At 42.0% G+C, this 72,089-nt stretch overlaps 5 protein-coding genes and 1 long non-coding RNA gene across 7 annotated transcripts in view; 4 read left to right on the top strand and 2 right to left on the bottom strand.

Annotated features, from left to right (window-relative positions):
* Window positions 1–775: 775 nt before the first annotated feature.
* LOC308078729 lies at window positions 776–2,921 on the bottom strand. Its single transcript, XR_013932570.1, has 5 exons — window positions 2,782–2,921; window positions 2,438–2,542; window positions 1,952–2,074; window positions 999–1,141; window positions 776–881 (listed from the first exon to the last, which is right to left on the bottom strand). It is a non-coding gene; the product is annotated as an uncharacterized lncRNA (long non-coding RNA).
* A 16,223-nt stretch (window positions 2,922–19,144) lies between these two features.
* slc4a5b (solute carrier family 4 member 5b) lies at window positions 19,145–42,345 on the top strand (the record flags this gene model as incomplete). The annotated part of the gene is made up of 24 exons (XM_080420298.1): window positions 19,145–19,212; window positions 19,858–20,018; window positions 20,397–20,556; window positions 21,882–21,967; window positions 22,826–22,881; window positions 29,202–29,359; window positions 29,902–29,989; window positions 30,214–30,368; window positions 30,821–30,958; window positions 31,329–31,503; window positions 32,306–32,439; window positions 32,925–33,105; window positions 33,531–33,621; window positions 35,757–35,815; window positions 36,607–36,798; window positions 37,323–37,436; window positions 37,887–38,000; window positions 38,390–38,551; window positions 38,840–39,018; window positions 39,122–39,194; window positions 39,277–39,345; window positions 39,697–39,870; window positions 40,375–40,503; window positions 42,226–42,345. The coding sequence occupies exons 1-24, from the start codon at window positions 19,160–19,162 to the stop codon at window positions 42,343–42,345; spliced, it is 3,021 nt and encodes a 1,006-aa protein (XP_080276424.1). The 5' UTR covers window positions 19,145–19,159.
* Window positions 42,346–42,945: 600 nt separating this feature from the next.
* On the top strand, window positions 42,946–44,422 carry LOC308078464 (uncharacterized protein). The gene is made up of 2 exons (XM_080419636.1): window positions 42,946–43,015; window positions 43,174–44,422. Exons 1-2 carry the CDS (start codon window positions 42,966–42,968, stop codon window positions 43,562–43,564), a joined length of 441 nt encoding a protein of 146 aa, XP_080275762.1. The 5' UTR covers window positions 42,946–42,965; the 3' UTR covers window positions 43,565–44,422.
* Window positions 44,423–49,166: 4,744 nt separating this feature from the next.
* LOC308078062 (C-C chemokine receptor type 5-like) lies at window positions 49,167–52,998 on the top strand. Of its 2 annotated transcripts, none has more exons than XM_080419122.1 (2): window positions 49,167–49,295; window positions 51,454–52,998. In XM_080419122.1, the coding sequence occupies exons 1-2, from the start codon at window positions 49,258–49,260 to the stop codon at window positions 52,505–52,507; spliced, it is 1,092 nt and encodes a 363-aa protein (XP_080275248.1). In that variant the 5' UTR covers window positions 49,167–49,257; the 3' UTR covers window positions 52,508–52,998. The 2 variants fall into 2 exon arrangements, with proteins under 2 accessions (XP_080275248.1, XP_080275249.1); XM_080419123.1 differs by having other exon boundaries at window positions 49,244–49,295; window positions 51,597–52,998.
* Window positions 52,999–55,084: 2,086 nt separating this feature from the next.
* On the top strand, window positions 55,085–56,737 carry LOC308078958 (dual specificity tyrosine-phosphorylation-regulated kinase 2-like; the record flags this gene model as incomplete). Its single annotated transcript, XM_080420297.1, has 1 exon — window positions 55,085–56,737. The coding sequence occupies one exon, from the start codon at window positions 55,085–55,087 to the stop codon at window positions 56,735–56,737; it is 1,653 nt and encodes a 550-aa protein (XP_080276423.1).
* Window positions 56,738–64,986: 8,249 nt separating this feature from the next.
* sez6l (seizure related 6 homolog (mouse)-like) overlaps window positions 64,987–72,089 on the bottom strand; it is a gene marked incomplete at its 5' end in the record, with an annotated part of 81,704 nt that continues 74,601 nt past the window's right edge. Inside the window, 5 exons of the mRNA XM_080420296.1 lie at window positions 64,987–65,072; window positions 65,210–65,315; window positions 67,008–67,122; window positions 68,216–68,251; window positions 69,616–69,810. Of these exons, the coding sequence (XP_080276422.1) occupies window positions 65,043–65,072; window positions 65,210–65,315; window positions 67,008–67,122; window positions 68,216–68,251; window positions 69,616–69,810 (482 nt within the window). The 3' untranslated portion in view covers window positions 64,987–65,042. The remainder of the gene's footprint in view (window positions 65,073–65,209; window positions 65,316–67,007; window positions 67,123–68,215; window positions 68,252–69,615; window positions 69,811–72,089) is intronic.

Here is a 72,089-nt window from a genome sequence, read left to right as displayed (position 1 = left end):
CTCTCCAGGAAGAGAAAGGCTGCAGTTTCTTTTAGCTTGGAATCCCCATCGATGATGTCATTGATAGGCGGATTTCTGAACATATAGCTGTGATGGTCCTCCCACCAATGAGACACAGAGCGATTAGACAGAAATATTGCCATCTTATAATGTGCATTAGTGAGGACCAATTATATGGAGATACAGTTGAAAATGCTTGAAGTGCTCCGCTAAGCAAAATGAATAACCACCCTAAGCCATAATACTGTCGGTGGTCTTTAGTATTTATGTGATAAAGGGCACAACAGTTAGTTTTTCTAAGTGTCATTACTAAATGTTACTGTTTAAGTTCACAAAGCAGAACACTACAGCTGCAGTGTCATCAAGCAAGTTAAAAAAGCATCACTTCTCACAGATCCAGCCCTTTTCTCTTGAACATTCCGCATCATACCATTTTCCATCCTTGTCGTTATATGCACAGCTCCAGTCTTCAGTGTTAAGAGGCCTACCAGTCTCCCAGTACCTGAAAACATAACATATTTTAACCATTTACACCTATACTTAGTTGACCAGAGCTCTATACTAGGCCCCCTCCTGTTTTTGCTCTACACTAAATATCTTAGCTGAAATAGCATAGCATAGCAGATCTAACGTGTTGCGTTGACATGTTGTGAGCTTTTAGTTCTGCTATTTTCCCCTAGAATAGGGCTGTTGGTATTCAACCACATCCACTCAGTCAGTCACATACAGAGACTTTGATAGAATTATAATAGAAAAACTAAAACTAAAATGTCTCACTGTGTTTTCAGTGTTTTTCCATCCACCCATGTCCAGTTGACATCAATCCGGTTCAGACCAATCCATGGTGACCAACGACCCTTGCTCAATCCTTTGATGAATTCCTGATCATTTATTCATGATTGAAGAAACAATAAATAATAATTTATAATTATGGAATACATGTGTATTAGTAAATAAAATGGCCACCAATGTCAAATATACAATGCACACACACTAACCTGTTCTTCTATATTGTTAATGATCACCAGATCTGCTCCTGTCTTCCGACATTCTGCTCTACTTTCCTCCCAAGCTTTCCTTTCAGTAGATCTGTTATAACAGCTGCATCCAAACTTCTTCCATCCGTTGGAACACGACTTGACTAAACATAAAAGAGGCGTTGATTAGAGTTGATTAGAAATGACAGCAATATTAGCAGAATGTTATATTTGACTGTGATGCAAAACTTTTGCTTCTGAACAGTGAAATGAACTACCCCTTTGCAGTCAGAAGTGCAGACTCAACTCCCTATTCTCCACCGCTGTTTGAAACCTCACTTCAGACTCCACCTCATCCCCTAGCACTCCTCTCTCTGTATCCCCTCTCATCACTTTTTTGATAGATGCTAGTAAGACTATGCAGATATATTGTTTTGTGTTATCAGTGTGCTCACTGGGCAGCACACACGTCGTTTTCTCTTTGCTTTCTATTCTTTATTCATTCCCTACACTTTTTTATCTCTACTTCCCCATGCCCGGTGGTTGGGAACCTCTGGTCTAACACACAGCCTGGCTGGACTGGCTGAGTTAACAGGCACTAATCTCTGTCTGGAGGAAGTTGCTCTTCCTGGTAGCTGGGAACTACTTTCTTGTTTCTTGTTCTTGTAGTGAATTATTAAGAACTGTTTTAATTGGGACATGTCTATGATTTTCATGTTGCCATATTTGTAACCGTTTTAGAAAAGCAATAAGCCATGCGAGGTCTCAGTTTACCAACATTTTAGGTAAACTGGGTCGGAGGCACTCCCCTGGCGTGTCATGCCTCACTACGCCCCTCAGCCATTATAAAATACTCTGTAAACTCCTCTAGTGGCTTATTGCTTTACTTTAAAAAAAATATATATATATATATTGTAAAAATAAACCCTTTGAAGGAAAAAGCAATCCTTCAAAGGGTTTGCAAGCTCTCTCACCTGCTTTCTCTCTCGTAAGCTGGTTTACTTCACTTTGTAACTTTTGTCTCTCCAGGGTTAGGTTTTTGTTGTCTGTCTTCAACTGATTTCTCTCCTGGGTCAGGTTGTTATTGACTGAATTATCTGCTCAGGACACAAATTGTGACAATAAACACTGTTGTTGCTATTGTTCATAATGAGGTCAAGCATGCGTGGAAAATTTGCTTTTTTCATTGCACTTTGCAGATGTATACAATAATACACACAAACAGACTACAGACTACTACTAGAGACTACTACTAGAAGAGAGGTCACATCAAGATTTGGGTTGATATTGTGGTTGCAACAGCTAGAAGAATCTAGCAAGATAGAAAGATCTATATTAATGTTTTTTTTGTGTACTGTATGTGACTTTAATCTTTTGTACATCAAACTTAAAAACAATTCCAATGCTGTTTACATTAACACCATAAGTTATGTGGTAGTTTTGTGACATGGAATACTCACAGTGCACAACCAAGCCTATGTTAACAGTCAGTAGCGTAAGACACAGCATCCCCAGACATGCAGCAACAACTCTGCAAGGCCTTCTCACTGCTTTAGTACGCTGTCCTGCAACAGGAAGTATATCTGCTAGGTATGTAGCGACTGAGAACATTCTCTCTCCAAAAAATACTTTTATACATCAAAGAATGATATTGAAGGATATGCAGTACACTTGTTAAGTTTTGTGCTGCAAGAACATCTGAAATATATTTTCCTGAAAGAACGACAATGTCTTGTTTTGTACAACAAACTCTCTGAAACAGAGAAATCCATTTGAAAATGATACACAACTTTGTCCAACTCACCCTGAGTGTGTCTTCCGGTTGTGTTGTCCCTCATGTTCTCCTGTGGTCCGGAAACAAAGTTGTCCACACTCTCGTAGATGTCCACCACTCTCTCCACAAATTGTCCTCTGTCCTCAGTGTCCCCTCTCTGTCCTCTGTCTCCATCTCTCTGCCTCACATTCTTTGTCAAGTCTGACATGGCCTAAATATCTGTAGAAATCTTACAAGGACGACAGGCTTGAAAAGCAACTAATGACTAATAGTAACTATGTTGTATATTCCTCTCCTTTATTGATTATCTAGATGAGATAATTTCATGATTACTAGATAACTATTAACAGCTAAATATGATCAGACATGATCAGCCTGTGGCCTGTGGCCTGTGGCTAGTCAACACAAAACTGTATATAAGGAAGTACAAGACACAAATACATAAACACCTACTTAACACAAAATGCACTTGCAAAATGCACACGCACGCACGCATGCGCGCGAGCGCACAGTCGCACACACACACACACACACACACACACACACACACACACACACACACACACACACACACACACACACACACACACACACACACACACACACACACACACACACACACTCAAACGATGAAACTGACATGCAGTGTGCATTCTGAAGTGACTGCAGAATGCAAAACGGGAAGTTTGTTAACTTTATCTGCCTAAAGTTCAGCAAATGGCACAACACTTCCTCATCCTCAGACTTTCCCCATCAGAACCTAAAAGTGTATGTGACAAAAAATACTGACACCAATATTGTCCACTTTTAGTTGCTTTTATCTCTGCCAGCCAAAGGCAGGGCGAGAGATTAATGTTTTCACCACTGTGTGTGTGTGTGTGTGTGTGTGTGTGTGTGTGTGTGTGTGTGTGTGTGTGTGTGTGTGTGTGTGTGTGTGTGTGTGTGTGTGTGTGTGTGTGTGTGTGTGTGTGTAATGACATCAGGTCAAGTATTATAATACTTAATGACTGGGCATTGGCTGACTTTTTGGTAACACTTCCTATACAGTATATACTGGTACTCCTAAAAGTCAGACGGCCTTGAGTAAACCATTGTAACTTCATGTTTGTTTGATGACAACATGTCACCCTACTTTTTAAAGTGTTTACTGTCCACATATTTTTCTTCATACAGCCTGTCACTCATGATGTAATACTGTATGATGTAAGTCCTTTATTTTATCCCCGCCCCTAATTACACCGTGCTTTACATAAACACACAAACATTGATAAAGTAATGGTCTTTTTTCTTTCTTTTTATTTTTTTTAAGTTTGAAAAAGTCCTTAAATTGTCACTTAACTGTCATGTGGGGACCACCCGGGGGTCCCGACCCACAGGTTGAGAACCACTACTGTACACACCCTCATATACTGTATACACCCTCATACTTAATTTACTGTATACTCTACACACCCTCATACTGTATCCACCCTCACATATATACACACCTGAGCTTGGTTTACCTCATACATGGGCAACTGGCGGCCCCCACCTTCACTGCCCACCCCTGGTTTATCTGAACCAACAAAAAAACAAAAGCAAATACACAGTATTCATGAATATGTGCAGTGAAGCGCAATGCTTTCCTTTGCCTTAACATTTGACCGCATGTCAATGTGCTGTGAATTATCAATAATAGTCGCCTTTGTCTTAGTCTAGTGTAGACAGACGATCAGAGAGATCTCTGCCTACTGATATGTCTGGTGAAATCAGAAATTCAAAGTATGGGCTGGTACAAAATGGAAACAATTCAGGGAATTGTTTCCATTTTGTGTCAGCACATGATCCAGGGAGGGAATACATGCTTCCTGGTGATGATGATAAAGTTGCCAAATAACTGTAATGGAGTAAAACGTACAATATTGCCTCTAAGAATAAAAACTAAAAATACCTAAAGATTTTACTTAAGTACAGTACTTGAGTAGTTACCGTAGTTAATTTCCACCACTGCTAAATGGCACTCAACAGTATTTTAAACGTTTTGGTTTGAAAACATGTTGCGGAATTCATGACGGGTCTCTGTAGTGTAACCCCTCATCTCTTTGTCTGTAGCCTTAGGGGATTTCGGAGCGAGTGCCATCGACATGGCTGTGATAAAGAAAGAGAAACTGATGGACATGGCGGGGGCCAGGGAAGACAAGAGGGGAATCAACAACTACATGGACGATAAATATGAGGCATATGAAGCAGATGACATTGTCAAAGATGCCCTTGCACGGGTGGGCAAGAAGGTTAAATACAATGTCTTTGGAGAATTGTGAACACTTTGCCACTCTCCTTAGGTTGGTGTCATTTCAGGTTCTTCCATTAAATCTCAGTGAACTCTAGAGTATGTGCTGTATATGCGCATGCTAGCCTGCCCTCATGTGCACACTTATTAGAAAATGAGAATTCAGTTTTATGCTTAATTCATTTAATGAGCCCTGTTAGTAGAATGGAATTATTACATTCTACTATCAGGATTCATTAAATTCTACATACTGCACACTCACACATACTGCAGACTGCACGTCCCACTGGGAGGAGACCCCGTGGCAGACCAAGGTGGAGGCTTCCCCAGGAGAAAGTGGCTAATATTGGCTAATGTACTAATGTATGTATTTACTCGCGACCCATAAAAATTGGTCTGTGACCCAGACATGCATGGCTCCCAACCCACTATTTGGGAAACAGTGCTCTAGTGTATGGTATTGTGACTGGATGCTTACTGAATGAACTCTCCACAGGCACTGACACACATGCTGCCATATTGATCCTCTCTCTCTCTCTCTCTCTCTCTCTCTCTCTCTCTCTCTCTCTCTCTCTCTCTCTCTCTCTCTCTCTCTCTCTCTCTCTTCTATCTCTCTCTGTCCTCTCTCTCCCACCCCCCACCCTTCAAATACACATACACACTCTCCATCATCATGCTGTGTTAGTTTTACCTTCAGCCTCTGTCAAATTGTCTCATTTTGGTATTGAAAGAGATTTGATTATACTGTACTGTAGTTGGTAGTTGCAGGAATCTACAGTAGGCTACTGTAAACCTGTGTTGTAAATAAATCATCGTGGTTGGTTTGAATATTCTACACCGTAGATTATTGAGTATTTTATTTAATAGTCATCTTCATTTTGATCAGCTCAACCTCAGATCTCAGGTAAGAGTGTTTATTTGTGTCATTAGTTTGATATGGGAATGTATTCTTTGACGGAACTGATGAAAATTGCTCATTCATGTGGTTGGCTAGTAAAACATTGCACATCTAATTGTATTACATTATTTACAGCAATTAACTTTAGGCCCTGAATCAGCAAAATAGTTATTAGTTGCTACACAGAACCTTTAGTCAAAAATGTACAATAGGCTTCATTAACATTTTGGTTTGTATTATTATTTCTTGGGTCAATTTGTCTTTGTTTTCTTTTTAGAATAAAAAAATAGTGAAAAGAGTATTAGATCTACACGCTTACAAGCTCACTTGTGGCTTGTTGTGAACTTGTAGATCAGCAAATTGTTTGGCCATTTTGTCATAAGACTTAGTTTATCAGTGTTTAAGAACATGTCCCTCTGTCGAACCCTGCTGTACTGTATGTATGTTCACTCAAGTATTTCCAAAGACTTAACCAGAGAGAGAGAGGGAGAGAGAGAGACGTGGCACTGGTACAAGAGAAAATGGAGCCCAAACAGTGACATCAAACCAGTCTTTGACTTGTTATATTTTGACATGATATTAAACCCTTGCTGAAGACCAGTAGTGTCAGTGGCCCAAAACAGTTTTGCAGCATATAATACTGTATCTACAGTATGATCATAACTAAGAGACCCTATGTGTCCCTATATGCCTCTGTCTAGTCATTCTCGACCTTTTGAATGTCAAGGATCCCCATGTCTCATTATGCATTAGGCCATGGATGGACCCCTATTTGAAACCAATTTATTTTTCTTTTCATTATTATATCTGGGACCCCAATCTACACTGTAAAATCGGTGTTGGTTCCGTTTGTAGACTCTCAGAGTTACAGACCCGTAGCGGTCCATTTGGACCCCTGGTGGGCCCCAGACCCTACTTTCATGGTCTAATAATGTGTCATCATGCTCTCTGAGACCTGCATTTTCATTTGAATTACTTTAGTATTATTATTTGTTTTGAATAAACTGAAATTGATTAGGCTTACTTATGAGGAGTGGTAGATGGTGTGTGTGTGTGTGTGTGTGTGCGTGTGTGTGTGTGTGTGTGTGTGTGTGTGTGTGTGTGTGTGTGTGTGTGTGTGTGCGTGCGTGCGTGCGTGCGTGCGTGCGTGCGTGCGTGCGTGCGTGCGTGCGTGCGTGCGAGTGTGTGTGTGTGTGTGTGTGTGTGTGTGTGTGTGTGTGTGTGTGTGTGTGTGTGTGTGTGTGTGTGTGTGTGTGTGTGTGTGTGTGTGTGGTGTGTGTGTGTGTGTGTGTGTGTGTGTGACTGTCCTTCACACTCAGTGATCAGGGTTCAGGAACTAGCTGGTTGATCAGAACTGGCATCTATTGATCAGGGCCCACAGTTGTCCTTTTGTCACTCATTGATTCTTGGCGATGTCAGAGTGACACATGTGGCACCATGTGGCCTGACACTGTGTCACATGGCAGTGTGGCATCATGGGAGTGTCACATGGGACTGTGACACGTATTCCATAGCCAGGGAACCCCCTTGAGAAACCTCTTGGTTTGAGTTGAAGGTCACTCTGTCTTGTAGTTTAAATTGCTGGTTCTCAAACCTTTTTCACATCAAGGACCCATCAAATTGATATGTATTTTGGATGCCACCATCTGAAAATATTTGATGCCAGGGACCCCCAGAAGAGAAGATTTGTGAGAAAAAAAGAAAACAAGAACAACAACTCCACATTTTTCACAGTTTTTCAAAGACTTTTTAAAATGTTTCAAAAATAGCCAAAGTGAAAAATAGAGGTTAGAGTGGTTAAGTTATTAACTAACTTTGCTGGGGACCCCCTGGAACCCCCTCAAGGACCCCTGGGGGCCACTTTGAGAACCACTGGTTTAACCTGCAGGGTGTATGTATATTGTACAGCATCATTATAGCCGTGCCATATCATAAGAAATAGTTTGACCCTAGAAGATTACTCTCTCTCTCTCTCTCTCTCTCTCTCTCTCTCTCTCTCTCTCTCTCTCTCTCACCACTCAATTGTCATTTGAGTGGTGACAGATGGTGGCAAAATAACGAAAAATTACAATATCAGCATCCAGAACAGTGAATCATATCATAATAATCACTCCCCCATGTGGCTGATGTGTGTCATTGTTGATGCTGTCATCATTTATAACTTGGGGGTTTACTATTTTACTAACACCAACTTAGAGTTTCTGAAAGCCAATTCAACTTCCTGTAATTTGACATAATGTCTTAGATTCTTTACAATTATTGAAAAATGTTGTTTTTCCACATTTTCCGTTTGGATGTTGGGTGCTTTTTTTTGTTGTTGTTGCTTTTTGTGTGATATTTCTTTGTTCTGTAGTCAAATGTCCTTGTTTCGTTCCAGCATGGATAATCGTGACTGGCACCAAGGAAGTAACAGGACTCACTACAATCGCTATGAGTCAGATGATGGTGAGGACCTTATTTCTATATAAAAGTTGTATTTTTCATGTACACGGTAACAGACTCAGTTCCTCACAATTTCTCTGCTAAGTATTAAATTACAACCACCATTGTAATGTTGATGTATTTGGCCCTCCCATCGGAAAATTTTGTGCCAGGGACCCCCAGAAGAGAAAGATTTGTGATTTGTGTTAAAAGCTTCTTTACTTGACTACTTTCAAGATTTTTAAAGAATGTTAGATGTACAAGCTTGCCAGCGCGGCACGAAGTGATGAGCTGTGAGCTTAATAGCCAACGTATAAATATGGATAAAGTGGTTAAAATGATTGTGATGCTGTATTAACTGGAACCCCCCCCCAAAAGGACCCCACTTTGAGAACCACTTTTTCTAAGTACTCTCTTTCTCTCTCTCTCTCTCTGTATCTCTCTCTCCTTGTCTCCCAGATGTCCAACCGGTGTATGTCGGCGTTCCAATGTCCCACAGACGTAAAAGGCGCAGACATCGTTCCTCTACCAGTGACAGTGAACGTGACAGGCAGCACAGACTCTATGATCAGCCTACACGCCACGAACAACACCTGCCTCATGGCTGTTATCCTGACAGAGAGACGCGCTATGACGAGGAGGATGAGGAGGATGATGATGATGGTGGTGGTGGTGGTGGTAGAGAAGATCAGCATGAACACTTTGACTCTGCAGGTGAGTAATAATTGTTTTACCCTCCGTCCGTCCGTGTGTCCGTCTGGCTCCATATATGGATATGACTGACATCACCTGTGAACACCTAACATTGGTCAAGAGTATGTTTTACCCTCCGTCCGTCCGTGTGTGTGTCCGTCTGGCTCCATATATGGATATGACTGACATCACCTGTGAACACCTAACATTGGTCAAGAGTATGTTTTACCCTCCTTCCGTCCGTGTGTGTGTCCGTCTGGCTCCATATATGGATATGACTGACATCACCTGTGAACACCTAACATTGGTCAAGCTTCACGTGACATCACAATATGTAATATAAATAGGTAAGACAGAATCAATCAGGAATCAATCAGCAAGCACAGTCAGGACCCGGACCAATCAGTGACGTCTCGATTGGGGCTAGATCAAGTCAAACCAAGACAAGTCAGATCTGGCCCAGAATATCACCTGATTTCAACCAAAATTAATCCTGACCACAAAAACGTCACTTCCAGGACGTCATCTAAACACATTTCTCATCACCCAAAATTGCTGTCCAAATGTCCATATGATGTCCCGGTGATGACGTCCTGTAAATGACGTAAAGATCATCCCCATATGGGCTGTGATCTGGCCTAGTCCTGAACGTCACCGGGGTGATACTGTATGGCAAATGATGTGGGTTGTCATCCGGTTTGTCCATGGTGATGTTATCGCATGATTAACTGATTGATTGATTTTATTTGGTGACAAAATAAATGATGTGGTCGTGAATCACAGACTGTTGACTCACACAATGTGTAAAGCTGAAAATTATCCGAGAGTAAAGCGGATGTCCTCCCCGCTTCCTTTTTGTCTTTGCAGTTGCGTAAATTTGTCCTACTGTAAATCTAATTAGTTGAAGCATATATACGGCAGCTTGCTGCTTATCAGAAATGGGAATTCAAAATGATGTTAGATATTTTATCTATAAAGATTTTAAAATACATTTTCGGGAACGGAAATGACGAAAAGATGACAGCTTCCTTTCTGGACTTCTGGATATTAACCATCCTAGCACTTGAATTCTTCTAGGTACCAATTCTAGAACAATCCTAGGCTTCCTGATAGACCAATCAGACCCCTCAGCTTGACTAATTGGCAGGCAGGCCGTAATGTTTATGTAATGTTTATGTGGTTGGCATCATGTATGGGTCAAGGGTTTATGTGATTGGCTAAGCTTCACGACCCATCAGTGTCATAAGTTAATATTTAAGTAGAGAAAAAACGTAAACCATCATAGAATGATGTCATCGTAACGTAAACGTGAGGTCGAGGCATCCGACTCAGTGGAAACACGACAAGCATTAGATGCAGAACCTAAGGCCAAGAGGGTCTAAGGAGGGAGGCCAAAAACAGAGCTGCCAACTGTAATGGCCTGACGAAAATAGAAGAAACTAAAATACTCCTAATTTCTACTACTCTCGATAGTTTCAGCAAAACCTATTAACCCTATGAATTTAAACCCAATAAGTGTAACTGTGCCGTTGCACCCCAGATAGCGCATGCCCCGCGCCGAGAAGTTTTCAGACCAAATGTAGCTGTGAAACTATTAACCTCTCTGCACTAGGAAACACACTCTAAAATGCCTATTTCTAATTATAGTAACCTCTGTTGCATAATTATTCTCTCACTCACCAAAGTGTCCGTTGATAAGATCGAGAAGCTCGTATGAAGAAATCCTCTTAAGACTTCTCTCGTAGAAAAGGGTTTTTATTTAACACTCAAGCTAATACAGGCTTTTAGCAATAATACAAATATATGTATGAAAAGGCAGATTTTCTGATAAGACGGACAAAAGACCCCTAAGCTCTATCTCCTCATTTCCTAAATCTAAGGTGCCTGGCACAGACAGAAAAATATCCCCAAATTCAACTTAATTCATCCAAGATACGGGCAATGCCAAGAATTCTTGTTTGAATGTTAAATCTGGATAATATTCCTCAATTCCTGCGAACTACACGGTCATTGACAAACACATCCCCAGACTAGATCTGGAAATAATCTATCATTTCCCATGCAATAAGGCTACCTAAGATTAGGCGACCAAGCAATCGGTAATGCTAGGAGCTGACAAAATTCTCTGTTTATTCAACCAGATTATGGGCAATGCCAAGGTCCCAGTCGAATACAGCAGAATCCACTATCGCTCCCTGCAACCTCGTTGCAGTGTGGCCGCCAAAAGGAACTAATCAGAGAGAGCTAAAATGGGAGAAGTCCGCGCAAGGCTATGTCCGTCGCCCGGTAAAAGGCACAAACAAGTGACACCTCGCACAAGCTTCTCTACCAAACTCCCCCAGAACAGAGATATACAGCAGTATTTATACAATTTTGGCTCCATCCGACACACCAAATATGGGACGCCTCCCTCCGGGTTAGATCATTTCAGTAACTAAACCTTATATGGTGCTGGTTAGATTATTTCGATAGGAAAAACCTAATATGGTTTTTCCTTCTACTAGTTAAAACATTTCAGCTGTTGCCAGGGCAAGTTGATCATGTGAGCAAAAAGTACAGTTTCTAGCAAGTCATTGCGTATGAGGAAGTTGTGGCTGTGGTGTGACTGCTGGCATCAAGGAGCAGAGTTGGTGTCCACAGCAACAGTGAGTTGATTGGCGTTCCAACGCCTACGTTGACGCCCCCCGCGCTTGTTCCTCTTCTTGAGCAGAGCGTGTTGCTTGGCAAGGTCACCCAGCTGCTGCGGGGTCAACAAAGGCCGCGGAATGACTAGGCCATATCTTAGCCCCACCATGTCACAACCCAAGGAGAGAAACAAGCAAGATATGCACGTTGCGTCATAATCACCCGTCGCTGAGCTTCGTGAGACGTTTGTATCGCATAGTGTTGTACCACCAAAACGTAACCTAACTTAAACTGTCATTACTTAACTAATTAGTAAACGATAAACACATGAAAATGAGGCATGGCCTCCACGTGGATCTCTGCTGTCATGGTGATGATGTTATATTGATGACATCAATCTTGTCCAAATATGGAGGGAGCGGCATCCTGCGCACATCAGTGTTGCTAGGCATGCATGGCAACCGATTGTGTTGTGAGTGAGGTCAGACCAGAGCTCTGCTCAGCATATATGAGGTGTGAGGTTACTTTAGACCTCCTCTTCATTCCACTGAGACCAGAAGATAAGCTGTCCACATAATAGTGTTGTTAGAGGAAGGGATACAGAACTTTGGGAGACAAAGAATACAGGCGATTGAGAGAGGACACCTTTTCTAGCCTCAACAGAAAGGCAGGCTGCCCCAACGCTCCTGATTTCGTGTATAGAGGGGCGGGTGTATAGAGCCGGCGAGAGATTGCGCCTGATCCCATTGGTTCACCGATATGTCCGTCAACCCCCGCCCCGTTAACACAACATTACGAGCGACGCCCACTGCACTCTGGTTGGTTGGGAAATGAAACACTTCCTCATACCGAGTACACCGACGCGCTGGGCCAGGCTTTTCTTTTTGTGCAAAACTAAACAATAAAAGCCTGGAGATCGAGGCTAACAGAAAGGTAACCGGAACGCTCTCCCCAAAACAGTTATAAGTTTAGGAATAAGGCTAGGTTTAGGCATAGTTTTACTGAGGTTGCTTTTAGGAATAAGGTTAGGTTTAGGCATAGTTTTACTGAGGTTACCATCACTCCTGGAAGGAGTGTGGTCCAAATCTTCCCAGATGAAGGTCTCCTGTTCTGAGTGCACCTTCACGTCTCATCCGAGCCATGACGACCTCTACAGCCAAACGCTAAGGAACGGACACATCTGCTCAGACGCCTGTCAGCAGATAAAAGCAGACCCACTGGAATCTCAAAGTCATCAACAGTTTACCGAGATTTTAACTCAACCAGGAGATGTAAAGACACATCAGATGGCTTACACAGGAAAGAAAACCTGCATCTGTAAACAGTGTGGCAAAGGTTTCAGTAAGTTAAACGACCTGAAGAAACACCAGCGTGTCCACACCGGAGAAAAACCTTACACCTGTAAACGGTGTGACAAGTCTTTCAGTGATGCAGGTAATCTGAGCAGACACCAGCGTATTCACACCGGAGAAAAACCTTACATCTGTAAACTGTGTAACAAGAGTTTCAATGACTTGAGTTACCTGAAGAATACACACCAGCGTATCCACACTGGGGAAACGCCTTTCCACTGTAAGCAGTGTGGCAAGAGTTTTAGTCAATCATGTAATCTGAGGACACACCAGCGGATCCACACCGGAGAAAAACCTTACATCTGTAAACTGTGTGACAAGAGTTTCAATGAGGCAGGTCATCTGAGCAGACACCAGCGTATTCACACCGGAGAAAAACCTTACATCTGTAAACTGTGTGACAAGAGTTTCAGTGACTTAGGTGACCTAAAGAGACACCAGCGTATCCACACCGGGGAAACGCCTTTCCACTGTAAACAGTGTGGCAAGAGTTTCAGTTGGGTAGATAGTCTGAACAAACACCAGCGCATCCACACTGGAGAAAAACCTTTCCACTGTAAACAGTGTGATAAGAGTTTTAGTCAATTATGTCATCTGAGGACACACCAGCGTATCCACAATGGAGAATAACCTTTTCTCTGTAAACGGTGTCACAAGAGTTTCAATGACTTACGTAATCTGAAGACACACTAGTGTATCCACACGGGAGAAAAACCTTTCCTCTGTAAACTGTGAGACAAGAGTTTCAGTAAGTTGTATAGTCTTAAGACACACCAGCATATCCACACTGGAGAAAAATATTTCCACTGATTGTAATTATATTTACAACTTGAGTACTGAGTGTTTACAGTTTATGTATTTAAAACACAATGGGGCCTCATTCACGAAGCAAAGCTGTGTGAGACATCTTTCCGTGAGACTGACTGACTGACTGACTGACGGACAGAGGTTTTCATAATTACATGTGGGGTATGAGCTGTTTGAACTTGTAAGATTATGTCATTGACACACACGTTGTACTCGATTCATCAGTATGGAAAATTTATGAGAATACCTACTCTATAGTCATTTAGACCAGTGCTCCTACCTTCAAAGCAAACTTATTTGAACTTGTAGATCTGCCTTTTAAAAAAAAATCATTTCGCAACGGGGGGGGGTCAGAGGTCAGATGCTATTGCTATTTAGGGTCGTTGGCATGGAAACATTTGTGAACCCCTGACCTAAACCGTATTAGGAGTGGAATATGATGAGGGAGGGAAGGGGGGTGGTTCATGTGTTTGAGGAATATTTTCTAGCATGGTTCCTGTTCCCATGGGGAACGTACAGACTGAAGCCCCTAAGCTGCTTAGGAAGCTGAGGAACTCCAAGCTCTGTGTGTGTGTGTGTGTGTGTGTGTGTGTGTGTGTGTGTGTGTGTGTGTGTGTGTGTGACTGACTGTGTGTGTGTGTGTGTGTGTGTGTGTGTGTGTGTGTGTGTGTGTGTGTGTGTGTGTGTGTGTGTGTGTGTGTGTGTGTGTGTGTGTGTGTGTGTGTGCGCGTGCGTGCGCGCGCGCGTGCGTGCGCGTGCGTGTGCGTGCGTGTGTGCTATGTTTTGTTTTTCTGCTTAACGAAGGCCAGCCTACTGGCCTACATTCAACCCATATACTGTACATACATACATACATACATACATACATACATACATACATACATACATACATACATACATACATACATACATACATACATACATACATACATACATACATACATACATACATACATACATACTCTGTACAGTGTGTATGTGCAGATTAATGCAAGAACAATGCTTCCATTATAGCATGCAAACTTTCCAACTTTACAGAGTGAGTAGACAAAAAATGTGCCATTATCATGAGCATTAGGGAGGACAAATTATATGAAGATCGGTTGTAAATGGGTGGAGTGGTCCTTTAAGTAAAGAAAATCTTAGTACTTCTTCCACCTGTGCGTGTGCATGTGCATGTGCATGTGCATGTGCATGTGCATGTGCATGTGCATGTGCATGTGCATGTGCATGTGCATGTGCATGTGCATGTGCATGTGCATGTGCATGTGCATGTGCATGTGCGTGTGTGCGTGTGCGTGTGCGTGTGCGTGTGCGTGTGCGTGTGTGCTGCGTGTGTGTGGGGGGGGGTGCGTGCATGTGTGTGTGAGTGAGTGTGTGTTTGTGTGTGTGTCACACGGGTGTGCATGAGAAGGAGAGCCCTACAGTGTTCTGTGGTGTGTGTCAACCCTCTTAAAGCCTCTCGGGGTCTTTCAGTGGATTTGTGCCTCAGCTTAGACAAGACCTGACCAGGCATCAAACAGCACAGCACAGAGCAGAACTGAACTGAACTGAACTGAACTGAACTGAACTGAACTGAACTGAACTGAACTGAACTGAACTGAACTGAACTGAACTGAACTGAACTGAACTGAACTGAACTGAACTGAACTGAACTGAACTGAACTGAACTGGATGACTGGAGACCAGCAAGAAACAAACACCATCACGCTCACGGCGGTGGAGAGCGAGGTGTGGTGAGTGAAGGACTCTCTGTACTGCCTGGAGACACACACTGGTATCGTTTTTAGTTTTGTTCCTGTCGCTGGTTTTGGACAGATCCAGTCTGCAGCATGCAGGACTCTGGGTCATCTGGTGTGTCCAGTATGGCCTCCCGCTGGACGCTGCCCGGCTCTCACATAGGTAAACATGACTCGAGCAGACTGGAGTGTTGAGTCAGAACCTCCGCGGCAGAAACTTTGTGTGCAATAATGTAACTGGCCTTCACTTCATCATGAGTAGTCCGACTTTTGCTGAACACGGATTGTTGTCTTTTCAGAGCTGCTGCGTTAGAGGTAGTATCATTTTATTTTTCTGAGATGTTGGGGGGCCGCAGTGGACCCTTTTCAGGGCCGCATGTGGGTTATAGTGTTCAAGTGGTTAATGCCTGCATTCATTCATTCATTGTTCTGGGTTCTTGGTGGGCTTTTTCACAATGCGTCACATTGCGACATTGTGAGCTTGTAGATCTGCTAATTTCAAAAGAGTTTTTATACATTTGAAAACTTGTGAAATTTCTAAATAACTTCTAAATAATGAGTACTTTCTACTTTTGATGCTTTAAGTACATTTTGGTACCAATACTTTTGTACTTTTACTCAAGTAAATTTTGTATTACGGACTTTTACTTGTATTTCTACATTGCAGTATTGATACTTTTACTTAAAAGTAAAAAGATTGAGTGCTTTTTCCACCACTGAGCTTTTTACATGTGACCCCCTCTCCCCTCCCCTTTGTCATGGTTTGTGCTGTTGGTAGAAACAGGTAAAACTGTCTCCTTATAGAGAATAAAATATTATTTTGACCAGTCTGTACGATAAGAGTTTAATGCAACATAACTAATACATGTGCAGTGTTGGTCTACCTGCTCTTGTACAGGTGCCCTTTTATGACGGTTTTGAAGGAGGGTATACGAGTCACAGTTTTTGATGGCTGGTTGTAGGCCATTCGACATTTTGGTGGCATAACAGTAGAATAGTAGATTGAGACATGTTGAGCCTGTGGTCGGGTAGGACCACTAGAGGTATTGCAGGAAGTTCAAAGAAGGAAGTTCAAAGGAGCCCTAAACCTTATAGCTCAACAGTAGAAAATGTAAGCGCTCACGCACATGGGGAGCCGGGTTCGAATCCTGGCTAGTACTTGAAAGTTATGGATTGCAGATTTAAGAGTTCAGGTTTATAGCTCTGTATCTATGTATCTTCTACCAGTTAAAAGGAAAAACAACAATGATAATAACTTAAAGTTACATTCTAGCGTTAACAAGTGTTACCCAGCAGTTCATACCTGAAACATTGCATGAATAACATGACCTCTCTCCATGGGATTAACTTCTTCACAGCACACATTCACGCACACACGCAAGCACCACTTGGTTTGACACAATGGACTCCCCAGTCATGTCACATGTTGACAAGGATTTATGTGATTTAGGATTCCAAGCCCATCGGTATGCAACTGGAATGGCCCTGATGCTGCCTTCACACAAAGTGGCAAATAAACGGCAAGCGTGGCCATGCAGCTGCACTGCTGAAAAATCACCTTGAAGTTTGCTCAAGCCCAGATGCGTAAATGAAAAGGCACAGGAATAATTTGTTTTTATTCCTTCTATGGAACGGAGCAGGAAATGTTGGGAGAGAAACGTACTTTACTTGTCATTGCTGTCGGACAGAAACCTCTGATCTCCATATTTTTAAGTAAAAAGTGAAATACCCCTTCGAGTTGTGATGAGGTATCTGCAAGTGTTGCGGTCTTATCTTGCAATGTGACAGTATAGTGCCAGGTCGAGGTCAAGTCTAGGTCGTCCTGCTGTGTCAGCAGAAACAAGACCGGGGATAATAGTCACCCCTGTCTAACCTCAGTCTTGATCTCCAACTGTACTTCATGTATGACTCTACAGCAACACAGATGTTTTTAATGATGTTTGCTGGCTCCATTGTGTCCCAATAGCTTCTGGCTGGTCTCCCTGTGCTCACTGTCCAAGGTTTGTTCAGTTTTCAGCATGATCACAGGTTTAAAAATACATAGTGCCTTAAAAAAACAGTTCCACTCTAATACTTGCTTTATGATAATACAAAGAGTGGTAATCTGGTCGACACATATATTTTTACTGGCATGGGACCTATTCAATTTGGAGTGAGAATGCATCAGTCGTGTGACGTGGAACTACCGGGAACGCTGAAAAGCGACGTGACAGGGGAGCCTGTCTGGCATTTAGTCAGATGTTGCCCAGCAGTTCGTCACCATATGGTGACCTGAGAGCGATAGTTGACGGAAAACGAGCGTTACGCTTACGTAGCTGACATGTCACGTGTCACAATGTGGCTATCATTGGCTCGTGACATCCCTGTTCCATCGATCCGTTTATTCACTGCAGCTTGTCAGCGTCATATATGTCAATATGCGTCTCCCACTCGCTGTTCTCTCGGTCTCTAACCTCTCTTCTGTCTGTGTGTGTGTGTGTGTGTGTGTGTGTGTGTGTGTGTGTGTGTGTGTGTGTATGTGTGTGTGTGTGTGTGTGTGTGTGTGTGTGTGTGTGAGACAGACAATGGTATTGGTAATTGAGAGTATGGTGTTCCGGGTTCACAGGGAGAGCATTGATCGGTGTACTATGGGGCAGCTACAGCATAGAGGTCATGATACAAAACATGAATCATGAATCACACACATGAACCCTAACAGATACAGTGCATGCCTAACCTTAACCCTTAGCCTAAGCTTAAAGGGATAGTTCACCCCCAAAATAACTTTTTTTCTGTCGATTAGTCACCCCATGGAGACTTCATGGATATTTTTTAGTGTTTGTCGCATTCCTAAGCCAATAATTTGATGACCGGCAGCGGTTCCGGTACGAGACACAAAGAGTCTCCTTTGTATCTCCTACCGGAACCGCTGCCTACCGGTCGGCTGGTCATCAAATTATTGTCTTAGGAATGCGACAGAAACAAAAAGATATCCATGAATTCAAGTCTCCATGGGGTGACTAATCGAAAGAAATCGATGCAGATACATGCGTACATTAGCTTGTTTAATGTCCAACATCTGTGGCCTATGTAAGGAACCGTACACAGATCCACACACAGGCGTTATGCCCTCCCGTCCCGTTGCAGCACCTCACTGTCAGGTGAAAAGAAGCGGCCGGTGTTTTCATGTGTATCAGAGGAAACATGCTTGTCTACATCCTCCCCAAGACCCCCTGCCTCCTGCAAGCACAACGGGGGACTGTTCGCCCAAATGGGATCTCAAGCCACTTCACTTCTCGGCATCGAGTTTCCTAGATGATGTGAGGAAATGTCAAAAGTTGTCATTTTGCAGCTCGACAATGCACACCGCTTGGTTGACCTTGTTTTCTGTTATGTTATTTTATTTGAATTTTATCATTTTACCTGTTGCTAATGGGTCCCTTTCAAACATGGATGAAGCGCATGACTTTAGGTCAGACAGTTGCCTGACGGAAAACGTCATCCTAATCCTAATCTAAACCAAAGTTGTGCCTGTTGTTTCTCATCAGTTTCTCCGGCAGCAGAACGTCTGCGTCAGATTCTGGGGGAAGATGACGGCCCACCAAGACCCACCATCTTCACTGAGATGGACACCTTGCAACAGGAGGGAGACGAACTGGAGTGGAAAGAATCTGCCAGGTAAAAACACAAACATAAAATACTCACATGCAAAAAGTGTGATTGTGAGTCACCAATGAAACTACTCGCAACTCCTTGCAACATACAACTATTTGCAACCATTATCCCCAATGGCAGTTGCGACTAGTTGCATTGGCGCGGTCTGGCCTTTAGATTCAGATTTCAAGTATAGTTTTTTTTCGTTTCATTGACATTTTCGTTTCATTGACGTCAAGTACAGTATGTGTCCGATGAGCGAGAAAAATATAAACGAAAATATAATGCCTGGAGTTTAAAAAGAACACAGAACTGGCTGACGGAAATGATTAGTTTCTCCCATTACAAACAGGAATTGTGTGAACAGAGAATGTGAGTGGGAATGGTGCAACAACACTTGGTCGTTTTTTAGCTTTGTAGCTGCAGTTGAAGCCAGCTCAACTTGGATTGTAGCTTCGTAGATTGTTGTATCAGCTACAAACGTCGGTCGTCGCTTTGTATCTTCACGTCGCTGGCTTCCATTGAAAATTAACGGTAGCCTGTAGCTTTGTATCTGCCTGCGTGAACACTGTGGGAGCTTAATAGTTGAGTTTCCGGTCCCCCCTATAAGAACACCACCTCATGGACACATTGACAGGGATGCTAAAAGGCTCCTTTTCCTTGCTGCAGGTGGGTGAAGTTTGAGGAGAAGGTGGAGGAAGGAGGGGAAAGATGGAGCAAACCTCATGTGGCCACGCTGACCCTTCACAGCCTGTTTGAACTCAGGACCTGTCTGCAGACCGGCAGCATTCTGCTGGACCTGGAGGCTTACTCACTGCCACAGATAGTAGGTGTGTCATTGTTCAGTTTCTTTACTTGATATCGTTGCTGTCGGTGGAAACCTTGTATGTCCAAAACTGTTACCTTTCAAAAATAGCAGATCTACAACCTCACAACGCGTCACAATGCGACACGTTGTGAGGAATTATGCTATGATCTTATGATATTGCAGCACATCTTGCATATCGTCGCAGAAGCCTTGTATTTATATTGTTCATGTTTTTTATGTTTTTTTCATAAATCAAAGCCCTCTTTTATAATTTTTGTATGACATTGTCACAGATAAGTAGTGAAAATAGCTAAACTACAAGCTCACAACGCATTGCGTTACAGTTTATGTGATAAATAAAATATTGATCTTCTCATTGTTGGATATCGTTTGACTCCAGATGAGATCGTGGAGCGCCAGGCGGCCGACGGTCTGATTAGCCCAGAAGTGAAGGAGCAGATCAGCTTTGTGTTGCTACGGAGACACCGTCACCAGACCAAGAAACCCATCCACCGCTCCCTGGTGGACATAGGAAAAACCTCCAACACTGCTGCTAGTGAGTGTGTGAGTGATGTGGAGAGAGCTGCTAGTGAGTGTGTGAGTGATGTGGAGAGAGCTGCTAGTGAGTGTGTGAGTGATGTGGAGAGAGCTGCTAGTCAGTGAGTGTGTGTGAGTGATATGGAGAGAATGGACATTACCTACATGTTGCTATTTCTATACATGTTATTTCTATATGTGTGTGGCATGGTCCTCTGTAGAGTCACCTGTTCTATTACTTAATTTCTACTAATACTGTATATAAACCATAACCAAACTTATTCATGTTAAAGCTGCAATCCAGTACTTATTTTAATGCATCATGGTTTTCTCCCCCCCCCCCCCCCCAGTATGGTAGAGTATGTCAAAACAATAAACTAGTGCCCAGACCAAGCAGGGATTGCAACTTCAGTGGTAGAAGTTTGGTCTCCCAAATCACAGACACCAAGTTTACGGATTGCAGCTTTAATGATTGAGATTTGTCCTACTTTAACAAATTAAGCAGATCATTTATGTATTCATTTTACAATTTACAATTTAGGCATTTAGCAGACGATAAATCACTGGAAAAAAAGGGGGGGAAAGCCTGGGTACAGAGGCTACTAAATCACTGGTTCTCAACCTTTTTTGGATCAGGGCACACTTGAAATTCTTGAAAGCATTCGCGGCCCACCCAAGTGGCCGGATGGGACTTTTCGCAGCATGTTTATTTTAATGATCAGTCAATTGATTGTGTTCTAGCTTTGGATCGATGGAACCGACGTAGTATATCATTTAAGTTGCTATTATCTGTATCACGATGAAAACAAATTATTGTTTTATATATTAATGTTATACTATCATTCAAATCTTAGCATTTTCCAATTAATTAAACAGGTTAAAACCCCCCAGTGTGTGCTAAATGCCTAAATTATATCGTCGCTGTTGGGTGGAAACCTCATGTACTTTTCAGGATTCAAATAAAAAAAAATCAAAAGTAGCTGTTCAACAAGCTCAAAACGCGACGCTTTGCACCGCGCTTCGAGCTTTTGGATCTTCTACTTTTGATATGTTTGTACGCTGTAGTACTGGCATTAATTAACGAAAAAACACAAGCAATTTGAATATGGAGATAGGAGGTTTCTGCCCGACAACGATATATATAAAATTGTAATATTTTCTACCTCTTTCACCCCTTTCTGGATCAAATCATCTCTCATCTCTTGTCATTTCTCGCTATCCTGCCCTGCTGTGTGTGTGTGTGTGTGTGTGTGTGTGTGTGTGTGTGTGTGTGTGTGTGTGTGTGTGTGTGTGTGTGTGTGTGTGTGTGTGCGTGTGTGTCAGATCGTAGTTCTCAGACTAATCTTAGTCGTAGCACTAGTACTGCCTCCGGGATCCACCGCTCCACAGATGACCTACACTCTCACGCTGCTGCCAGCAGCCCTGGCCGCCTGTGTGAGTCTACACGATTGATTGATTGATTGATTGATTGATTCATGGATTGATTGATTGATAGATATCTTTATTGATCTTGAGCGTGTGAGTCTACACACTAATACCTAACTGCAGTGGCTCCCAAACCCGGGGAACATAGACACGCTCCCACATTTTCATATCAAGGACCCCCAAATCAATATGTATTTGGCCGCAGACCCCCATCTGAAAATGCCCCGTTACTAAAGTTTTGTGTTGTTAAAATGTTTTGAAAATAGCAGATCAACAAGCTTCAAATAATCCTATGTACAGTATATTGGGTTAAAGTGGTTAGAACCGACCACATTTTTAATGCCCTGGAACCGCTTAAGGACCCCTTTGAGAACCACTGCCTAATTGAACTCATGGATACTCATGCCACGCATATATTATGCACATGATCGGTCATGTTTTTATTTAGTTCGCTATAATAATATGTGGATCAAAGCTACGTTTATTTTGTATGACTTGGAAACTCTTTGTCCTTGAATGTAGCTTTGGTGGTTTTGGAGTGAATGTGTGGAATGAAAGGGATTATGAGAGTATTTGGTTCGTGTGTGGTATGTTCTTGTTCTCTACATCTATTTGATTTAATTTCCCCTAAATCTGCAATCATATTATAATCGTACAAGGAAACAATTGACCATATAGTGAACTTCTTACACAATACACAGACTTTGCACTGACCAGGCAGACATATGAGCACTTATGTAAAACACAAATGTTCACATCCAAGGCACAATAAGTCACACTATATATAGCACACTAAATCATGTTGTTAACACGACGGGCCTGAAGTTGTGTAATTGTGTTGATGTGTGTACCTTCTCTTTCTTGTAGATAACGCTCAAAGCCGAAGCATGAACGATATTTCAGACACTCCTAGTACACATCAGGTAATTGAATTCATTATTCTGTGTGTGAGTGTGTGTGTGTGTGTGTGTGTGTGTGTGTGTGTGTGTGTGTGTGTGTGTGTGCGTGCATGCGTGCATGCGTGCGTGTGTGCGTGCGTGCGTGCGTGTGTGTGCGTGCCTGTGTGTGTGTGCATGTGTGCAGTACATCCACAGCCATATCTAATATACACAGTGAAATCCGTAGTGTTAATTTAACTCCAAAGAGTGTGCAAATGGTATGTAGCCTACTGTACACTCTTCAGAGTTAAATCAGCACGTTTTACCAGGGTACACTGTAATGAAACCGTAGGAATACTGGGACTTGTAGTTCTATTATGGATCTATGCATGCATGTTTTTCAAACGCTCTAGTGTTGACTTCATTCACTCACACTTACATTGTGTTTTTGTTTTATTTAGTTTTACCATAAACAATGTCTGTGGGATGATGTGATGGCATAACTTCATTGTCTATTTACAGTGGGTGTCTGGGTGTGAGTTTGTGATTTGTGTTGAATCTTGATTTATGTGTGTTAAGTGTGTTCAGAGACTTCACAACGACTTAATCACTGTAATCCATGAAGCCTACTGAGGTGGCAATTTCACTGAGTGTGTGCGTGTGTGCGTATGTTTGTGTGTGTGTGTGTGGGGGTTGTTTTTCTCAGCTTAATGCTTTGTATTACAGCTCCAATGTGAGTCATTTGCTTTTGTTTGTGATGGCTGCCAAGGTATGCAAAGATTAGAGTTGTTCACCGCATTCCTCCATTAAGCTGTCTGTGTGTGTGTGTGTGTGTGTGTGTGTGTGTGTGTGTGTGTGTGTGTGTGTGTGTGTGTGTGTGTGTGTGTGTGTATGTGTGTGCGTGCGTGCGTGCGTGCGTGCGTGCGTGCGTGCGTGCGTGCGTGCGTGCGTGCGTGCGTGCGTGTTCGCGGGCGAGAGAGAGTCTTTTTTCTCTTTCTTGAGGACTTCAACGCACGCACTACTTTAATTATAAGACACACAGATTGGCATGACACCTGCAGCTGGCTTTGATCTGACAACACAAGGGATTTACAAACATATGCTGTCATTTTCACAGACACATGAACAATGAACATGCATGGACTGTTTTTGCTACTTTTGTGTAACATTGTGGTATGACGAAGTAGGACATTAATTTATATTAATTACTAACATTAATAAAGTACTTTATATGTACTTTATATGTATGTTATTAATTTATATAAATTAATGTTGATGCTAGTATGCCGCAGGGACTGACGCCCAATCCAACCCTTTGCTGAGTGCCAAGCAGAGAGGCATTGGGTTAAAAATGTTATAGTCTTTGGTCTCTAACCTCAAGGCCACTGAGCTGGTTAAAGAAGTGTGTGTAGATTGATCAAACAACATTCATAGGCCAACTGTAGGTTGTCTTTTGGACACTGCAGATGAGAATTAATTACAGATCTAGAATAAGAGTCACTAAGGATGACCAAGATGTCACATGAATGCTTACCGCAAATGTCATAAAACTTCTGTCGGTTATTTGCTTGTCCTTGAATTGGAGAAGTATTTCATACATATGAAATAATTATTTTATTGTTCAGGGTCAATAACTTGAGGTTGGAAATGTTCTGCCTGATTCCTAGTTGTCTGCGTGCCTTGTTGCGCACGGGAAATAGCTGATATTGTATGTTGTAAGCTTGTAGATCAGTTATTTCCGGTATAAATGAGGCTACAGACGGGCCAGTGACCCCGGGGGGAGCAGGTAGCACAGTGACCGATGTGAAAACAGCATTGTGTGGATTATGTGGAGGCTTTAATCTAAGCACCAGTCACTCTGCTTCCACGCGCTTCTGGACCAGGAGCAAGGGGCGTTTCAAAAGCTTTTAGCTGTGGCCGTGTATACAGTAGCCGGCTATGTGGGAGAGAGTGTGTGTGTGTGTGTGTGTGGGGGGGGGGGGGCGGGGGGGTAGAGTACATGTTTGTATACAGTGAGATTATCATCATGTCATGTAAATCGTTAGAAAGTTGGTTTAAGTCATATATAAACACACTCACTTTCCACTATCGAACAGATTTGTAGGAAAGTATTGAACCCTGCTACAAAATAATTGCATCACATTCACAATCATTGCTGTATTGATGGCTCATGGTGCAGTAACTAACTACCCAACATGATATAATGAATAGTCAATGCAGGACATCTGACGGTGTACAGTAGGACTCACATTACTGCAAAAGGACATGGCAACATAGACATACTGTAGGCAGTGGTGGAAATGGCGTTGCACGCTTGGGAACGGCGTTCCCATAGCAACCGTTGCGGGGGAACGCTGTGAACACGTGTGGGAACGCTCTTCAGAGCGTCCAACTTTTTTATTTTTTATTTTATATATCTTTTTTTTTTTTTGACATAACATTTTTAATTTATGGTTGCTGTATGAGGCCAAATGTGACACAAACATTCTTACGTTTTCCAATGTTGTAAAAATGTGTAGAATAAATATTAAGTTTCAACAATTCTGTCAACTAAGAATTACATCATAGCCACACATGTCCGTACAACGGCGTGCAACGGTACGCTACGTGACGGTAGCCCCGTCCACTCCCATGTAAAAAAAAAACGGAACGGTACTTCCGGTTTTAAACTTAACATGGGAGTGGATGGGACTTCCGGCGTCCGTACGGCAACTTGACGGACGCTTTACGGACATGTGTGGCTGCTGTACCCATAGCCTGCGACACACGTTTCGGCACGGCGCCAGCCAGCCATGTAAACAAACCGGTGGATGTGTGGTTCACTGCTACGCTATGGATTCTAAAGGCAAAAGGAAAGATAGCTGAGGAAAACAGGATTTAACAGTTCCTGGACAGAGGCATTTGCTTTCATTGCCACTTCAGATGGATTTCCTGAATGTTTGCTCTGCAATGAAAAGTTATCAAGTAAGTCCTGTGGTGCGCTGAGCCTGCTCAGTGTTGCCATGTCTGATTACTATAAGCGACTTTGGGCTTGTTTTCCTGTAAAGTCGCTTGTAAATATTCAGTTGCTGGTTGCTTTTCTTTTGTCTTGTTTCTGAATTGTAGTTGCTTATTTGGGCTTGCTTTCAAGATTATTTTTGAAAATAGCTGATTTAATAGGGCTCAAGTGGTGAAACTGGTCGCTTCTTTTGGGCTTGTTTTCATAGACCTCGTCGCTTGTTTCTCTCACAGAATCCGGCAACACTGATCGTGGAATATTTTGACACCATTAAAATGAATGCTCATTTACTATTTGCAAGTAACTAGTAATTTTTATAGGCTAATATACACTTTATATGGCTAATATGCCTATGCTGAGAAACGGGCCAGTTGTTGTCTAATATAATCCACAAAATACATTAGTATAAACCCATTTTGTTTGAATATTTTATTAGGCAGAAATTGTTTTTTGTGATAATAAATTGGTAAAATCATGCAAAAATATGAATTAAATAACATAACCCTAACCTAACTCCTAATCCTAACCCTAAAACCAAAATAAAGAAACCAAAAACTGGAAAAAAAACTGACCCAATCCGCCCAGAACCGCGAAAAAAACGAACCCAATCCGCCCAGAACCGCAAAAAAAATTGCGCGTGCGCACGGGTCACACATGCACGCGCGCTCTGCGCGCGCGTGCATGTGTGACTAGTAGGGTTCCCAAAGCGAATCCAGGCCATTTCCACCACTGACTGTAGGTACATACATAGAGTACACACCTAAACTAGACATTACATAAGTACGTATAGACTCACAGCATAATGTTTTGTAATCGATGGCGTTATAACATCATACCGTATGTGGTGACTGCAATGTATACAGTAGGTGAGGAACAAGCACTTGAGAGGAGGGCTCCAACGCACCAGAAGAAGTGATAATGGGAGACGTCTAGTAGTTGTAGGTCTGCTTTGCTGAGGACGTGGTCTTTGTCTGTAGAGCCCATGGCCGTCTCACATGTTGTTCCGCCTGTATGGAGCACAGGCCACGATGCAGCCCAGAAGAACCTACCCCATGTAGGTTCTTCTGGTCTGCATCAGGGAGCTGATGCATGGGGTACTGTAGGTTCTGCCAGATGTTCACTGCTGCATCAGCAGATGGGGTACTGTAGGTTAAGCCAGGTGTTCAGGACTGCATCGGGAGGCTGATGGGGTAGGTTATGTCAGGTGTTCAGGGGTGCATCAGGGGGCTGATGGGGTACTTTCTGCCAGGTGTACTGTTCAGGGTTGCATCGGGGGGCTGATGGGGTAGGTTCTGCCTGGTGTTCAGGGCTGCATCAGGAGGCTGATGGGGTACTGTAGGTTCTGCCAGATGTTCAAGGCTGCATCGGGGGGCTGATGGTGTAGGTTCTGCCAGATGTCCAGTGGTGCATCAGGGGACTGATGGGGTAGTTCTGCCAGATGTTATGGGGTGCATTGGGGGGCATCATCGGCGCATTTCAGCAGGTGGGACAGGGTCTGCATGTGTCTTCTGTTGTGCACAGTAGTTTCAGGCTTTCATCAGTGCTTTGCATCTCCCCTGCTCCACACGCAGTTCTTGGTTCCCAACCTTTTAAGCTCGAGACCCATGACAGCAATTTGTAGTGGAAATAGCCAATCTACAAGCTCGAGCCTGGATGCGACGCGTTGTGAGCTTGTAGTAGGTATCATGGCTATGGATATTTTCACTATTGGTTTGAATTTTTTCAAATGTATGGAATTTTCTTTTATTTATTTATTAGATTTTAAAATGGTAGATTTTTATACAGTATATAATATATATTTATATATATATATTTTTTAAAATATTTTTAAATAATAGAAACAATTGTTTTATGTTTGCTCGTGACCCATAAAAATGGTTCTGTGACCCATAGTTTGGGAAACACTGTTTTACAGACTTCCAGGTGGCCCATCCAAGGTCATGTCCACTAACAAGGCTTTCAGTGGGTGCACATAGTAATTGTCACTTAGTCACTACCATTGATCACTCTAGATTTAAATTGATGCAGGGACGGACTTCACTGTGGAAACAGGTGGCTTCAGGGACAACACTGTCCAGCAGTCATGATGTGTGGAGAGGGCTACGGCCCCTTGGGAAGCACTCCTACTGGTTGCTCAGATGACCAAGTAATTGCTTCCAGTAATAAATTACAAATATACAATAAAATAATTCATCATGTCAGTGGGTCTGATGATCAGTCGGTGAAGGTCATTGCGGTAAAAACTCTGAAAGATGCTTCCATTATTCATTTTGAGTGGATGCAGTGGGGGACACAATTAGTGTTAGAAACTAGACATAAAAGGGACACAGGCAAACAGTCACATAGACAGACAAATGCACAGACAGTTTACAGTTACAGTTTAGGCATTTAGCAGACACTCTTAATCCAGAGCGATTTACAGTAAGCAAGGACACAAGATAATACATACATCATAATACACATAATACGTCAAATGCATAAAAATAGTAATTTAATAATAAAGTAATACATAAGTAAACCAATAATCTAATAATAACTAATACACACGTAAACCAAGAACCTATCATCAGCCTACATTGAAACTATACGCACTATAGGATGCCAGGTCAACAATGACCTGGCATCTGTCTACATAACATGCTATCTACATTTTAGCCTTTGCATAATCCTGCAAGGTCGTCAAGGCTAGGGCAAGTGCTACGGGCTGAGGTGGAGTCTTCAGATTACGGCAGAAGATTGGGAGTGAGTCTGCAGTTCTAATTGCAATGGGGAGACCATTCCATATTTTGGGAGCCAGAAGGGAGAAGAGTCTGGGACGTGTGGAGCGTTGTCCCGGATGTTTTAGCGAAGGTTCTGACAGCTTCCCTGTGTTAGCTGATCTTTGCTTCTGGGGATTCTATGTCTTCTAAATAAACAGTTTTCAGAAAAACTTATGTTGCTATATCAGTGGCGCTCAAACTTGTTCATGTCAAGGACCCCCAAAATGAAATGTATTTGGCCGCGGACCCCCATCTCAAAATGTTTAGTTCCAGGGACCCCCATGAAGCAAAGATTTGACTTAAAAAAAAATAAAGTTAACAACGTTAATGTTTAAAAAGTATATGTATTCAAATATTTGCACAATTAATGTTCACAATAAAATAAAATAAAGCAGATCTACAAGCTCGCCGCGCTATGAGCTTGTAGATCTGCTATTTTTTAATAGCCAAATAAATCTTAAAATGACACAGATGTTTTCCTGGTCTTAATGGATTAACATAGGATACTAATACAAGTAACACCCACTAAAAACAGTGTGAAGAACAGTGAAGCTGCAGTTTCTATAATCATGGTCTCATTCTGTATCTGTTTCTGTGTGCCCTGTTAGATGAAGAATAAGTTTATGAAGAAGATTCCTCGTGATGCCGAGGCGTCCAATGTCTTGATCGGCGAGGTGGATTTTCTGGACAAACCGTTTGTCTCCTTTGTACGCTTGGCTCAGGCCACGACTCTAGGAGGCCTCACCGAGGTACCTGTTCCAACCAGGTCAGTCTCTACTACTGCGTGTGTGCGTGCGTGCGTGTGTACGTGCAAACTTTGATTACTATACTTGTGCGGTTTAAATGTCGCCACAAGTTGAGAAATAGACTTTGTGAATGAAATGTTCCTAGTCCTCACAAGAGAAATGGTTGTTTTTTTGGTTTAAGAATATATTTGGGGAGTAAGGCTTACAATTAGGTGAAGATTCAGCTTGGGGTTATGTTTAGACATTTAGAGGTCAGGTTTAGGGTTTAGGGTTGGATTCATGCTTGATTTACAGTGTTTACAAGTTTAAAAATGGACAAAGAAATGGTAGAAATGGCATTTAGAAATTTTTATAATTAAAAGTATAATATAATATCAACGTTTGATTGATTGATTGATTGACTTTTATTTATTTATTTGACAACAATGTATATTCATGAACTTATTTTTGTATTTTAATTTATTTGTACATATCTGTCAAAGGGATACAACTAAAATGCTTGTGGACTTACTTTCTGTGTGTGCGCGTGCACGTGTGTGTGTGTGTGTGTGTGTGTATGTAGGTTCCTGTTTGTGCTGCTGGGCCCCCATGGTAAAACCAAGTCCTACAATGAAATTGGAAGAGCTATTGCTACACTCATGGTGGATGATGTAAGTTGCAACTTATGTGTATAAGCATGATACAAATAAATAAATAATAATAGTCCCCTTTAGTTATTTGACTATTTGCACATAACTGGCGGACCGAGGGATGACTCCCAGACAGCCTCTCTACCCACTCGGCCACCCCATTCTAATCAATCAGTCACAATTCACAACAATAACAGTATGGTATAGGCTGACTGTACAGAATGCTGTGCTTTCCACCCATACAGTTGTTCAGTGACGTGGCCTATAAGGCCAGGGACCGTGAGGATCTGATCGCAGGTGTTGATGAGTTTCTGAACGAGGTGATCGTGCTTCCTCCAGGGGAGTGGGACCCCAAGATACGCATCGAACCTCCCAAGAAAATCCCATCTGCAGAAATGAGGTACGTGTATTTAAAATGTTTTAACGACTTAAAGGGATAGTTCACCTCCAAAATGTATTTTTTTCCTGTTGATTAGTCACTTGAATTCATGGATAATTTGTTGTTTTTGTCTCATTCCTAAGCCAATAATTTGATGACCGGCAGCGGTTCCGGTAGAAGACAAAGAGTCTCCTTTGTGTCTCCTACCGGAACCGCTGCCTACCGGTCGGCTGGTTATCAAATTATTGGCTTAGGAATGCGACAAAAACAAAACAATATCCATGAATTCAAGTCTCCATGGGGTGACTTTTTTAGTTTCGGGTGAACTATCCCTTTAAACCCTATACCGTTGCTGTCGGGTGGAATCCTCGTATATAACAGACTGCTTCATTAGTATTTTAAAAACATTTTCAAATAGTGAAAATAGCCGCTATACTACCGCAGTTCCACGTTCTCCTTCTCCTTCCCCACAGGAAGTCTGTGCTGAACCTGAGTGAGGTGGAGCAGATGAACGGCTCTGCTGGGGGAGCAGGAGGAGGAGGTGCTGGAGGAGATGACGAGGAGATGCCAGTCCCACATGAGCTGGGAGAGGAGCTGGAGTTCACCGGGAGGTAGGGAAATGACTGATGTACCGTATATCAGCTTGAGTTTACATTCATTTCAATCCTGCTTACGAGTGCACTGTTTTCTCAAAGTGGGTTTGGGGGTTCTAGCTGGTCCCCAGGTAAAGGATTGATAGTTAGGAACCAAATGGACCCTTAAGGTCTGGAACTCTCAGAGTTAAATGAACACTCAGGATTTTATTTAATAGTATGAGTGTTGACACGTTCTGTGGTGGTCAAGCTTTGAATTAATTGAGAACTTGGTGGTTACAGTAGACAGTGTGTTTCCAGGTTCTGTGGTGGTCTATGGATACAGTATAATGCAGTGTGTTTCCAGGTTCTGTGGGGTCTATGGTTACAGTGTACAGTGTGTTGCCAGGTTCTGTGGGGGTCTATGGTTGGACATCAAGAGGAAGGCCCCCTGGTTCTGCAGTGACATCTATGGAGGTTTCCACATCCAGTCCATCTCTGCAGTGCTCTTTATCTATCTGGGCTGCATCACCAACGCCATCACCTTTGGAGGTCTGTTGGGAGACGCCACCGATAATTACCAGGTAACAACAACAACAACAACAACAACACATAAGTTAAGAAACAACACTAGAAAATGTGCTCCTCGGAGCACAGGTCTCCGCCAGTACTGTTCCTGATTAATCCTGTCTTACCTATTTATATTACATATTGTCACGTGTCACTTGACCAATGTTAGCTTGGCTGATGGAAGCTCACTTCAAAAAATATAAATGATTTTTTGAAGTGCGTCACCTATTTATAGGTTTTTATTTCATCATGCGTCTCGTTAGCCAATCAAAGCATTGGTGACAACATATTGTCACGTGTCACGTAAAGCTTGACCAATGTTAGCTTGGCTGAGACGGACACACACACGGAAGGACGGAGAAAAAAAACATACTCTCCACCATACTGGCGGAGACAATAAGCCAACAATCAGTTAAAACAGTTGCATACAGGTAATGGACGGTTATTGACTAAATTCCTAAAATGGGTACTATAGGGTATTCAGTTTAAGGTCATGTTGCAAGAGGTTCCAAGAACAAGGTGCACCAATGCTGAAACCAGTCTTTCCCCAGATCAGATCTGGCACGAGGAACCTGAAGGACTAGCCATTCACTAGAGCAGTTTAAAATTCGCCTATGGTTCCGGTGTAACATAGATGTAATGTATATGATGGCATGTCCACAAGAATAGAAGGACATTCAGTATACAATTAATAGCGAAAATGACCTATCTACAAGTTTACAGCTTGTACATCTGCTATATTCGCTATTTTTGATCATGTTGAACATTTTAAGATGTCGTTTAGAAAATGTCTGTCTGTCTGTCTCTCTCTCTCAGGGAGTGATGGAGAGTTTTCTGGGCACTGCTCTAGCGGGGACAGTGTTCTGTCTGTTAGGAGGTCAGCCTCTCATCATCCTCAGCTCCACTGGACCCATCCTCATCTTTGAGAAACTGCTCTATGAATTCAGCAAGTAAGACATCAAAGTACTCCAACCCCAGTACTTGAGTCAAGTGTAGATACTTATGGTCAAATATTACTCAATTACGAACAGCAAGTGTTCTTGTCGCATCACAATTTACAATTTAGGCATTTATGTAGCAGACGCTCTTATCCAGAGCGACTTACATTAAACAAGGTAAACACATCAAATGCAGAGAGACAGTGTAGTGCCTCAGTAATCTAGGATCTAAACCAAGAACCTAGCATCAGTCTAAAACAATATACAAAAACTATAGGATGCCAGCTAAACAAATTAACCTAGCATTACAACGCGGTGTGAGCTTGAAGATCTGCTATTCTAACTATTTTCACAAGATACCGTTCGTTGTGAAACAAAGCATAAAACAATGCTTAATTGGATAAGCGATTTGTTGATATATATACAAAATTACCCATGCTTTTTGACTATTCAATTAATCGATGGAATAATCGCTAATAAACTGTTTCTCCTGTCAGAAAGAACAGCATCGACTACATGGAGCTGCGTCTGTGGATCGGCCTGCACTCCTGCTTCCAGTGTCTGGTCCTGGTGGCGTCGGACGCCAGCTTCATCATCAAGTACATGACCCGCTTCACCGAGGAGGGCTTCTCCAGCCTCATCTCCTTCATCTTCATCTCAGATGCTATCAAGAAGATGGTGAGTAACATGACATTATATGCTGTATACCGTTGTGACATCGAGCTACACACAAATGATCTTTCTCAATTTATTCAAGTACCCTTACAGGCAAAACTACGTTCGGCTTCGTTGTTATACTTTTGTGTGACAAGACACTGCAGTATGACAAAGTAGGGAATTAATTTACGAAGAAACCTACAAAGTTGAAATACGAGGTTTCTCTTATATATCTTATATACTGTACATCTCTGTTTACAGTATATAAGAGCCAGCCGCACGCGCGCGCACACACACACACACACACACACACACACACACACACACACACACACACACACACACACACACACACACACACACACACACACACACACACACACAGACAAACTGTAAATATAGAGTACAGATAATATGATGACAATTAACACACATGTCTTTCACAGGTAGGGTCCTTCAAGTACTACCCAATCAACCGCGGCTTTAAGCCTGATACTGTGACATCCTACAAGTGTGACTGCATCGCTCCAGACCAAGGTAAGTGCATTCTATTTGTGGTAAATGGACTTCGTTAACCCATTCAATCCGGGAACGCATACCGTGTCATTTTAGATTTTTAGCTATATGCAGAATAGATTTTTATCCATGAGTGCGAGGGGTAATTGTTATGAAAACGAAACAATAACGGAATAATTTTACGGAAGAAATGGTGTGTTGAGTTATGTACATTTTCTACCGTTTTCATGCATGTACTGTTCTTCTTTTGTTGTCGCTTGTCTGTTATGTTGTGTTTCTTGAACGTAACCAATGGGAATGCCCTCTGCGTAACTTCATTTTCACTATGGGAATGCCCTCTGCGTAACTTCATTTTCACTATGGGAATGCCCTCTGCGTAACTTCATTTTCACTATGGGAATGCCCTCTGCGTAACTTCATTTTCACTATGGGAATGCCCTCTGCGTAACTTCATTTTTATAATGGGAATGCCCTCTGCATAACTTCATTTTCACTATGGGAATGCCCTCTACGTAACTTCATTTTCACTATGGGAATGCCCTCTGCGTAACTTCGACAGAAGCTCAAAATACATTAACAGCAGTCAATATATTGGGTGGAGGAGGGTCTGTCCATCCCCTGACTCATGTGTAAACGTCAATGCCAGCCACTCAGGGCTGTCATAATTGTCCTTTGACCTTCTGTCGAGGTTACACAGGGGGCATTCCAATAGTGTTATACTATGTAGATATAATGTTGGTTACGAGAAACCTAAAGTAATACTATGCAGAAATAATGTTGGTTACGAGAAACCTAAAGTAATACTATGTAGATATAATGTTGGTTACGAGAAACCTAAAGTAATACTATGCAGATATAATGTTGGTTACTTCACATAATAGTTATGTTACTTATCAATGTCTGCTTGACCACAAACCAGAAAGTGATTCATTATATTATGCCATTTATTCTAGTTTCTTTGAACCAACAAATTGTTTTGTTTTTTCTTTGCACTCTACACTGACTCACGTCAGTGAGTACATGCTCACTGACGTGACCATGTACCCTGTGGTTTGTTGACTCAGGTTCATGTTATTGACTCAGATTTTACATATTTAAATCTCTCTGGATTAGAGTGTCTGGTAAATGCCTAATTATAGATAGTAAACTGCACAGGCGACATTATTATATAGTCATAATCTTTTCAATTTGTTTAGCACCTTTCAGTATGTTGATTGCAAGAATAACAATAGCATTACTGTACGGTCATATCTGGTATTCAAAACAGACCAAGACATAACTAACTAACTAATAACTAAACTAGCTGTTTATGTTAGTAATTCTCAAAGGATCCAGCCTTTGTGTCCAAAAAAAAACATGTTTCTGTAATGACTGTGTGTGTTATTTTATGATATGGTGTGTAGTCTGACTTCAGTAAGTAATTTGTTTATGTCTGTTTCTGCCTCATTATCTCTGGCTTCCGACTAAGTGAGTATCCAGTCCTGCTACACCATACTGCACCATTAATTTAGCAGGGGACCCCCTGGAACCCTATCAAGGGCCCCTGTGGGTCCTGGACCCCACATTGAGAACCACTGCTTTAGCCCTAATAATAACGTGTCAAAGATTCAGTCAAAAAGGTTATACTGTACGTCAGATCTTAACCCCTTAAAACCCTATATTCTTCGTTGACCGACGGGGTCCCCCAGGGGTCTATACTTAGCCCCCTCCTTTTTTCCAACTATGGCAAATATCTTCGGTGAAAATAGCCGATCTACAAGCTCACAGCGCTTGTTGATTGGCCATTTTCACCAAATGTTTGCGTATTTTCGCTGAATGTTTGCCTGTAGGACGTATCCAGAATAGGGAAGCTTGGGTTCATATGAGTTATTATGAGGTTGATCATACAACCAGTCAGCAACGGATGTTGGATAATTGCTCGTCTTGCTCTCTCTCTCTCTCTCTATCGCTCTCTCTCTCTCTCTCTCTCTCTCTCTCTCTCTCTCTCTCTCTCTCTCTCTCTCTCTCTCTCTCTCTCTCTCTCAATGTTCTGTCAACTATTCCTATTTAGTTTCTTTATTTTTTGTTTTATTCATATGCAGTAGTGAGTTTTAACCTCTAATATTAAGTATCATTCATTTTTACTCTATTTTGTCTTCCTGTTTTTCTCTCCCTAGCATGGGCAATGGGTGTGAATGTTTCAGCTCCGCTAGCAGATGACAACATGACCCTGTTGGTAAGACATCAGAGACTGTCTGGGAAATAAGAATTAAACCTACAATATAGACACATGTCTAGAGACTTCTTCTTAACAGCAAACATGATATTTATAGACCATTATCTAAATATCTTCCCGAACAGATGGCATTCCTGTTGTTTGGACTTTTGTCTGTGCTGTCATCTCACCAATAACATTTCTGGTAATCAACAATTAGTGAAAAGAGAAGGCCCTGCGGGATGAAGCTTTTATATCTGAGTAGTATACTTTTATATCTACCGTATGCTTTTCAGAGTAACACTTTCTGTGAAGCCCATGCCTATGATGCATTATAAACATTAATTATAATGGATTACAAGTTTACAACACTGCAGCTCACTTTACTAGGCTGGGATGGCTCAGGGTTGAAGACATTATAATGCAACTTGCAATGGGTCTGGTCTTCAACATACTCAGAGGATCAATGCCCTGTCAAACTACTTGAGATGCCCATAGGCACAACACCAGAGGGAGCTCTTATGATGTATTATGATACTTGACCTTATTAGTCATTATAAAATGCTTTATAGTGTGTTATTTGATTGTTATAAAGCACTATGCATATTCTTGAGTGCTTATACTGTAACTACAGTTATACATTGTTATAAGCAGATTATAATGCATTATAAACATGTTTATGGGCAGTCACTTTACCACTTCGTCACCCGAGCGCCATTATCTATCATTTCATGTCTTCAGCTTTCAGTTCACCTTCCCTTTCTCTCTTGTTTTTTCTCACCTATACTTCTCCCATTTCCTCTGGGCTCCAGTATAATCTGTCAGACATGGACTGGAGTCGGATGAGCAAGAAGGCCTGCATCAAGTATGGAGGTGTGCTGGTGGGGTCGGCCTGTAAGTATGTCCCTGACCTGGCCCTCATGTCCTTCATCCTCTTCTTCGGCACCTTCTCCATGACCGTCTCCCTCAAGAAGTTCAAGTTCAGCCGCTATTTCCCGACCAAGGTAAAACACACAAGTCATAAAAAGCTCCATAAATGACAGACAATGATGATGCAATTGAAAAAACAATGCATTCTCAGCCCTCCTGAGGTGTCACTCACCAAGCAGCAGGATTTGACAAGTTGGGGGGGGGGGGGGATTAATTGTTTCAGCCCTGTTGGACTTCACGGTCCATTTATGCTGATTATTTCATTTCAATCAACTAAATCGATTTGGTCGAACTGTTGCAATTAATCATTATTAAATAATCAATCCCTGGGCGTCTACATGGTTGATGCCATGGTACCTCATGCTGACAAAGGTTCCTTATGCGTCAGTACGGGACACATAGGTACCTCGGACAAGGGCTGAAATATGACCCTGTGATGTGAGAACGCCCTGGAACTCACTCACCCCATCCCTTCCCTCCCTGTCCTTCTCCTTTCTTTAACATACCCCCCCCCCACCCCCCCATATTCCTGGTTGTCCACTCCCTCTCCCCTCTCCCTCTCTCCTTGCTTCGTTTTGGCTTTCCCGCACGCTTCCAGTTGCGTTCCCTGATAGCTGATTTCTCCATCATCATCTCCATCCTGGTGTTCTGTGGTCTGGATGGCCTGCTGGAGTTGGACACGCCCAAGCTGCATGTCCCCACTGAGATCAAGGTTCCTCTCTCCCTTCAGCATGCACCTCCTCATCACCTCCTCATGTACCTCCTCATCCCTCTCTCATGTTGTTCAGTGTCTGTTATGCTTATGCATGACCCTTGATGATGCACCTCTTTCCTCTTCCCTTAATCCACTGAGACCGAGGAAAGCATCTGTGTCATTTTAAGATTTCTATGTTTTCTCTTTACTTCTACACATACAATAGCTTTCTTATCTGTGGTTTCTTCAATCATACTTACACTAACTGTCACTGTTTAATTTTGTATTAACGTTTCACTTTTCTTTCTTTCATGCTGAGTAACTCCTTAACTGTCTGTCTGTCTGTCTGTCTGTCTGTCTGTCTGTCTGTCTGTCTGTCTGTCTGTCTGTCTGTCTGTCTGTCTGTCTGTCTGTCTGTCTGTCTGTGTCTACATTGTGTCTTTGTGTATTTTCTCACTGCTGCCGTAGATGAGGAAGCTAATCAGTGACTTTTCCATCTTCATGTCAATCATGTGCTTTGTGGGTCTGGACATGTTGATGGGTTTAGACACTCCTAAGCTCATCGTCCCCACAGAGTTCAAGGTACACAAGTGTGTGTTGCCGTCTCCCGGTGTATTTGTGTTACAATACCATGTGATCTCTGATCACATTAGAGCAGTGCTTCTCAACACTGGTGGGCCACATGAGGCAAGTGGGCCCCAAATAATTGGCAAAACACTAAGATTTTAATGATGATAATGTCCTTGAAAAATATTAGCTTTTCTTTGTGATTCCGATAAATATTAACTTAAAGTATACTATGTTATATACTATACTATGTTGCTATATCAGTGGTTCAAGGACCCCCAAAATGATATGTATTTGGCCATGGACCCCCATCTCAAAATATTTTGTTCCAATGTTGATGTTCTCGCAAGTGTAGTAACGCAAACCTGTGTTTGTTTGTGTGTGCGTGTGTGCGCGCGCTGTAGCCCACTCGCCCAGACCGTGGCTGGCTGGTGATGCCCTTTGGGAAGAACCCATGGTGGGTGTACGTGGCCAGCGCCGTCCCCGCCCTGCTGGTCACCATCCTCATCTTCATGGACCAGCAGATCAGCGCCGTCATCGTCAACCGCAAGGAGAACAAACTGAAGGTCGCCAGTCATCACGTTACTGCAGAATGTCACTGAATGTCACTGTGGAAACCTTGTACATCCAAAACTGTTTTTTTTATACATTTTATACGTTTGAAAACTTGTGAAACGGGACCTTCTGCATAATGAGTGATTTTACTTTTGGTACTTTAAGTATATTTTATGCCAATACTTTTACTCAATTACATTTTGAATGCCAAACTTGTACTTGTAACAGACGATTTCTACAATAGGGTATTGATACTTTTACTTGAGTACAAAATGTGAGTACTTTTACCACCACTGCAGAAAGGTTGCGGCTACCATCTGGACTTGCTGTGGGTTGGCATCCTGATGGCTGTGTGTTCCTTCATGGGTCTGCCCTGGTACGTGGCTGCTACCGTCATCTCCATCGCTCACATCGACTCTCTGAAGATGGAGAGCGAGTCCAGTGCACCTGGAGAACAGCCCCAGTTCCTGGGAGTCCGGTGAGTCTTTTTGTAGGAGTCCCGTAATCGTGTTTGTGTGTTTATTTGTCACTGCAATTTCCACATCAAAATACCCATGTGCTGTATTTTCTATCATGTCTAGGGAACAGCGTTTGACTGGCACGCTGGTGTTTGTGTTGACTGGAGTCTCTGTGTTCCTAGCACCTGTGTTACAGGTGGGTGAATGGAATGAGAGGCATGTATTGTTGTTGTACATGTGTAAACGTGGAGCTAACAGCTGTATTGTTTCCTCCTCAGTACATCCCCATGCCTGTCCTCTACGGGGTCTTCCTCTACATGGGCGTGGCCTCACTAAGTGGCATCCAGGTAGATTACTTATTTCCATTTTGTGCTTCTTTTAATTGTGGTCCATTGTACTCACTATGCATGTGACTGTCTCTGCTACAGTTCTGATATAGTATGCATGTGACTGTCTCTGCTACAGTTCTGATATAGTATGCATGTGACTGTCTCTGCTACAGTTCTGATATAGCATGCAAGTGACTGTCTCTGCTGCTACAGTTCTGATACAGTATATACATGTGACTGTCTCTGCTACAGTTCTGATACAGTATATACATGTGACTGTCTCCGCTACAGTTCTGATACAGTATATACATGTGACTGTCTCCGCTACAGTTCTGATACAGTATATACATGTGACTGTCTCTGCTACAGTTCTGGGAGCGGATCAAGCTGTACCTGATGCCAGCCAAGCACCAGCCTGACTTCTCCTTCCTGCGTCACGTCCCTCTGAGGCGCGTCCATCTCTTCACCCTGGTGCAGGTCATCTGTCTGGCCGTCCTCTGGACCCTCAAGTCCACCTTCCTGGCCATCATCTTCCCAGTGATGGTGTGTGTGTGTGTGTGTGTGTGTGTGTGTGTGTGTGTGTGTGTGCGTGTGTGTGTGTGTGTGTGTGTGTGTGTGTGTGCACACATGCGTGTGCGTGCTTGAACTTGTATTACTATTCTTGTGTGTCAAGACAAAGTGAGGACAAATGTCACGGTCCTCTGAGTTATGCTTATGTTGTAGGATTAGGTATTTACAGGTAAGGTTTAGGTGTTAGAGTTACTGTACAGTATGCCTGATTAATACAGTACGTAGTTGGAGATCTGCAAGCATCCACCACTATTACAAAAAATAGAGATCTCACAACGCAAAAGCTTGTATAGATTGCTATTTTTGGTGCTCGCTCAACTATAACCAAGAGATGTGGTTATAGTATGGCATGGATGTCTATCCATTTCCATCCATAGTATTTCTACACTGCAGCATTGATACTTTTACTTAAGTACAAAATGCGAGTTCTTTTTCCACCACCGCTTGTTTGTTGTTGTTGTTGTCTGGTTCCTGTAGATCCTGGGTCTATTGGGGGTTCGTAAGCTGCTGGACATGGTGTTCTCCCAGCATGACCTGGCCTGGCTGGACGACATCCTGCCTGACCAGAAGAAGAAGAAGGACAACGAGACGGGCAGCGATGAAGAGGTGAGACACAACAACATGTGAAAATCCAACACATAAACACATGCACTCCATCTGTTTTGTTTTCCTGGGACTGTTACTGTTACTGTATCTGTGACCAATATGTGACTAATAGGTAACTAATATTTGACTAATATCTGACTAATATGGAACTAATATGTTACTGTATCTGTGACTAATAAGTAACTAATATGTTACTAATAATTTGTCCTCTCTGTTCCACAGTGTTGCTGACAAGGCACTGTATAACACTACTTACTACTGTCTGTCTGTCTGTCTGTCTGTCTGTCTGTCTGTCTGTCTCTTCCAATGTCATTCCATAGAACATAGCCATGTTAAAAGGGGTGTAAGTGATTTATTTTTTTAATTATGAATGTTAACAAGCTCTAAATATGTTGCTATAGTATCTCAGTAACGAGGGATCACCCTGTTATTGAGACAGAGAACCCATACAGGATCTAGGAGAAACAACATTGGAACACAAACAAATGTGAAGCTGATAAATTATCTATTGGATGTTCAATTGGGGGAAAAAAATTGGTATCCCAACCTGAAAATGTATTTTCATGTTTACTAAAGACCTAGCAAGATGGGGAGATCCCTGTTACTGTACAAACACACTATAGCAATGATTATACAGCTTAACCCTTTTAAACAAAACCTTTTGTTTTTGTTTTTACAAAAACCTATCACTTACACCTCTTTTCATTCCATCACATAAAGCATGCATGTTGGAAGCCACCTGTGGTGCATTTATGTCCATGCTTTCAGCCTTACACCTCAACAGTTCCTCAAAGGTTCCTCTTGGAGAAAGTTCCTCTGATCTGATCAGAGGTCAGTTTTACATGGTGTCCACTAGGTGGTGCAGTAAAGTAGGGGTTTGATTCCTCACAGTGCCTCTGACATGTGTTATGCTGCTTTCACACACGCAGCGACAAAACAGCCAAGCGTGGCCAGTGACATTGCTGCAGAGTCACCTTTGAAGTGGTGCTCAAGCCACACTGTGTATGAAAAGGGTAGGCTTAAGCCCACTCCACACCAATGATTTGAATGAACACAACCAGTGATGGAACAAGTACTCAAATTCATAGTATATAGTATTAATACCCTATTGTAGAAATAGTCTGTTACAAGTACAAGTTCGCTATTAAAAATGTACTTGAGCATCAAAATATACTTAAAGTACCAAAAATAAAAGTACTCATTATGCAGAAGGTCCCATTTCACAAGTTTGTCAAAATGTCAAAAAATCCTTTGAAAATAGCAGATCTACAAGCTCACAATGTGTCGCAACCCGTTGTGAGTTTTCAAATAATTATAGTGGAGTAAAACTGAAAATTACCTCAAAATTGTACTTAAGTACAGTACTTGAGTAAATGTACTTAGTTACTTTCCACCACTGAACGCAACTAGTTGCAACTTGCAACCACTTTAAACATTATTCCAAAAGTGCCAACCTGGGTCAATTACGTCAGACCGCTGCAATTTATTCTAAATGCATTGGTGTGAACTGGACTTTATATAAATAGCACAGAGAACTTGTTAATGGAATCTTGTATTGCACTGTTGGCATAATGACTAAATTGAGGATGGAAAAAACTAAGAAGCTACAGTAGTCTAATAATTCGGTTATATTACGATTAAGATTTGGAAACTGATGCCAGATAGCGGTCATGAGGAAACTTACACCTTGCATGTTGATTGGTTCCTTTCTCTGTCACTCAGCCCAAGAGTTCCCTCCCTCCTCCAGTGACGATCCCCATGGAGATCATAGCCCCACCCACAGACCCACCCCCTACCTCCATAAACCCTCCCACCCCAAAGGAAATGTCTGATTGTGAGTAAACCAAGCCTTTCCCCGTCTCACCCCATCACCTTCTTTGGGAGTACTGCACTATGCTGTACTGTACTTTTGTTGTTGTTTTTTACATTACTTAAATGTTTCAGTAGTGAGACAGATGGAGTATTAAGGTCCTTATACCCTGGGGGTGTTTTTTCTTCTTTTTTTCATGCGATTAATTCCCACAGAAATATATATTTTTTGTTACTGTTATTTGTGTAATGAGTACATCCACAGAGAACGTGAATATTATGTGGAGATAAAGCAACGCAATCATAATTTGGAACAAGGTAGATTTGTCACCATAATAAAAGCATCAACCTGTATGAATGAGGCAACAATTATGAATAGCAATTTAATCATTTTATTCGTTATGCCCTTGGTGTGTAAAGAACTTTATGCTTGATTTATACTTTGTTGCACGCCAATGTCACGTCCTGAACATAGCTTGTACATGGGATGTTTCTTTTTCTGAAGATGTTTTTAATCATCTTTTTGTGTCACTGTGTGTGTGCTGTGTGGATTTGTGCATTTATTTTATGTATGTACTGTGTATGCTTGTATGTATGCTTGTTTGGTTTTGTGTTGTTTTTGTTGTGCTTCTCTGCGTGTTTGTTTACAGGAGATGAACCCGTACTCGACAGTCTCTTCTGATCACGATGAAGCAGACCGCAGGTACTGTATGTGAGCTGAACTACACATACCCTACAGCAGTCATTCTCAAGCATCCTCAAGCAGCTTGATTTTCATCAGGTGTGTCTGTTTAGAAGAGAGAGTGATAAAGGGAGAAATGTGTAACTTGTGTGGTTCTGGCTCTACTATTGTTCCAACAGCATCGTTCTGCATTTGAAGATCTCCTGCCCCCCGTCACTTGCCAACTCCAACATGAGCCTCGTCGGGCCCGTAGACGCCTCGTCATCTCATCCGGCGCCGGGCCAGTCCGTAGCCCAGCTGAACATCCAACAACACCCGGCGCCGGGCGGCCAGCCCGTAGCCCAGCTCAACATACAACAACACCCGGCCGCGGGCCAGCCCGTAGCCCAGCTCAACATACAAGTGGAGTCGGACTGCGATGACTCCGTTTTCTACCCCAAGCAACACAACCCGGTCCCCAGGATCAGCCTTTACCCCTACAACCAGCCGCCTGTCGAATACAACGCAGACAATTATCCAAAAACATTTTCTGAGTTGCGTGATGATTTATGTGGCGAGACAATTCTGTAGTATATAGGCCATCTTGACAGGGAGATCAGTTCATGTTTATCGATGTATATATCACTTAAACAACCCCTCAGGCACACACATATTTTATTTGGAAGATCCAAAATGATTGTTACACTTAAAAGGGGTGTAAGTTTTGTTCAAAAAGAAGATAAAATAACTGTTGTTAAAACTTTAAAGCTCTGTATTCCCATTGTAATCATTGCTATAGAGTGTTTGTTCGGTATCAAGGGGTCTCCTCGTCTCTCCAGCTCTTTTGGTAAACCGCAAAGACATTTTCAGGTCAGGATACCAATTGTATCCAATCAGGAGAGAGATCGTTTATCAGCTTCATTTTTTGTTTTTTGTTTCATTACTTCCAATTTAACCTGTGTACCCCTGTTACTGAACAAACACTATAGCAATTATTACAATCAGAAGGTAGAGCTATTTAACACTTTTTTTAACACAATATTATATAATACAATATGATACAATATGATATATAATATCTTCCCATATGCCCCCTTCGGCTCTATATCAGTTAGCTTTCTTGAGAGACTGAATCTCAGTAGCCAAAAGTTGAAAGTTAGCAATTCTCTGAGAAGAATAACGTTTGCTCATGTTTGATTTTTAAATGTAATTAAATCACATACTATACACGTCCCTAACTAACTTTTATGATTATTTCTGAAGTAGCACTTCCACGTTTTTATTTGTTAAACTATTTAAGAAAGAAAGAAACTACCAAAAATTACTACTGCATGAGCCTGTGCTGTGTACACTACATGGGTTAGAACAATGTGTTGATTGTGATTTTTCATTTATTGTATTTCTTTATTTCTTTTAGTTCTCATGTGCCATGCATTTGTCTTTTTTTGCGCAAAGACAGAGAAAGTGATTTATATTCTGGTTTATCTGCTTTAAACGTTATGGATGTAAAAACTCAGTGAAATAAAAAATTTGTGCTGAAAATCCTTGTCAAAGACTTAATTGTTTCTCCCATTTGATTCTTGTCATACAGTGAATCAGATGTAGAATCACTTTACTGCCACTATGTAGGACACACAGGGATGGGTTTGATCGAGATGCAAGAAAAATTTTCATGACAAACATCAATGTGGAAATGACAATGTCAGCATCCCTATTCTGGGAATTTCATGATTCTGGTGAAAATAGATAAACATGGCCTGGACCACTGGCGTCGCGGTCCAGACACCTAGGCTCCAAAGTAGCCTGACAGCGCATAGTGGGTTCTGGGTTCGTGTACAGATCCCGACGGCCTTTGTTGCATGTCACTCCCCATCTCTCTCCCCATTTCCTTTCAGACAACTATCCTATCAATAAAGACTTAAGAAATTAGACCAACATTCTGTGAAAATAGCAGATCTACACTCTCACAGCTTGCTATTTTCGGCAGAGATTTGGTGCAGAGGGAAAAAAGGAGGGAACCAAGTACAGATCCCCGGGGGGACCCTGGTCAATGTAATAATAATACATGGGATTTAAGTGGTTAATGTGCAAACCATATGTATTAGTATACTACTGACCCACGACCTTGTGATCCATAATAAAGGTGAGCTACCCACTGAGCTACCCAGACCCAAGTAAAATAAAAGTACCTCAAAACTGTATACGTACTGTACAGTACTACTCGATAAACACTATATCAGTGCTTCTAAACGTGAACACACACACACACACACACACACACACACACACACACACACACACACACACACACACACACACGTTTCTCTTAGTTGTCATTTATTTAAGAAAAGTGTGCTTGCTTAATGTCCGTGGGCAACATCAAAAAGGGCAACGTAATCAAAACAGAAAAACAAAAAAAATACAAAATTTTACAATACAATACAATTCAGACACAAAATAAGGTGTTATTGTCAGATACTCCCTAGAAGATAGACACAGGCTGTGTGAATACAGGTTATTGGTAGACGCTCCCTAAGCAGGCTTTAGGCGCGGGCTCTTTAAATCCTCCGGTTTTCACGCCCCCCTCCCCCCCACACACCTGTTGTAAACAGACTGACAGGACATTAAAAACAAGCTCCTGTGTATTTGGAAGTAAAAGAGTTAAATAAACATCTTATAATGTAACGTTACACCTCATGGACGTCGAGTACAGTTGCCAGTCAGGGAGTGAAAACCTGCTGAGTCAAATGTGTTGACATGTTGAAATAGACGTTTTAACCTTCATGACAAACTGCAATTGATTTTTTATTCTCCACAGGTGAGTTAGCTATTGCCTACAGTTAGCTGCTTTAAGCTTTAATATTTACATGGAATAGAGCTGGGTGTAATGTTGCTTTTATTATTTTACTTAGTAAAAATACAATATTAGGATTAGGATAAAGTACAGTTGTGTGCTGTGAAGTGAATTATGTTGTGTTGAACTGTTTGTTTGTGATGCTAGCAACAACGTGTGTGTGTGTGTGTGTGTGTGTGTGTGTGTGTGTGTGTGTGTGTGTGTGTGTGTGTGTGTGTCTGTGTGTGTGTGTGTGTGTGTGTGTGTGTGTGCGCGTGCGTGTGCGTGCGTGTGTGTCAGTCAGGTGTCAGTTATGGTTAAATATGTTGTGTACAGCCTAAAATTATATTTTGAAACTGAAACTAACAGACCTTGAGGGTGCATGGGTCCTGCATAGCCTGCTTTTGTACCTAAATAAATAAATACACAATGTTCTTTGGGGTGTGACAGCACCAAATATATCCCTGCATGAAACCTCATACTTAAAGTGATATATTTTGGCTTAACCCATAATGAGCCGATTCTACAAATGCCTTCTAAATCAGATGTTCTCAAACTTTCAAGATTTTTCTAAAATCTTCAAAAATAGCAGATGTATGAACTCACAGTGTGGCACGAAGTTGACGCGCTGTGAGCTTGTATATCTGCTATTTTTGAATAGCCAACACTAACATTTTAAATGACACCGATGCTTTCCAGGTTAAATAAAAAGTGTTTTGTTATAGTGATAGTAATCATTGCTATAGTGTTGTCTCTACAGCTCTTTAATAAACAACATAAACGTTCAGGTGGGTTGCCAATTTGAGCAAATAAGGAGAGGAGTATACATGTATTATAGCTTCAATTTTATAGTGCTCCAGTTCCAATTTTGTCTGCTCATTTCTTTGTGTCATCACTTCCAATTTCACTTGTTCATCCTGTATCCTGTGAGTTCTCTCTCCTGATTGGATACAATTGGTATCCCAACCTGAAAATGCATTTTTCTTTTCAGTTCACTAAAGAGCAGGAAAGAAAGGGAGACTCAAACACTCTATAGCAATATGTACAATCAGAATATAGAACTATCTAACACTTATTTTGACAAAAAATAACATCACTTAAGCTACCTTTAACAGACCATTAAGGTGCTGTGTGCATGTGTCCTGTATACTTTCATATAGGCCTAAATGAATAAATACACAACGTTTTTTGGGTGTCACAGTCGCCGCACCAAATATCCTCGTATGAAACCTCATACTTAACTGTTTACCAATAATTGTTTATAATGATATTGGTGCAAGTGTTACAGCCTGAATAGCACATTAGATTTTTATTTAATCTCTCAATTAATTTCTCAAAACTCAAACAAGGTGGTCGGTCACTGCCATCGACAACGGGAGCTCTCAGCAGGGGAGGAAAGTAGCGGAGAGCTAGCCATGATGTATGGAGGATCAAGATGACTGGAGACACTGCTGGAGGGCACATCTGAGGATGAACTAGAGAAGAGGAAGGCTTTATCTCTATCCATGGGTTGACTTACACAACTGATGAAGTCAAGTAGAAGATGGCTCAAGGTAGGAACCTTTTTTTTCATTTTGCTGCTGTTGCTTGTGTTGTATGCTGTGTGTTTACTAATGTGCTTCAAGTCGTACTATTGCTGTTATTTTGGGACCCAATGATGAAATGAAACTTCATTTCATTGACTGTTTCTGGCTCTGGAATTGAAGTCTGTTGTGTTGTGGTTGTTGTTGCAGATAGTGAGTTGTGACAGGGTGGCTCATTGGTTCATGACTGGCTTGGTGGCAAAACCTATGTACTGTATACAGTATGTAGGCCTTTTCTATCTATCTGTCTGTCGTTCTTTCTTTCTTTCTTTCTTTCTTGAGAGGAAACCTTGTTTTTCTATTTCTTTACTGAGCTGCTGCTTGTATTGTATGCTGTGTATACAAAATGTAATTCAAGGTGTTGTTATATTGCTGTCATATTGTGTTGTACCACTTTCAGTCTGACTTTTTTGGTTCTGGAATTGAAGACTGATGTGAATCTACAGCGTTTCTGTTGAAGGCAGTGAGTCACAGGGTACATTGTATGTATATGTGGATCTCGGTCACTTAAATTTGCTGATGTGTGAGACTCTGAGGTTGCTGTTTCCTTTAAAATACAAGCTAGAGGTTTTGGGCTCTGACATGACAGTCATCAAATACAAAGAAGACTGATGTGAAACTACAGTTTGTGTTGTGTTGTCGTTGCTGTTGATGGTTGTGAGTTGTGACAGGGTGGATATATTGGCTCATATGATTGGCTTGGCAACATCTACACCTGTACAGTATTTCAATTCAATTCAATTCAATTCAATTCAATTCAATTCAATTCAATTCAATTCAATTCAATTCAATTCAATTCAATTTTATTAAAGTGTCAAATCACAACAAGTTGTCTCAAGACACTTTACATGTAGAGAAGAGACCCGACAGTCCCACCCTGAGCAAGCAATTTTGCGACAGTGGCCACGAAAACCTCCCCCTTAACTGGAAGAAACGTCAGGCAGACCCTAGGCTCTAGGGTGGGGGCCTTCTGCCTCGACCGTGTCGGGGGGAAAGAAGAGAGAGAGAGGGAGAGACAGACAGAGGAGAGACAGAAAGAGATACAAGTAGTAACAATAGCAATAGTAGCAAATATAATAGTGTAAGATAGTATATGATAATATAATATAGTACAACAATAATGTGTATACAGTATATAATGGTATAATATAAGAATGTTAAGATAATATACACTAAAGTGTAGTGGTATAGTGTAATGTAGTAGAAATCCACGGTCGTGCTCCATGGAGAGGCCCGGTCCGCAGTCACAGTCTCCTACACAGTCTTGGAGCTACTCAATGGAACAGATTGGAGACTTGACTCAAGTTGACTTCTAGTTTGAGGACATTTAAGCATTTAACATGAACTCCTGGTTACTGAAAAGGTTCCTGTGTAATATAGGAGGTATCTTTTTTATTATATAGGTATTTTATTTTATTCAAGTTAGTAAAGGCTATATTGTTTGAAAATAGCAGATCTAAAAGCTCACAGCGTGTTGCAAATGCGACACGTTATGAGCTTGTAGATCTGCAATTTCCACTATATTTGTAGTTAAGTGTAGTTAATTCATAATGCACTTTTCCCCTTCCAAGAAATGTACCTCTTAGATAGTGGAGTCAAAAGTACAACGGTGGTCTTTGAAGTGTAATAACCTATCCAGAAATATATAATACTCAAGTAAAGTGCAGATACTGTCCACCAATACGCACGCACGCGCGCACGCACGCACGCACGCACATTAAAAGAAAGTTCTAACAGAGTGCCTGTGCTAGCAGTGCTACACTTCCCCAAATAAAATGTTCTTCCCCAAATAAAGTTCTTATGCTAGGTTGTAGATTTTGAAAGCAGTCTTGTGTTCCGTCTTATATAACTTCTCCTGTAAATACAAAATGGACAACACCACCAGCTATCTTTATGGCACCAACAGGTGAGACTTTTCATTATTGTTAGTTTGACGTAAGAAAGGTCTTCACAGGAAGGACTGTCTACATTAAATAACCAAGTCTAAAAGTCTAATTTGAAAATAAATGTAAAAAATAATCACGATTTTTCAAAAATAGCAGATCTACAAGCTCATAGCTCATAGCAAATATACAAGCTCATAGCGCAGCACTCGGTGCCGCGCTATGAGCTTGTATATTTGCTATTTTTTAATAGCCAAAGTATACAATAATGGTTAAAGTGGTTAAAATGATTGTGACGCCATATTAACTTATTTAGCTGGTGTCAATTAATTTCAAGGCATACCTTAGTCACATTTCTAGGTGCCGCTGTTTTATAGTGTGTGCACGTTTGCAAAGGATAGAGAGGACAAAATGAATCAATATGTGTAGGGAAGAGAAACATTTGTTATATACCATTATTATACCATTTATTTATTTATGATGAAATGAAAAGCATAAATTACTTTTCAAGGTCTGCAAATGATGACAAGATATTTGTGACTAGGTACATCAGTGGTCCTCAAACATAAATTCACATGCGTTTGGCTGCGGACCTGAAAAGGTTTTGTGCCAAGGACCCCCAACAACATTTGTCAAATCAATAAATAACCGATTTGCACCTCTATAAATCTATTTTGATATTTTGTTATCGGTTTGAATTTCAACAAATCATTGTGTGTTAGTAGGCCTATTTACAGGGTAACTTCTCACATTTTAAATGCACTATAAGAAGCTACAGACCTAATCTTTTAATTTCTTGCATCCAGCTCATGCACTTCTCCTAAAAAACAAAAGAACATTCTTTCAGCTCTTATCACCTTTATTAAAGGTAGGGTAAGTGATATTTTTTGGTTAAAACAAAAAGTATTTTGTTAAAAGGTTAAAACACTATATTCTGATAGTAATCATTGCTATAGAGTGTTTTTCAGTAAAGATGTCTCCCTGTCTCTCCAGCTCTTTAATAAACAGAAAATACATTTTCTGGCAGGTGTCCTAATCTCAGCCAATCAGGAGAAAGTACCCATTTTAAGCTTAATTTGTATAGTGTTCCAGTTCCAATTTTGCATGCTCATTTCTTAGTGTCATCACTTCTAATTTCACTTGTTTAATCTGTATCCTGTGAGTCCTCTGTCCTGGTTGGATAAAATTGGAAATGAAACTGAAACGAAAATGAATTTTCTGTTTAATAAAGAGGTGGAGAGACAAGGAGACTCCTGTTACTGAACAAACACTATAGCAATGAGTACTATCAGAATATAGAGCTATTTAACACTTATTTTAACCAAAGCAAATCACTTACCCTACCTTTAACTTTTAATGACTCTAACTACGTAACCCCTATAGTAAAACAGACCTGAGTTGCGCAACTGTACTTTTTCCGTCAATATCAAATCTCTTTGCCCCAAACATAGCCGATCTACAAGCTCACAACACGTCAGAGCTGCGACACGTTGTCAAAGTGAACTTGTAGATCGGCTATTTTTGGCAAACGTTTCCCCCCCCAGAATAGGAATGTTGGGGTTCAAGTGGTTAAACAGTCATCTGAAAGGAACAGCTCTCTGCTGTATGTCTTATTATTATTATCATCAGTGTACAACAGCTATGTGATAAACAGCAAAGAGATTATCTCATTTCTGTTAACGTTGGTTTTAGAATATCTTAACATAAGGATGGCAACTACAGCCACTACCAACCCTGCTCTCAGTAAGAATTCATCACACATACACATAATGGATAAGAACACAGGACTTGATCATTATGGGATTTAAATGGGGATAAATAACAATTTCATAGAAGTGACAACCAAACTTTTCTCAGTTGATTCCAAGGTTGTTGTTTTTTTTAATGTAGAATCCAGTTTTGCTTGGGCCATTTTTGTATTGTGCATATAATTGGATAATTTGCATATCGTTGCTGTCAGGCAGAAACCGCCCATCTCTGTATTCTTTTTTATTAGTTTTTTTTATGAATGTCCTACTTGATCTTACTACAGCGTCACACAAAAGTATCAAAAGTATATATATATATATATATATATATATATATATATATATATATCTTAGGCTATGTTGTTTTCATTCAAAAACTGAAGCCTTCCATTATAAAAATTAACCTACTCTTATGCTGCAATTTCTCTCTCAGCTCAACTACTTCTGAAGCCTATGATTACGCCTATGATCTGGACTACTATAATGATGCAGGCTTCGGACTGTGTGAATACGGGCGTCATGCGTCCTACTTCCTCCCAGTGCTCTACTACATCTTCTTCATCGTGGGTCTTCTAGGGAATGTGCTGGTGCTCTGGGTCATCATGTTTGGGGTGCGTCTCTGCAGCATGAGTGACGTGTGCCTCCTCAACCTGGCCATCGCTGACCTTCTCCTTGTGTGCTCCCTCCCCTTCCTGGCCCACCAAGCCTACGACCAGTGGCTTTTTGGGGACTTGATGTGCAAGGTGGTCATGGGCGCCTACCATGTCGGTTTTTACTGCGGGATCTTTTTCATCCTCCTGATGAGCGTCGACCGCTACCTGGCGATAGTGAGTGCGGTCCACGTGCTGAGAGCGCGGACGCGCTTCTATGGATTGATCGCTGCTGCTGTCACGTGGGTCGCTGGACTTCTCGCCTCGTTTCCAGAACTAGGCTTTGTTCAGGTACAAGAGGCCCCCTCGGGGTCTGGCAAAACTCTCTACTGCGCTCCCCGATACAACAGCCACTTCTGGAGTATCTTCGGCCTTTTCAAAATGAACATTCTAGGCTTACTGATTCCGATGACCGTCATGGTTTTCTGCTACAGCCAAATCCTTCGAAAGCTCATGCACAGCCCTTCAGGCAGGAGACAAAGCATCCGACTGGTTCTGGTAGTTGTAGCCGTGTTCTTCTGCTGTTGGATGCCTTATAACATCGCTTCTTTGTTCAAAGCCTTGGAGTTGCTTCATGTCTACACAGCATGTGAGAGCAGCAAGGCGATCAAATTGGCTTTACAAGTCACCGAGGTCATCGCCTACTCTCACAGCTGCGTCAACCCCTACTTGTATGTGTTTGTCGGGCAGAAGTTCAGGGGGCACCTGGTGAAGTTGATGAACAGGGCTCCGTGTCGGCTGTGTCAGCTTATGGGGAACCTCATTTCTCAGGACAGAATCACGGTGTCTGCTTACTCACAAACCGCCAGTGTGGACGAAAAGTCCACTGCTTTATGAAGTAACAGTGTAAAGAGTGGTGTAATCGTAGTTGTAATGTTGGTGTGTGTGTGCGCGCGTACGCATGTACAGTATGTCAGCCTTGTTGGAGTGCTGTAGGTATCCCATACAATTTATTGTAGGCGATTTGTGTTGGGCCCTGCCAATGTAAATGTCACAGGGACAGGCGCTCTAATTAATCAAATAAAAAAAACATACACACAGATTCTCCACCTGCAATGAATGGCTTTTTCTTTACATTTTGGTTTCAGTTTATAATTATACTACATTTTTGCATATTAAATCAAGAATCACCCCCTCCACCGTTTCAATACTTATTTATTAGTGGATAAATGGAAGTATTTAGTAAATGGCACAACATAATGGCTATATCCTGCATTTATTCCCCCCCCCCCCATCCGTGAGTTTCACAGAAGTTTAGTCAGTTGCTTTGTGTTCAGGTATAAGTTACTTCTTTCTACCTTTACCTGGGGCCTCATTTATAAATCATTATAAAACACTTGAATCATCCGTCTAATGGAGCATGCTCATTACAAAAGTTACTGGCTGCTGACCAGAACAGAAAACAGAAGTGAGAGAGGGTTATTACGCAGAATACTAATTTTAGAGTCAAACTGAGAAAAAACACTTCAAAGAGGATGTGACGTCAGACAAGTGGTACTTCCACAGAAAGAAGAAGTAGGCCTATATAAATGTCATCTTCAACCGAATGTGGTCTTATCTTAAGATGCACTTATGCACATAAGAGACCGAACAAGATAGTGAACAAGATAGTAAAGAAGACTATCTATCCATCTCTTCTTTCTTTCTTTCTTTCTTTCTTTCTTTCTTTCTTTCTTTCTTTCTTTCTTTCTTTCCTAATTATATCAATAACATTGTGCTTAGTCTGTTTTACCCGGCCTCAGGAAGATGTACATTCAAATGACGTTGCTTGAACACACTTTCAACCTGGCTTCCCTATTTTGAGGCTTGTTAGGGAAACCTTTTACATTTTCCTTTCCGAACTCTTCACAGAAAAATGTAATAAAGAGGTGTTCTGTATAGGTTTATTAGTTGTCATATGTTGGCTGTTATGTTGTTTTATTTTGTGTTTTTTGGACCACAATGTAAATAAGCCTCAGAGCTTTATTGAGTTTTTATCCTGGCTGATATTGTATATTGTTGCTCATGGAAGTGTTGAAAGATTATTTTCGTGCATGAAGCGTGAAATAAAATTATATATTTGTGTTTATCATTTTGGTTACGGTGTGTTATTGTTGCATATGTTTTTCATGATCAATAAAGATGTCAATTGATCAAAAAAATAGTCAAAGTGTATACATTGTGAAATTATAATTCCTGGTATGGCACTGGGGAAAGTTCCAACTAACATTTGTACATGGGGGATTATATACTGTACGTTTCACTTGTGCAAACCTAGTTAACTTTACATCCCATTCTCAGCAAGTTGCAGCTTACATTAAGCTTTATATTCATAGAGTGTCCACAACATGTGATTTTAATAAAGGTACATAGCATCTTATGTGTGGACATGACAGCCAGTTTATGTCACATGACTTTCCGGTGATACTAAGCATGTTTTTCTTCTAACGGTATCATGCACACATCGAGAGAGTCAAGTTAAATAAATACTTGATTATTAAAAGACATGGAGTTTGCAATAAAACATACTAACACATTGTGGTAGAAAACATTATGCACGGTCAGCACAGTGTCCTGGATCAGAGAATTAAGGAGAAGTTGAACTGGAGAATCGATGTTTTTTTTATAAACGGGCACTGGCACACAGTGCAAGTCAGGAACAATGCAAGTTGGGGCGTACCCTACCCATAATGCATACCCCTTTGTACTTGTTGTCAATGTACCCGGTGTGGTACCCACTACCATATGACCATATTGACAATATGGAGATGCATGGATTCCTGATATCGTCAAATACTGCTGAGGTTGTGTTGGTGACGTATAAATTCTATTCTCTGCACAGAAGTTCTATTGTGCAGATTGGCACATTGGTGCAGGGGTGCAAACGTGACGCAAAGCTTAACCAATCCGTCAAGACACACACACACACACACACACACACACACACACACACACACACACACACACACACACACACACACACACACACACACACACACACACACACACACACACACACACACACACACACACAGAGGTTCAGTGCATCCTCCACAGAACCACACACACAGACAGATTTCAGGCCTGGACAACTGCTGTTCCAACCAAAATCCCCCGAATTATGCCCGGGACATATAGAGACAGAGTGACACATTTCAGCAATTCATAGATATACAGGACAATTCGGTAGAGAATGTTGACCGAGTGTCTAGTCACCGCGAGCCTGGCTCTAGATATGCCGTGAAGTGATGACGTTGCATTGAAACCGAACAACAGCCAATCACAGGGGTTTGGGACGTGGCGTCATCAAGGTTTTCGTATAAAAGACGTGGTTAAGTGCCCAGTTGCCAATTGACAGCTACCAATGTGGCCATTTGAGGCACGGCAAAGAAAATGGCTTCTGTATATAGTACATTCAATCCTGTAGGACCTTCCATGCAAAAACACACGGCGGCCGGTAACAAGGCTATAATGAAGGACAGGTTAACTGTGCAAGGTAGTCATCTGAAGCTGAGGTATCTATACAAAGATGGGACCACTGGTCAGGTGGTGGATAAGCCCAACCCCATGTCTGGCCTGGCCAAGGTATGCGGTGTGGACAGCATGGGCCCTAGTAAGGTCTCCAGTTACCCATCTGGCTCTCAGGGAACTGGGAATGGAAGCACCGGCACTGGTGTCAAGACGCATGTCTTGACTCCTGAACAGGTTCTGAGGCGGCACCGCTCCCAGCTGACAACCCTGGAGCAGACAGAAGTCCACTCCTACCCAGCCGTCTACTTCCTGGGACCCAACGCCAAGAAAAGGTCCACCATCGCTGGCGGCGACAACAACTGTGGCTATGATGACGACGATGCTCACTACATCCACGTCCCACACGACCACCTGGCCTACCGCTATGAGTTCATCAAGGTGATTGGTAAAGGCAGCTTCAGTCAGGTGGCCGAGGTGTACGACCACAAGCTGCAGCAGCACGTGGCCCTGAAGATGGCTCGCAATGAAAAGGGCTTCTACCGGCAGGCGCAGGAAGAGATCCGCATCCTGGAGTACCTGCGCAAGCAGGACCGAAACGACACCATGAACGTGGTGCACCTGCTGGACAACTTCACTTTCCGCAACCACATCTGCATGACGTTTGAACTGCTGAGCAACACCCTCTATGAGGTCATCAAGAAGACCAAGTTCCAGGGATTCTGCCTGTCGATGGTCAAGAGGTTCGCCGTCTCCATCCTGCAGTGTCTGGAGGCGCTGAGCAGACACAGGATCATCCATTGTGACCTCAAGCCTGAGAACATCCAGCTCAAGCAGCAGGGACGAAGCGACATCAAGGTGATTGACTTTGGCTCAAGTTGTTTTGAACACCAGCCGGTCTATACTTACATCCAGTCTCGCTTCTACCGCGCCCCGGAGGTGATCCTCGGCTTGCCCTACGGCCTGCCCATCGACATGTGGAGCTTCGGCTGCATACTGGTTGAGCTGCTGACGGGCTGCCCTCTGTTTCCTGGTGAGGATGAAGCCGACCAGCTGTCCTGTATCATGGAGCTGCTGGGCATGCCTCCTCAGAAGGTCCTGGAGCAGGCCAAACGGGTGAAGAACTTCATCAACTCCAAGGGCTACCCACGGTACTGTTGTGTCAACACGCTGCCCTCAGGGGCCATTGTGCTCACAGGGTCCCGTTCGCGCCGAGGCAAGATGAGAGGCCCCCCGGGGAGCAAGGACTGGAGCTCTGTGCTCAAGGACTGCGAGGACCCCACCTTTATGGACTTCATAAAGAAGTGTCTGGACTGGGACCCCTCCACACGCCTCACACCCAGCCATGCCCTCAGGCACGCCTGGCTGTACCGACCCAAGCCCAAGCCCCTGGCCGTGGCCGACAAGAGCCCAAAGGCCCAGACAGTGAAGAGGCTTCCTGAGCCCCATGCCACCTCCTTCCCCCCTATCCTGGCTAAAGCAGGGCCTGGCCTGGGCACCGCTGTAGCCACAAACAAACTGAGGAGCAACATGATGGGAGACTCTACCGCGGTAAACACCCAGAACAATGGGACCATTGGTCAGGCACTGAAGATCAGAAGATGTATACTCCAAAGCTAAACATAGGAAAAAGAAACCATCTTATTGGATTAGTGGTGTGTTGAGGATAGGAGGGAGGGTGAAAACACCCTCAAGAACGAACAAACAGAAAGATTCTGTCACTGTGCTGCATTGCCTCCGCCTCTTGATGGATGCAATGCCGCAGAGCTTGAAAAGATGGATGCAATGCAGCGGAGCCTGAATGAAAAGATGGATGCAATGCAGCAGAACCTGAATGAAAAGATGGATGCGATGCAGCAGAGCCTGAATGAAAAGATGGATGCAATGCTGCAGAGCCTGAATGAAAAGATGGATGCAATGCAGCAGAAGAGCCTTGAATGAAACAATGGATGCAATGCTGCAGAGGCTGAATGAAAAGATGGATGCAATGCAGCAGAGCCTTGAATAAAACAATGGATGCAATGCAGCAGAGCCTATAATGAAAAGATGGATGCAATGCTGCAGTGCCTGAATGAAAAGATGGATGCAATGCTGCAGAGCCTGAATGAAAAGATGGATGCAATGCAGCCGAGCCTTGAATGAAAAGATGGGTGCAATGCAGCAGAGCTTTATTTAATATGTTGCATTTGGGATACAGAAAGAGGGATAGGAGTGTGTGTGGAGCTAATTGCACTTCTGGAAGAAATAGAGAGGGGACGATGATTGACCAAGACCCTGGGTCAAGTCACCTTTTTTTTCCTCAATCTTTTACAGTTTCCCTGCAGGGGATTGTATCTTTTTTACAACATGGCTCTGTCTGCATGCTGGGGGCCAAAGAAGGACCTCCACGTGTTTTTTGTTCACATTTGTTGGCAATGGGGGTCGGATCGGGCTGAATCTTTGCCCAAACCCTGTCTTGTTTTTTCTCCATTTTCTCCACAGTTTAGTCAATGCCAATTCCCCCCATCTCCCCCACAAGTGGTTTAACTTCCACTCATAGGAGCGCTACAAATGTCACTATTGCATAAAGGTGATTTTTCTCACCACAATAGATACAATTATGTTGAGTCATGTGACAATGAACGTCAAACAGGGTTTCATACTGTTTACCTGTAATTGCATTCACAGATTAGTGGGCAGGACCTATTTCTTACAAAAGAAGAACTGCATATATCATTTGCACGAACATCCAATTAACCACCTCTAAACGGCCCCATAGGGGGCTCCACAAATGCGAAAAGTGTATTTAGAAGAAACGCTATTTCCGCAGCTTCCACGATCGATTGACACAGTCTTGGCTGGGTAGGCCTGGCGAAGACCTTCCCTCCATGGAGCACCCCCTTTTTTGTAGATTTTGTTAATGCTGTGTGTTATGACTTGTAAGCTTATCATAAACAATAACTATTGTTTAGTTGACTGTCTTCCATCCTATGTTCAAGGGCATTTTGAGAAAAAAAACTACTTTTCAGTTGTTCGTCACCAGCTTCGGGTAGGGGGCAGTTCTTTATTATTAAACATAATGGGAGATTTCTTGGGTGTCCAATTATTAATAATAATAATTTCTAGTCTCGGGTGCTTGTGATATCTACAGATAAAGTAGATATCACAAGGGAATACACGCAATACACAGACATCAAAGACGGCATGAAGCATAAGTTAACTTACCTGTAAACAGTAGTTCAGTTTAATGGCAAGTGCTTATAGCGAACACACTGTGGTAGTGCCTATACAGTTGATCCTAGCTTTCCAATTCAACAATGTTCACAAACTTAAGTTCCTAAAGAGCCAAATCTATTTGGGGACATTTTTGGCTTTGAGACAGCAAATCTGAACAAGGCAATTTGCCACAAGCGTAGGGGGAAAAAAAATCTGCTGTGCGTGCAAATACATATAATATAAGATTGCATCTTAGAATTAACGATCATGTGGCGTCTGCCGGATTGGGCAGCAGCAGCACACCCTCATCAGGAGGTACAACCTATGATTATCCAAGGCCTTTTGTGAGAGGAGTGAAGCAACAACGTGGAAGCCCATCGACCGCGTTCCCCCCAGAAAGCCACACGTGTAACATGCCCTCAGGTCCTCCTTCCTGGATTATGAACTTGTATTTGACTTGGCGTTGCTGATAGGACGGGACTTTCATGGAGGCCATGAAGGCTGCCATGGCCCCTCACTTTGACCTCATATTTGATGTCTTTAAATTTTCTTTAGTTTATCTTTTTTTTCCCCCTCTTTGCTCTCCCTCCTCTCTGTCCCTCCCCCTTTCTTTCTTTCTTTCTATCTATCCTGAAAACAAAGGCTAATTTCACTCACTGATTTACACCTGTGAAGCTGTAAAGTCCTTGTAGGGCTTAAGGTAGCTGGGTTGGTAATCAGGCTAATCCATTTGATTTGTTTCCGTCGATTCTTAGATATACATAATATGAATAAATACATAAAGAAGTGCTTTTTCATTATTCGATTTACCCGATAAAAAAAAAGAAAATCAATTTAATAATCACTAAGGTAATAATTGATAATTGCAGCCCTAATTGCAGCCCTAATATCCCATGTTTGCATATCATGCAAACATGGTTTTAACCCCCTCCCTCCCTAGACTTGTGTTCTCATTCACTGTGTGACACTGCAGGGCTCTCCTTTCAGATCTGCCTCCTTCAGAGAGACTCTGTAGGGCAGTGGTCCTCAACCCTTCCAATCTTATTTGAACTGGGGACCCCCCACCCAGACAAGCACTTCGAATTGTAGGAGTTGGGGCATTACATTTTGTTTGACTCTGTTCCACAGATACAGTAAATATTGTAAAAATCTACAAGCTCACAACACCTTGCAACGCGAGGCGTTGTGAGCTTGTAGATCAGCTATTTTACATTTTTTGTCTCTTATATTATTTAACAATTTGGCCAATGTTTGACCAGATTTTATTGTATAGTTTGTTTGATACTTTTGATGCAGTAATGGTATTTTTTCTTTCTTTTTTGAAGCATTAAAAGGTCTTAAAAGTCCTTAAATTGTAACTTCAATGTCATTTGGGGACCCCCCCCCAAACAAAATCCCCCAAATCCCCCTCTGGACCCCTCTGGCCCTCTGGAAGTCCCAACCCACAGGTTGAGAACCACTGCTGTAGGGTGCGGAATATTGTACTGACAGCACTGTTGACACTGTCACTTTTTGTTGCCTCTGAGGGCCGTCATTTGGACTCTCAGGGGTTGCAACCCCCGGTTGTTCGCATTTAACGTCAAGTTTGAACCTGGTATTCCGATTTTGGGCATGACATTATAGGTGAACATTTTCAAACAGTTCACAACGTGTCGCAAATGTTGGAAATCAGGCTTAAGTTGTAATTTACTTTTTGCCACCCCCCTATTTGTTCTGAAATAAAGCCTCTGAAGTAAGGGTAACTGTGAGCGGGGGTTGTTTTTGTTCTACAGTGCAGGCTGCAGTATTGGGGTACATCTTGTGATTACCTTTTGCTTACATACTGGGTTGTGTTTTTGGCGGGATAGAGGGATACTGTGATGACACTGTAACCTTGTGTTGTTGTTTGTTTTCTGCATAGTGCAGGCTAGTTGTATAGGTATATACTGTTGTTGTTCATTATTGATGGTTCGTCTGTAATGTTATGTCTTACCTTTGTATTGCTGTATCCGACTCTATAACTCCGTAACTCTTAACTGCTGTGCTGCCTCTTGGCGACTGTTATTTTCTTCCCCCACCGTGTGATCAATATCTATAGGTCTATCAATCTATTTCTATTGTAAAACCACATCTCACACACAATAAGCTACATACACTGACAGACGGTACACAAAGACACTCACATACAGTACTGTGCCGGCTGTACACAGCAGCACAGGACATAATCAGTACACACTTGCAGACAAGAAGATAGTGTGTATACTAGATAGTGTAAGATAGTGTGTATACTAGTGCAAAACAATTCTAGCACACACACACTGCACATGCATACTGATTCTCTACTTTGTATAAATTGAGACGATTGTACCCAGTCTGCACGCAAGTTTTAAATACAAAAGCATATGTTCCCAATGAAGGACATGCTAAAGGTGAATTATATAACCTTTCTACCCAGTAGAGGGCGCTTATGTTCACACAAAAAAAACCACATTGAAACAACCTCCCTCATCCCCTCTTAGTGGTTAGTTAGTTCTTCGTCATAAATTACCACAATGAAGGCTTGAAATCTGCATGAAACCAACAGTATGCAGTTCAAAGTCAAACAGAGTATCACCACTGTGATACTGAAAATCCAGTATTTAAATCCAAGATTAGCTCGCTAACTCGCTAATCCTACTTTTAACATACAGTACTGTAGTAGAACCCAGAGGTCCTGGTGTTCACTGTGAAAATATGTGGTGCATAATTATGTAAGAGAGAGTGTAGAGATGAATGTAAGCTGAGGGGGACATGATGCAACACAGGCCCCTGACTCACTGGAATCAAACCTCAGACATGATGTGGTCGACACACTATCCGGTCAGTCACCGGTGCTTCAGGAAATATTGGTGTTTTCACTGTTTACCTGTTTACTGTCTACCAGAACAAAAAGTGAACATGCACGCCACAATACAGCGAGAGAGCAATGTGTTTCTGCAGGTTAACACCACCACACTACAGTGGCTGATAACTACTGGTATGGAGGGAACTTATGGGTACAAATAAGTGTTTTGTTATGTAAACAAAGGGCAAAGTTACATACTATGCCTTTAGAACCCCTTAACAAAACACACTTTATCGTTTGAACGCAGCCTCTCGGTGTTGGTCAGTGCTCTCACACACACACACACAGACACACACACACACACACAGGTGATATAATGCATTAAATCATCTGCTCGTTATTTGTCAATCTCTCGAACACACACACACACACACACACACACACACACACCCCCACACACACACACACACACACACACACACACACACACACACACACACACACACACACACACACACACACACACACACACAGAACCTGGAAATCACAAATATCTTTGTTTCTTCTTCTTTCGGGCTAATTCCATCTGCTTCTGTTTTCTGCGTCTTCCTCGGTCACTCCAGCCTACTACATACAGTATGTCCTCTCTCACCTGCATCCATAAACCTCCTGTTTGGCCTTCTTCTTCTCCTCTTGCCTGGCAGCTCCTCGTCTAATCGCAATTATTTGAGATAATCACAATTATTTTGCATAATCGGATTCGTCATAATCCTTTCCATGTTGAGAAAGGTTCATACTTTTTCAGAAATAGTGGAAATGACGGTCTACAAGCTCACAACGCGTCCACTATCTTCAGCATCCTTCTCCCAATGTACCCCTCATCCTTCCTTTTCACATGTCCAAACCATCTCAACCTTCTGTCTGTCTGTCTGTCTGTCTGTCTGTCTGTCTGTCTCTCATCCCTCCTCTCCCCATATCCAAACCATCTCAACCTCGCCTCTCTTTTTATCCCTCAACCTTCTAACAACCTTCTAACCTGGGCTGATCCTCTAATGTCACTCCTAATGAGAAACGTAGAAATCACAATCGTTTTTCAGTTTTTGCAGGAAAAAAACAAAGTTGGTGAATATTGTTTTTTAAATGGGTAGGAACTCATGGGAACATTTTATTTTTTCTGCTACCTAAACAGGTTTTTTTCACCCACTTAAAACTAATTCACCAACCTTGTTTTTTCCTGCACCCTTATTTTTTTTAGTTTTTACACCTTTAGTGGCTCCGTACAATCATATATTAACTATATTAAACAACAATTAAACAACTACCACAGGAAAAGTTAACAAGACACTTTATGTTCTTTTTTTTAGAAATAATCTTGTATACTTTTTATTTAGGTTTTGCGATTTACATAGGGAAATTGTTAATATGTATTTTTTGTATCTCTCATATTGAAAATGTACATTTACTAATGTGCATAAAACATCACATATACATCATTTATCAATCATTTATCAATCTGCATAAAACGTCACGTATAATACATCAAAATAAATACATCATCTGGTGGGTTGGCTGAGTTTGTTTACACTGGGAGGGGTCAGTTACTACGGCTACAATATTCAAATCTGTAACAATACTTGTTTTCATCTTTTAACCCTTAACAACCATATGAACTCTACCATCCCTATTCTGACGGGGGGGCGAACATTCGGTGAGAATAGTAGATCTGCAAGCTCCCTCACAACTTGTGAGCTTGTAGATCGGATATTTTCGGCTGTTTCCAGCAAAGAGATGCGGTGTAGAGGGGGGCGCGGGGGGCTGCAGGGTGGCTGGGATATTCTGTCCAGTATGTGACATTCATCGGTCTGCAGCTGTAGTGGTTCTCAATGTGTCGTCCAGGGAACCTCTCTTAAGGGGGTTCCAAAAGGACCCTTATTAGATTAGAAATGTTTTGGAAAAGAAGTTGTGTATAGAGCCAGGCCACAGGGCAGACCATAGAGGGGCAGATGGACTAAGAGGAAGTTGTGATGTAAACACCACAACAGTTCCGCGTGTTGTTTAACCAATCACTGAACGCCTCCTACGTTTGAACGTAGGAGTTTTGAACCCTCCTATCCAGCCCGGTTCCTCAGCTTAGAATCGAGCCAGGCCAGCATGGAAGCAAATTCCAGTCTGAACGGCACGATTCAGCGCGTTTAAGTTTGGTTCACAACCGAAACCGGGCTGAAATGGAATCACCAGCAGAACCGGTTCTGCGCCGCGCCGCACCAAACTGCACCGCGCTCAGAACCATAGTGGAAAAAGGCCCTATTACAGGTCTGTAACTCACAGTTATGGGGGTCCTTGAAATTATAGTACGTTTGAGAACCACTGGGGGTCTTACAGGAGAAATAATGAAAACGGGTACCGTGTGCCCCCTGATCCCCAAAGTCACAGATTTGAATAGCATGAAACTATGACTACAACCAGCACTGAATCCAAGCACAAAGCCTTGAAAATGACCACAGACAGGAAGAGAAAAGAGAGAGAGAGGGGGAGAGAAAGAGAGAGAGGAACATTTTACATCCTAATGTCCTAATTGTTTGGGAGAACAAATTCAACGGAAACAAGTCCGCAAGGACTTTTTTGGTCGGACCTTTTAGACAAAAGTATTATAAATGTAACTGTGTTGTTTTACATTCTTTTGCCTAATAAAATTTTCAATCAATCAATCAATCAAAAGCCACAATCAATAACACTTTTTTAAAGTTAATAAAATGTAATTTTTAACCAATCTGTATGGTGAGTATGTTAACACAATATAACTAGTATATCGTTGCTGTGGGCCATATTTCAACTTTTATTTCAACGTTTTGGTTTTCGTAAATGAATGCCCTACTTCATCATACAAGAGTGACGCACAAAAGTAGTGAAAATAGCTGATCTACAAACTCACTAACGCCACGCGATGCGAGGCGTTGTGAAGCTCATAGATCGGCTATTTTCATAATTTTAAATAGTTTTAAAACTGATAAAAAAGGAACGGTTGTGGACTTAGGAGGTTTCCACCCGACAGCGACGATAACTAGTACATGTGCTGGGATTGGAGGTGGCATGGTCTCTTCCATTGAGACATTTACATCGGATATACGTGCTACATTCCACCTTTGGGGAAACCCGGCGCTACAGTTCTGCGCAGAGCCTATTGCACCTCCCTTCCCTTCCCTCCCCTTCTCTTCTCCTACTGCCTCCATCTTGTCCCAGTCTTTGTCTTTATTTGAGGTTTGTCTCCACACAGCTTTGGCTCTAAGGTTTCTACACAGTTTCTCATGTTTCCTCCTCCTCCCGGTTTATCCTAGTCTCGCGAGCCAGACTAACTGTTGCCTCCCACAATGTTCAAATGCTTCGGTCATACAGTCTGGAAGCTCGGAACGGAAGCTCTGAAAATGATCCGGGGGATAAAGCGGATGTCCCGCCTCCATTTCGTCTTTGCAGTCGCGCAGATTTGTCCTAATATAAATGAGAAATAATTGAAGCATATATACATATATATATATATATAGCTTGCTGCTTATCAGAAATGGAAATTCAGATGTCAGCTTCCTTTCTGGGCTTTCGGGAGGTGTAGTTCCAAACTCTATATAGCATTCAGAGATTGTGGAATAGTTGTCTGGCTACGCAAGACTAGGTTCATCCCCATTATTCTGTCGATTGTCCGTCTTCCCCGCCGGACGCTGACCTCCACAACCTCATCACCGCTCCACTGTCCCTCTCCTTTCCACATAGTCTGTTTCCTTCTGCTGAAAGCCATCGTGTCAAAGGACATACCAACATCATAATCATCATATTATTATTATTATTATCATCATCATCTTTTCCTGGGAGGAGTGGGAGGGTGGAGAGGAAGGACGGCCAATCGATATTGATCCAGGGTTTCCATGGTGACGTCTCCTATATCGATACCTCGTATTCACGATTGTCCTAGTGAGAGAGAAAGAGAAAGAGAAAGAAATAATTCACTTTTTTTTTCTCTAACAATGACGAGCCCAACATTGAGATTGATTATTAATCGATTATTTTATTAAAGATACTTGTAGTTATAATGGATTGGCACTTACCCCTCCTGTCTCATAAAGTGGGTTATCAAACTCTGTCTCCACAGTGATCTGTCTATAAGGATGAGGATAAATAAGGGGCAGTCTTAAGTTGGAGTGATAGCGGCACCTAGAGGTTTGGAAACAGAGAAACAGAAATACACACATCAGATTCTTCACAGTTGTCTTGATGACTGCATGAATAGGCTAGCTCTGTGCACAGCAGCCATATTGGAAAGACCTTGGGCCTCTTCCTTACTTCATAGGTGTTACTAATGATACTAATGAAGGCTCACTGGAAACACTTTCAAATTGAAATTGGGTCCAGGGACCCTCATGGTTCCTTGAGGGGGTCCCAAATGGCCCCTTACCGGCGTGTAACTCTGAGAGTCATGGGAGTCCTTGAAATTAAGAAGTTTGAGAACCACTGTGCTACACTAAACGAAACCGAGCCTTCATTGGTATCATTGGTAAGACCTGTGAAGGAAGTAAGGAAGAGGCCCAATTTCTTTCCAATATGGCTGCTGCGCATAGAGCCTATAGTGCATTCTTCATCATGACGTCAAGTTGAAGAGCTCAGCTTTAGTGGGAGTGCAGGCGTAACAGAGAGAAGAGAAAGAGATTACACGCCAAAGTGAACACAACTGTGCACGTGTGTGTGTGTGTGTGTTACCTCCCTCGTTCCATTCCGCTCGTTGCGGTGAGGTTCAAATTATTAATAATTACGTTGCAATTATGTTGAACAGGCTGGCCCCAAATGGCGTGCGTCACTGACTCTATCTGTCAGGGCCTTAAGTGTTTCCTCTGTGCACAGAATATAATTAAGCCATTCAATCCGGGAACTCTTCTCTGTCACTTTAGATTTCTTTGGCTATTCAACTCTCGTTATGAGCTTGTATATCTGCTATCTTTTTTTTTAAAGAAATCGTGAAAATGTGTGCAAACCCCCCCCCCCCCCCCCCAGAAACAAGATTTGAGTATAAATGTTCGCTTAAAAAAATACATGTTCAAAGATTTGAACAAAATGTTCAAGATTTTTCAAAAACAGCAAATCTACAAGCTCATAGCGGGGGCATGAGCTTGTAGCCACGCAACGAGCTTGTATATCTGCTATTTTTGAATAGCCAAAGTATAAAATAATGGTTATAGCTCAAATCTGAAAATGACACAGAATGGGTTCCCGAATTGAATGGGTTAAGACAGCTGTACCTCCTAAGATAGGTGGATAATGATGGTCGAAACGTTGCGCCATTATATAAACGTTTTGGGAGCTTTAACCCATTAAAACCAGGAAAAGCATCGTGTCATTTTCCATTTTAGCGTTGGCTATTCAAACATAGCAGATGCACAAGCTCACTTCGTGCCGCGCTTTAAAAAAATATATTAATATTTTGAAAGTGTGACAACTACTGATTTAGAAGGCGAGTCAAATACCACCGAAATGGAAGTGGTCACTCCAAAATAAAGGATGCAAGACTGGCTCAGATACTCATTCTCATTTATTTATTATTCAATAAATGAGAATGTGTATCTGAGCCAGTTGTATTCAAGTTATATTTATAGCTGAGCACCCACTGCCTAAAACAAAAAAGGCATCCAGAGGAAGCGCACCTGCTTTTTAAAAGAACAAGTTTTTTTTAACTGATTTAGAATTTGTAGAATCGAAACCAATGTGCGGATGGTTTACTTTCTTCTCCTTGATTCTTGCCTTGATGTCCACTTGTCCAGCACCTGGCCTAAATACAGGTACAAGACGCGCACACAATCTGTCAATCTCCTCTGCGAACTGATCCTTTTATTATTGCATAACCTATGAGCGTACCGTGTGACGTAGACATAAGCGCCTCCCAGCAGCACGGAGAGCAGCAGGACCAGGATGAATATGGCCAGCGTTATGTTGCCTCCGTCCATACTGGACCCTGCTGTAGCCTCTGCAACTAAAAACACACAATAATACGTCATTGGAGTATAAGGACAGTCCTTCTCAAATACTTTATTTGTGAGTCACAGACCCATTTTTATGGGTCGCAAGTAAATATCCTTTCATTATTATTTCAAAATTATATTAAAAAATGTTCAACAGAAGAAAAAAAATCACAATTTTTCATGAAATTCAAAGATTATTCAAAATAATTTCATAAATGAATAAAAATCCAAGAAATGTCATTAAAAATAAATTATAGCCGATCTATACAAGCTCACAACACGTCACATTGCGACACGTGAGCTTGTAGATCGACTATTTTCACTAGTTTGGGTCTCGGGAGATATCAAGTTTCGCTTTTGTGTCTCAAGCTACAAAGTTTGGGAACCACTGGAGTAGGACATACAAATGAAAAAAAAGGACCTTGAAAATAAACACCCCACAACCCTGGTCAACGACATAGTACAGTAGGTACATGTATGGTCATAGAGTAGGTACATGTATGGTCATAGAGTAGGTACATGTATGGTCATAGAGTAGGTACATGTATGGTCATAGAGTAGGTACATGTGTGGTCATAGAGTAGGTACATTTATGGTCATACAGTAAGGTACATGGCCACTCAATCAAAGACATGCTTACATGCTTATATCTAAACCAGTGATACCAAGACACCCCCATTTGATATGATCTTTTCATCTCTGGGACCCCAATCTACACTTTAGATGGGACCAAGTTCGGACCTGTAAGGGGCCGTTTGGTTCCATCATGTGTACGCTCTCAGAGTTACGGACACACAAGGGTCAATTTGGACTCCCGGTGGTCCCGGGACCCGACGTTGAGAAACGATGATAAAACAAAACAGGAAAAAAAAGTGGTTGGACAAATTTACACCAAGGAAACAGTTCAACAGGCAGACATGCTAATAATGTAAGCACAGCAGACAGAGAGGTGAAGTACAGTATAATAGTTTTTATTGCTCATCTGTGGGAGGGTTTGTTTGCCGTTTGGCTAGACTAGAAGAAAGAGTTGTGAGGCGTACTGTATGCACATCATCCACCCACCACTAAAAGCACACTACTCGCATCCAACATGCACAGACTCACCTTCCAAAGCATGGTTGCCAAAGCAGTCATGGTTGGCTGCAAGATAGCATTCTGTCAGTCAGTGCATCACATCATATCATATCATCATTCACATCACACTTCTACTGCCTTGGGTTGCATGCATCATGGACACTCAGTGGTATTTCTGCCTTGGGTTGCATGCATCATGGACATTCTATGGTATTTCTGCTTTGGGTTGCATGCATCAATTCATGGACATTCTGTGGTATATCTGCGTCTACTGCTTTGGGCTGCATGCATCATGGACATTCTGTGGTATATCTGCGTCTACTGCTTTGGGCTGCATGCATCATGGACATTCTGTGGTATATCTGCGTCTACTGCTTTGGGTTGCATGCATCATGGACATTCTGTGGTATATCTGCGTCTACTGCTTTGGGTTGCATGCATCATGGACATTCTTCTTTGACAAGAATCACAGAGCAACATATTCTTGGAATAGTCCATCAACATGTACAGTAAGACTAAAATCTGTTATTCTCAAACTTTTGGACTTCAAGGACCCCCAGTTTGATTTTTTTTAAGGTAGGGTAAGTGATTTTTGGGGGGGTTTTTTTTGTTAAAAGTTTAAAGCACTATATACATATATTCTGATAGTAATCATTACAATAGAGTGTAACAGGGGTCTCTCCAACTCTTTAGTAAACACTAAACAGAAATACATTTTCAGGTTGCCAATTTCATCCAATCAGGAGAGAGTACAGTACATATTTTATCAGCTTCTATTTTATTTTATTTTATTTGTGTTCCAGTTCCAATTTTGTCAGAACATTTCTTTGTGTCATAATTTCCAATTTCACTTGTTTGTCCTGTATCATGTTTGAGTTCTCTCTCCTGATTGGACAAAATTGATATCCCGACCTGAAAATGCCCTTTCTGTTTACTAAAGACATGTGAGAAATGGGGAGACCCTTGTTTCTGAACAAACACTCTATAGCAGTGAGTACTATCAGTGTTAAATAGCTCATATAGAGCTCCTATAGAGCTATTTAACAATGTTACTGAACAAACACTATAGCAATGATTACTATCACAATATAGAGCTATTCATCACTTATTTTAACAAAAAAAAAAATCACTTACTGCACCTTAAATCTCTGGGACCCCATTCTACACTGTAAAATCCTCAGTGTTAATTAACGGTTCCATTTGTACGCTCTCAGAGTTACAGACCCATTAAGGGGTCCACTTGGTTCCTCACTAGCAATCAAAGTCGGGGACCCCCTAGAGCCCCCCTCAAGGACCACTGGGGGGTCCCCGGACCCCACTTTGAGAACCACTTGCAGTACAATAAGGCTAATTAATGTGGCGACAATAAAGAGTCGCATCCCATGCATGAACGAACGAATGAACACAGATGGTTCCCCAGACAGACTCACCCCTGCAGAGTGGGAGCGGACCGCTCCAGAACGACGGGTTCCCCTGGATGCATTTGATGGCCACCTCCCCGATGAGCTCGTATCCTTGGTAACAGACGAAGCTGAGCGACTCGCTGGGCAGGTAGAGTCTCTTGGACAGGATCTGGTAGCCGTTGTCAGGGAGACCGGGGTTCTCGCAGGAGACCGAGTCTTCAGCTGGAAGAGAAGACATAATGTACCAGATATATGACATCTGACCTCTTCACACTTCTCTTCACTTTAACACTTCTCTTCACTTTCCCCCCTATTGTCTGACTTGCCAGATTTGAAATGAGGCCAATTCACATTTCATACCTGGCAAATGCCCCCCCCCCCCACTGTGACAAGGCTTGGACTAGCCACAGATGTTCCACTGAAGTGCCAATGGCGTTATGAGGGAGGGAGAGAGGGGGGGGGGGAAGATCTTTCCTGACATTTCTGACTGTGTGTGTGTGTGTGTGTGTGTGCGTGTGCGTGTGCGTGTGCGTGCGCGTGTGCGTGACGTCTGTGTGTGCCTCATGGATAACCCCCCACTTTTCTCCAGGTGGCCATGGCATGTATCATCTGCATATCACTGACATTGACCCATTAAGACCGGGAAATTTAGATTTAGATTTTAACCATTATTTGCCAAATACATGTCATTTTGGGTGGTCCTTGACATAGAAAAGCACCACTGATATAGCAACATACCGTTAGGATTTAGAAAACATTTATAGATAGATATGTATTTGGCCGCGGACCCACATCTCAAAAAAAAATTGTTCCAGGGACCCCCAGAAGCAAAGATTTCAGTTACAAATGTTTGCCTTAAAAAATACATACATTCAAAGATTTGCACACTTTTTCAAGATTTTTCAAAAAATAGCAGATCTACAAGCTCATAGCGTGGCACTCGGTGCCGCGCTATGAGCTTGTATATCTGCTATTTTGGAATAGCCAAAGAAGTCTAAAAATGACACGGATGTGTTCCCGGATTGAATGGGTTAAGATGATATAAAAATGCAGCATAATAAAAAAACATCTTCTGACACAAAGCGACAGTGGGTTGATGCAGGGAGAGCCGGAGCCTGTCCAGTCAGCTTAGATAAGAAATCAAATATAAGCTCCACTTCTTATCATGTCAGCGGAGAGAGCGTTTCATCCGTGGTGTTACCGGAACGTTTTACGACATGTTTCTGAATCCATAACGCCTGACAAACTAGACACTAAACCGCAGGCTACTGTCTGCTTTCAGCCCAACATTCTGGAGGAAAGACGGTGTTTATATCTTTGCTGTCAGGTAGAAACCTTGTATTTCTTTCCTGTAAAGTCACTTGTACATTAAAGATATTGGCACAGTAGTTGCTAGTTGAGGTTTCTTTGGGGGGCTTGTTTCTAAAGTGTAGTTGCTCATTTGAACTTGCTTCCTAAATGTTGTTCAAACATTTTCATGTCAAGGACCCCCCAAATTAATATGTATTTGGCTTTGGACCCCCATCTGAAAATATTTTTTGTTAAAATGTTTAAAAATTATTCAAAATATAAAAAAAGCGGTTAAAAACCAAATGTATCTTTTGTGTCTCGAGGTGAATTGTTTGGGAGCCCCTGTTACTGTATACATAACGTACTGTATATACAGGGTTTCAAGGGATATATCCATTTCAAAACATTTTGGGGTCATTTTAACGTCTACTCAGGCTTTTGCGAGCACCCCAAACAGTTTTTAAGTTGCTTGATTGAGTATTTCGATATTTGATATTAATTATTTCAGACACACCCCCTTCCAATACAAACCCATTGTAACTTCAAACTCCATTTTAACCATGTTAGACTCATTGAAAACACGTGTCCTTGGTTCTGGTGACTGAAATTGTCCTTCTAATGAGTGAGGGGGCCGTGTTTTTTCATTTATTTACATTTATTTTCCTTATGTTTTTGTTGCCAGACCCAGGGGGTCAGGCCTACATGAGGCTTTGTCGGTCCCTCTTTCGTCCATATATGGACGAAAACGGTTCAACGTTTTCGTCCATATATGGTGCAGATATGGTGCAGATATGGTGCTTACATTTCCCTCTTTTTGATTGGCCAAGCTTAGCGTGACGTAGTGCTCTGTCGGCCATTAGGGGTCTGGCAGTACCAGGTCCGCTGGTTCCCTTGTTTTTAAACAATATAAAAATAAATGAAAAAAGTAATTGAAAAATCATCTCACATATTATGACAATATCAGTCACCAGAACCAAGAACACGTGTTTTCAATGAATTTAACATGGTTAAAATGGAGTTTTACGTTACAATGTTTCTATAGGAAGGGGGTGTGTCTTATAAAATGAATATCAAACATCTAAATATTGAATCAAGCAACTTAAAAACTGTCTGGAGGTGCACACAAAAGCCTGAGTTGACGTTAAAATAACCCCCAAACATGTTTGAAAATGAAATATCCCATTTAACACATGGGGTGCCAAAACCGTATA

This window comes from Gymnoscopelus braueri, assembly GCF_963280865.1.
Source record: "Gymnoscopelus braueri genome assembly, chromosome: 22".
Taxonomy (NCBI): domain Eukaryota; kingdom Metazoa; phylum Chordata; class Actinopteri; order Myctophiformes; family Myctophidae; genus Gymnoscopelus; species Gymnoscopelus braueri.
This window is presented reverse-complemented; position numbering and strand designations above follow the sequence as displayed.

Bases quoted from the DNA above. Each gene is read 5' to 3' on its own strand.
- LOC308078464 (XM_080419636.1), top strand. From the start codon at position 42,966: ATGAACCCGTACTCGACAGTCTCTTCTGATCACGATGAAGCAGACCGC. The intron at 43,016-43,173 runs GTACTGTATGTG...TTGTTCCAACAG, and splicing joins CACGATGAAGCAGACCGCAG to CATCGTTCTGCATTTGAAGA.
- LOC308078062 (XM_080419122.1), top strand. From the start codon at position 49,258: ATGGACAACACCACCAGCTATCTTTATGGCACCAACAG. The intron at 49,296-51,453 runs GTGAGACTTTTC...TTTCTCTCTCAG, and splicing joins TATCTTTATGGCACCAACAG to CTCAACTACTTCTGAAGCCT.